Below are 70663 nucleotides of genomic sequence, written 5' to 3' on the forward strand. Positions count from 1 at the left end.
GCTCTTGGATGAGCATTTTGGAGTAGATGTTTGCTCAAGGGGGACATTGGGTTCAATGAGGGGAATCAGACCTTCATTGGTAAAATGAAAAAAATACTCTTGGATGAGCATTGAGAAGAAGATTACTGCTCAAAGGGGAGCATTGGATACAATGAATGGGATTTTCATTGGTCAAATAGTGCATGCTCTAGGATGAGCATTGTGAAGTTAAGTAGAACTCAAGCGGAAGCTTTGGAGACAATGAAAAATATGAGATCTTCATTGTGGGGTTGTTAACAACATATGAAGTTGTAAACAATGAAGAGTTAACTCTTAAGGAGAAGAGTTTATTTTCTGATTTGATGTGTGACAAAGGAGGAGAATGGAAGGTTAAGTTAGGCCTTCATCTCAAGCAGAGGGAGTTTGCCCTCTAGGAAAGGGAGAGAATGAAGGAAACCTTTATTCCTACTTTGTCATGAGAGATTAAGGCTATGAGATTTAGCCTTGTGAAAAAAAAGAGGTTAAGACTATGAGATTTAGCCTGACTTAGAGGAATTGTCAAACATTAAAAAGGGGAAAATTGTTGGGGCAATTTCCCTAGATCATGTTTGACCAGTTTGACTAAGCTTGAGTTGAGTCAAGCTTGAGTCAGGAATTGAGTTTTGATATTTGACAATGTATGGAGATTGCTGGAGCAATCGTTTGATTGTGGAGATGGTTAAGGGATTGACCAGGTTGATGAAAAGACAAGTCAAGTGGGTCAGTGTTGATCGGAGACTTGATCGGGTAAGTCTTAACTGGAGCTTAGGCAAGAGAGAAGTCAAGTAGGTCAAGGTTGACAGGAGACTTAACTGGGAAAGTCCTAATTGGAGATTAGGCAAAGGTAAGTCCAACAAGAAGGTTGGTAAGAGTGAAAATCCAAGTAGGTCAGTGTTGACCAGACTTGGTGGTGAAAGTCCTGATAAGTGAAATCAGGAAATTGGAAAGTCCTAATATAGCTAGGCAAAAGGAAAGTCCTGGTGAGGAGCCAGGCAACTGGAAAGTCCAAGTGTGATCTTGGCAAAAGGAAAGTCCTGGTAAGGAGCCAGGCAATTGGAAAGTCCAAGTGTGATCTTGGCAAAGGGAGAAAGTCCTGGTGAGGAGCCAGATAATTGGGAAAGTCTAAGTGTGATCTTGGCAAAGGTTGAAAGTCCAAGCATGTGGTCTTGACAAGGTAAGTCCTAGTGTGACTTGACAAGGAGAACTCGATAACTAGGATGAGGCCGAAGGAAGCTCCTGAAGGCAAGGCATGAAGGATGGGAGATATCCGAGGGACGCAAGGCTGATGGAGGAGGCTAGAAGGCTAGTTCGAGGTTAATCGAGTGTGGTGTATAATCCGACAACTAGGATGAGGCCGAAGGAAGCTCCTGAAGGCAAGGCGTGAAGGATGGGAGATATCCGAGGGATGTAGGACTGATAGAGGAGGCTAGAAGGCTAGTTCGAGGTCGGTCGGGTGTTGACCAAATGCTAGGCATGGATACCCAACAGGTCATGGTTAACCGGGAGTTGGGTTTGGGACCTTGAACTTGAGTTTGAGGCAAGTTTAGGGTGTCCAATTGATCGGTCGATCAATTGAACCAGTGTCCAATTGATCGGTCGATCGATTGAACCAGTGTTCAATCGATCGATCGATCGATCGATTGAACCAGTGTCCAATCGATCGGTCGATCGATTAGAGTGTGCTGCGAGTGTGGGATGACTCCTATCGATCGGCCGATCAATTGGGAGCATTACTCGCAAGCACAGAAGCTTTCCCAATCGATCCGGCGATCGATTGGGATCTACCGATCGATCGGTCGATCGATTGGGGAGGAGAAGCTCTCGCGCAGACGCGAGAGCACAGAATGGGTTTGAATCGATCGGCCGATCGATTCAGATGACCCCAATCGATCGGTCGATCGATTGAGAAGTGACCGTTGAGCAGGAAGCGAGCAATGGACGGCTAGGATTGTGCAGATATGGCGTGACAATCAATTGGGACTAATTTGGATCGATTGGGAGCACTGTATAAAGTCTGGGCGAAGTGTTTTCTTCGCCAGAATTTTGCGTTCTTTCCTTCGACTCTTCTGCGACATTCACAACGATCTTCTCCAAGCTTGCAACGCCAGTTCTTAAAGATTCTTGGAGGCACGTCCAAATCAAGAGGCGAGTTACAACAAGAAGAAGAAGCTAGGGTTAGGGTTTGGTGTACAAATCTTGTAACATTTCCCTTGTATCTGCTTCTCTTTGTATTTGTGTTGTATTGTGAGCTTGTAAGGCTTTTCCAACTTCGGTAGTTACCGTAAAGGAGTGATTTTATAGTGGAGGGTGCGTGAGTGTGTAGATTCTTAGACTAGTCACCTCTTTTTGAGGTGGATACCAAGTAGATCCCTAGAGTTAGCGGTGTTCGTGTTTGTATTATATTTTCCGCTGCATATCAAGACGAAGCAAGCACAAGCGCGCGAGGAGACACTATTCACCCCCCTCTCTAGCGGGCATATCGGTCCCAACAGGATAGACAAAGGAAGGTACGAACATCATTTGCTACTAAAACATTAAGATTTGGAACTCAAGAATTACAACAGTTCACACAACATGAGGATCAGTTCCACTCTATATTCAGAGACAAATTAGATCACATATAACACTATCTGATTGATAACATTTGGCACATTCTGACTATTCTTGGCAACTATGGATATAAGATAGCAGTTATAAATGCTTTAATAAGCTATTTTCTAACAACCATACAAAAGCAAGCAGACAAGAAATTTCCTTGTTATGTTGTCTTCTCTGGACCACAAGCTGGGGTATATGCTACTTGGGAAGAAATAAATATGGTCATACAAGGCCTAGAACATCCTTTCTTTAAAGGGTACTATTCACTTGAAGAGGCTTTTAATGTTGCCAGAGCCCAACTTGGTGCTAATTTTTTTATTAGCAATTTATTAAAAACAACAACCATAATGACAAACCCAACCAGCTCACAAACTGAAGAGACACCTACATATGCACAAATTACTGAAGGGATTCATGGGTCTCCTTCCTCTTCTACAGCATTAATAGACAAAAAGCCGCAACGACCTAACTCTTTAACACTGGCCCAATTAAAAGAATAGGCTGCTACAACCTTCGCTCAAAGAACATCAGCAACTCATATATTGAGCCTGCCCAATACCATACTTGAAGACATCAACTCTTACGTTAGAAACTTAGTAGAACAGTCTACATTACAAACCTTTATTGAATTATGTGAAGTCTTAAAGGCCTTCCATAAAAATCCTCCTCCTGGGATAACTATTGTCTATGAAGTAGAATTTGACCCAAAACTCAAATGTCAAAAAATTGGCCCAACTTGTGAAGACTCTGCTAAATACGGATGCCATGCCAGCTGTTATATTCCTTCCGTAAAGTTAACTTGAACTATGAGAAGTATAAAGCAACCTCTTACAAAGGAAGACTTATTACTCATTTTCTTCTAATGGACTATGGACTGCTTTATAAAGTTTGGGTACATGATCCATATTCTGTCAGAGATTTTCCTAAAAAACTTGGTACTATTATTTCTCTAGCCCTAGAAGAAGAGGAAACGTTTGTCGTATGCACTTTTGAAAGCTCTCCACCTGAATGGCTTGACCTTAACATTGAACCAGCTAAACATCTGGTTAAGATTGACATCAATAAAGTTGGAGGTATTCAGACATAACTTGAAGATTATCCTTCCAACCCAGATCTTAATTGGGAAGCTCCTCCTACTATTGGAGATCAACTAAAGCACTGAGAGCATCAGTACAAAGAACTAATTGGGCTTGGGATCATTTGAAAGATCCAGACAATTACTTCCTAGTCGGAGAAATTTATACTGAAAAAATCTACTGGCGAAAGATATGGGTACTAGATTCTTCCCTTTCTCCTTTAAAACACAACACACAGCTTTACTGCAACATTATCAAAGAAAAACTGAAAGATACTGCCAGAAGCGACTGTTGAACCGTGGTGGCTGGCTAGAAGGGGGTTGAATAGCCTGAAAATAAAACGCAAACCCTTCTCGAACTCTTAAACTAACACTTGCATAAAATCGAAAAGCAATAACTTAAAACAGAAAATACGAGGCACCGGAGTTGACTTGGTTACAACCGGGGAGGTTGTTAATCTAAGGAGAATGATCATACTAAAAACTCCTTCAAGCGGAGAAGCCTCTTACAACGATGAAGCGCAGAAAACAGAAGCTTAACTACAGAGAAAGCGTACAAGTGTAGAAAGAATGAATTGCTTGAGTTGTTATTGTTGAAAAAGCTTCTAGACCAAGGCTATATTTATAGCCTTGGTCGGGGTGTCCTGAGGGTTCCGGATGCCCTGGGGGGATAAACTTTATCCTCCAATGTTCAGATCGAGTCAAAACTCGATCCTGTGAAAAAGTCAACTCCGGGTGCCCAGAAGGGTTCCGAGCGCCCCGGACAGCTCCGGGCGCCCCGGACAGCTCCTGGCGCCTCGAACTGTTCTGGGTGCCCCGGACAGCTCATGGCGCCTCGGAGGGAAAGTCAACCCCGTTGACTTTTTCCAACCCGGGTCTTCTGCTCCGGCTCCGTTCGCCTCAAACCGAGTCTTCCGCTCGCTTGGGTGATCTCTGTCATTCGGAATAGGGCTCACCCGAACTCAACTTCCAGTCTTCTCGAGCAGGCTTCCGCTCCGGCTTCTCGTCCCTTGGAATCGCCGCATGCTTCCTTCTCGTCCGCCAGCGTACTCATCCGCAGTCTTCGTCCCTCGGTCGCACCCGTGCCGACCTTCTCGCTAGCTGCGTCTCTTACTCCTCGAGCAGTCTTCTGCTCCGGCTTCTCGTCCCTTGGAACCACCGCACGCTTCTTTCTCGTCCGCCGGTGTACTCTTCCGCAGCGCCTCGTCCCTCGAACGCACCGCATGTCGTCCTTCTCGCTAGCTGTGTCTTCCGCTCGACTATCTGTGCTCCTAAGTTCCTGCACACTTAGACACAAAGTTAAAAACACACAGGACCTAACTTAACTTATTGATCACACCAAAACAACCTTGGAGTTCCAACAATCTCCCCCTTTTTGATGTGAGCAACCCAAGTTAAGCTAGGGTAAAATAGACATGAAAATAAACTAACTAAATTTACAATTAAGTGCAAAAAGATAAAAAATTGTCTACCTCCCCCTAGACTTATACTTTTCCTTCTCCCCTTTGATCACAAAAAAATGGGGTTCCGAAAAAAATCTAAGGGTTAAAAAAAAATTCTAACTTTCTTAAAAAATTATAAGTTGAAAAAAACTCTAAGTTAGAGAATTTTTGAAAAAAAAATTCTAACTTAAAAAAATTTACGAAACAATTTATAACTTTCAGACGAATTTTGTAACTTAAGCAAAAAAATGTTCTAAGTTAAAAAAAAAACTTTTAAGTAAAAAAAATTCTGACTTAAAAAATTTTGTAATTTTTTTTAAACATTTTTCTAAGTAAAGATTTTAAGCAGAAATTTTAGAAAAAACTTTTAACTTTTGTATAAAAGTTTTATGCAAAAAAATTTCTAAGCATAAATTTCTAATTTCAGAGGACCTTTTAACTTACGCAATTTTAGTTTTAAAAAAATTCTAAATAAAAATATTTTTGAAAAAAAATGTTTAAAAGACTTTTTAAAGTATTATTAAATTTCCACCTTAATGCATTTATCAGAAAGTTAACTAAATATTTTATTTCAATATTTTGACTTCCAGGTCGTGGCGAGACACTAGGCCTTCTTGGTTATTGAAGCAACAACCACTTCCTTAGACAAAGCCTCATAAAGAAATTTTAATGTCTAATTTTCTCGTTGAAAGCTCTAAATCTGATTAAAAATTCAAGTCAAACAAGACTTAGGAACCCAATATAGGTTCCAGCCTACTGTACTAACTAAAAACTTCTTAGGGATATATTTCTTTGAAATATTTCTAATTTGTTCCTTATGATATCGAAAATACCAATTTAAATTATTAAATCTTCTAAAATTTGTATTAGAACATGCACGGTTTTTCAAGTTATCTACTTGAATTTTCAAATTTTCATTTTTTGATTTCAATTTCCCTTTTTCTAATTTAACTTTATCTAATTCTTCTAAAGGACAAGATTTAGCTAATATTATTTTTAAATTCTTAATTTCTTTTTCTAACTTGCAGCAATCTTTAATTAGAAACTTAACAAACTTAAAAAGTTTATCGGGAGGAAGAGATCATACCTCACTTACCTTGTCGATCTCGTTGTTCGTGTCTCCCCCTGAACTACTGCTTTCTTCTGACGTAGCTCCCCCTTATCGATGCTCTCGATGCTCATCTCGGAAGAGCTTGAATCGCAGTCGTCGTCTTGATGACTCACCATTAATGCGAGTCCAGAGAACGCCTCGACTTCTGATTAAGACGACGTATCGTCCCATGTCGCCTTTAGGATCTTGCGCTTTTGAACAGGTTTCTTACCTTTATCCTTGTCCTTGTTCCTCAGCTTGGGGCAGTTGTCCTTGACGTACCCTTCTTCGTCGCAGTGGTAGCAGCGGATGGTTCTTTTCTTTCTGCCCTGCGAATAGTTAGTAGTTCTAGATTTACAAAGCTTTTTAAACTGTTTTACCATCATTATCATTTCCTCGTCGTCGAGAGAAGATTCCGACTCAGGTTCGTCTCTCGATGCTTCGAGGGCGACGTTGTTCTTGGGCTCCTTCGTATCTGCACATCTTGATTCGCGCACTTCAAATATCGAGAAAAATTCTTTTAGTGTAATTTTTTCTAAATCTTTCGAAATGTAAAAGACATCTACTAGTGGTGTCCATTTTGAATTTTTCGGAAAAGAATTTAAAGCGTACCTTAGCGAATCTCGGTTACTTACCTTTTCTCCGAGATTCGACAGTCTGGTGATGATCTCTTTGATTCTCGAGTGCAGATGCGCAACTGTCTCGTCTTCCCCAAGTCGCAAGCTGGTGAGCTGATTGCGAAGTAGATCCCGTATAGCAAGCTTGGCTTCGGACGTTCCATCGTGCAACTCAAGGAACTTCTCCCAAAGTTCCTTTGCCGAGTCGTAGTTCCCGATCCGGTTGACTTCTTGTGGCGAAAGAACGCTTAGCAGATGGTATTCTGTTTTGTCGTTCGCCACGTAGTCGGCCTGTTCCTTTTTCGTCTATTGATATTTTTCTTTGCCCTCTGGAGCTACAAAGTCAAATTCCATTATTAAAATTAATCCAAATCAGTTGTAAAAAATACATGCATTCGCTTTTTCCAGGTAGCGAAATCTCCTTCGAATTTCGACGGGTAGATGCTTGGTCCGGCCATTATCTTAGCTTCAATTGACGGTTAGTCCTCCTGAAGCGCCTCGGCTCTGATACCACTTATTGGACAGTGACGGCCGGCTAGAAGGGGGGTTGAATAGCCTGAAAATAAAATGCAAACCCTTCTCGAACTCTTAAACTAACACTTGCATAAAATCGAAAAGCAATAACTTAAAACAGAAAATACGAGGCACCGGAGTTGACTTAGTTACAACCGGGGAGGTTGTTAATCCAAGGAGAATGATCATACTAAAAACTTCTTCAGGTGGAGAAGCCTCTTACAATGATGAAGCGCAGAAAACAGAAGCTTAACTACAGAGAAAGCGTACAAGTGTAGAAAGAATGAATTACTTGAGTTGTTAATGTTGAAAAAGCTTCTGGACCAAGACTATATTTATAGCCTTGGTCGGGGTGCCCTGAGGGTTCCGGACGCCTTGGGGGGGGGGGGATAAACTTTATCCTCCAATGTTTAGATCGAGTCAAAACTCGATCTTGTGAAAAAGTCAACTCCGGGCACCCGAAAGGGTTTCGGGCACCCCGGATAGCTCCGGGCGCCTCGGACTGCTCCGGGCGCCCTTGAGGGAAAAGTCAACCCCATTGACTTTTTCCAGCCCGGGTTTTCTGCTCCGGCTCCGTTCGCTCAGACCGAGTCTTCCGCTCGCTTGGGTGATCTCTGTCATCCAGAATAGGGCTCACCTGAACCCAACTTCCGGTCTTCTCGAGCAGGCTTCCGCTCCAGCTTCTCGTCCCTTGGAATCGCTGTGTGCTTCCTTCTCGTCCACCAACGTACTCATCCACAGTCTTCGTCCCTCGATCGCACCCCGTGCCGACCTTCTCACTAGCTGCGTCTCTTGCTCCTCGAGCAGTTTTCCGCTTCAGCTTCTCGTCCCTCGGAACCACCGCACGCTTCCTTCTCGTCTGCCGGTGTATTCTTCCACAGCGCCTCGTCCCTCGGACCCACCGCGTGTCGTCCTTCTCTCTAGCTGCGTCTTCCGCTCGACTACATGTGCTCCTAAGTTCCTGCACACTTAGACACAAGGTTAAAAACACACAGGACCTAACTTAACTTATTGATCACACCAAAACAACCTTGGGGTTCCAACAGCGACTAGCTAGCTCAGTCCTCTATGCTAGAGCACACAGAGCAACACTCTATAGAAATATGTAGCTAGACTTACCCGGAAGCTCACAAACTCCTTCTCTGGACCTAACAAGTGATAATAACCTAGACAACCTAATGGAGACTTAAATGACAACATTGTCCCTAAAAACGTCATCTATGATATCCTTTTCCATTCACACAATACCAACAGTAACATCTACTAAAAATGTCATCCATGATATTTTTTTTCATTCCTCCAACAGTATGTCCACCCAACTAAAACACAGTCATCTGTCCCTCACTAAGCCTCCTTTTGTTAGACCCTCCTTCTTCCCATCTCTTATTGTTTTCCACCCGTCCTTCACCAAACCTCCTCTTTCCCGACCCTCTCTTCTCTTCTCTCCCTGCTTTCCTTCTTCCCCAAGTAAGCACTCTCTCCTTTGTCTATAAAAGGCCCCCAAACCTCTCCTTTTGGGGCGTCCACTTCTCCCACTGCCATCACAACTGTCTAAAATCTCCAAGTGTTCTTCAAGTGTGCTTAAGTGTGTTTTCTTTGTAAGTTTTCTTTTGTAAGCTGTCTTTATGTACAAATATGTAACTCTCTGAGTTTTCTGGTTGTAATTCCCTGTAAAATTCTCCGCTAAATAAGATATATGTTTATTTTTATGATGATAAACTGAGTTTTGTAACAAAGATATTCTATCTATTTTTCTTGGTTCTTTTCCTTAGCCCTTATCCTAATAACCAATAAGGTAAATGGTAACTGTATTAGGAAGAACCAAAATCATATAAGACCTGTGTGGGCTAAGTAAGAAGGGTATATCCTTAACCCAAAATCTTACGCATAAGCCGGGACACTGATTAAACTGTGAGATCCTGAACAAGTGAGACTCCCTGGAAAACAAACAAGAACAGAAAACAGAGTAAGCATAAAAAAAAGTAAAAATTTACATCATCATTATATTTACTGCATTATTACATTACTGTTGTTATTTACTATAATTCCGTAATTCACTACTACTATACTTTTCTTTCTACTATTTACTTTACTATTCACTATTACTATTTATTGTTTATGGTTCATTGTATCATTATATTATTGTTACCATTTATTATAATTCCGTAATTCACTACTACTATACTTTCTTTTTTACTATTTATTTACTATTCATTTTTACTATTTATTATTTACTGTTCATTATTATTATGGTCTGTTTACTAATTTTTTTAAGAAAATAGGGCTCTCTGTTTCTATTTACTTCTAATGTAATTTTTAAAAAGAAACATAAAAATAATGGTAAAAAAATAGTGCTCTCTGTTTATTATTTATTTCCAACGTAATTTCTAAAAAAAAAGTAATTTTAAAGTATGATTTAATTTTAATAAAATTATTTTAAATGGTTGCTACAATAGCAATAGCAACTACATGCAACTATTATATTTTTATTTAACTGTTGTAATACATTATTTATTGTATTTTAGTTGCTGTAATACTTTTAATTATTTTAAAGTAATTTAATTAATGATTTTTTGTCCTTTTAATTTTTCCCCGTAAAATTATCCGTTTCCCAAACTAGAGCGCGCGATGGGCACGACGAACGTGCGGCCCTTCGAGTTCGTGCTCGCTCCAGATCGTGTCCGCCCGCCGTGGAGCACTCGCACGACTTCATGGAGACGTCATCTTCCCCTTCGTCTTCTTCCTCATCCTCCTCCTCCTTTGCCATCACGAGCACCCACACCACATATACCTCCACCTCCAGCGGCGGCGGCGGCGGCGTGCACATCCCAGTGGAGATCGTGAGCGAGGAAGAGATGGCGTTCATTGAAGCTGCCCTGGCCTCCACTCGCCCCTTCCTCGCCTCTTCCGCTTGCCCCTCTTCTTCCTCCCGATTCGCCCTCTTCTCTTCCCTTACCTCCATCCTCCCCTGCTCCTCCGTTCCGCCGACCTCCCCCGGGCCTCGTTCCTTCGCCACGTCGTCGGACATTGAGGATACCGTCCCGCCGACCTCCCCCGGGTCTCGTTCCTTCGCAACGTCTTCGGGCATTGAGGATATCGTCCCGCCTAGATCCTCCCTTCTCGATCAATTTCGATCCAAAAGGGGGCTTTCCGTTACTGACTTCACTTCCACGGTAGGTTTCGTAAGGTTGATCGTCGTCAATTATCTGCCCAAAATGTTGTTTCTTTCCATTTCAATTGTCGATGTTGTTAAGCTACTTTGGATTAAAGATTTATGAATTTGTTTCCACCTATGTTCATCTATCCATCTATTCCATTCTATAGGATGTTCATTTCTCTTTGCTCTTTTGAGATGTCATTTTACTGATCCTTATCTGGAGTGCTATTAATATCAGGAATGGTGCGAAAAGCAAATGGAGTTTTTGCTTCATTGGGGAAAGCCAAAGAGAACTGAAGCTATGAAAGCTGGTTCTGATCGTCATAGCCAACTCGAAAAGGAGGTGAGTCGTTGAAAGAGACGATCATGCAAAATTTTCATAAATCCCAACATTCCTCTTTTGTAAATTGTGTGAAACTGATTCACTAAATTTAAGATGCCTAATCTCATTTTTGAAGTATAATGAATTCTCATGAATATTTATCAATTTTCTAGTTTGTGGGAATAGGAACTGGAATTTCAAATCTAGAACACTAAATTATACTCGTATAGTTGTATGTTATGTTATAGATCATGTAAAGAAGTAAATTAGATGAAGACATATAAGTGTTAGAACCCTAATTTCTGATGAATCTAAGGAATCTATGAAACACTGGCAATGTTTTTTGTAGTTGAAATTTCAATTCTTTTAACTGTTAGCATCCTAATTTCCAAGTTCTTTATCATCTCAAAGCAGAAAATCACTAAAAGTATAGAACTGGAATTTTAATTCCATAATTTTATTAGTAGACTTGATGTTTTTGATTTTTTTTATTTGTGGATGTTGCGGTCTGGATGAGCTTTAAGTAAACACACATAGCTGCTTTACTTGCACATGAATTTTAAAACACATACTTACTTTTTTTATGCAACCTACTATACTTTATTAGCTCTAAATCTGAATCTTGTGTATTAGATGGTAACTTTAAGAGTTCTACAATTTGCCATCTGTTAGTTTGTGTCTCTTTTGTGTTGGAAGTTAATGAAAAGAAATGGTACTTATATTTTTTAGCTTAAGATTTAACAGGTGTCAGAAAAGATTGAACTTCATATTAAGACTATTGAAGATTCTTGGGCAATAAGATTGATGAACTTCATTGTCGGCACAAACCATTTATTATTTGAAGGCATAACCCGTGAGCTTCCTGTGTATGTATACATTTTATTATTGGTAATTCACTGTTGTCAGAGTGATAGAAGAGACATTTATGTAGTAGTTATTATCAGTTCTTTTTGCTTCGGTTTCTCCTACACTTGGTTAGTTGGGCTTGTGATAGGAGATAATGGATGGCTGCAACTTTAGCATGGAATCCTGCATAGGATAACATCTTATCTTTGACTGAAAAGGAATATCTTACATTAATTTCCTCAAATAGCTATTTTTGAAGGTATATTTCTAAAGGTTTGATGATACTAGAGAGGGGTTATTATCTTTTAGGTGAATGAGATAGGGGAGTTATTACTATAATGGTGATCTGATCAGGTGACCCTTTATCCTGAAAAAATAAATTGTATATATTTGACTCATGATTTGCCTTATATCAGAGTTGGAGTTATTGAAGGTGTATGGATGGTGGGAGTAATTGATGAAATTAGGATCTCAAGAGATGGAGGTGCTGGTTTACCTTTGTTGGTGGATACAAAGACACGTCTTAAAGCAACAGTACCTTCCGCAGCACAAAAGAGAAATGGAAGGTAATTTTTTCTTTTGTATATACTTCGTTTTTTTAATCTGCTGATACTAATCTCACATGTATTAGGAATTCTGTATCATTTGTAACTGTCATCAGCAGTTTTCAAAGAAGGTTGTTTCACTATTCCCATGAAGAAGTTGTGTATGCATGTTTTCAGTCATTGTCTAGTTAATAATGTTGTGAAATTTCTATGTTCGCACAAAGATAGGTGAGTTAGATATCCAGCAGCAAACTTTGGACCATGAATCTAACTGGTCCAGTAAATTATTATATCAAATTCGTATGAACAAGTTGCAATTTGTAAAATTGACTTATCTTGAAGACGTTCCTAGCTCTGTAAATGTCCAATTTCAAAAAGATTTTGCAAACTCATGACACATTCACATGGGAAATGTTGGCAATAGAGGATAATGAAGCTCTAATCTAGTCACCTGCTTTAGGACAAAAAGGGATTTTGTTGTTAGAACTATCTGTCCTACTCCAATTTTTTTTCCTTTTTTTTTTTTCTGGAAAGAGGTTGAGAATACAAGAGCAAAATTACTGATCTTGTCCGAGCGCTGAGTCGACGGACGCTGGGGACGTGGTACTCTCCGCTGTCTCCGACTGGTGGTGTAGATCTCCGGCGAATCTGCAAAGAAGCCGAGCCGGGAGGGGTTTCTCGGCGACGACCTTCCAACGCTCAAGTCAGGCAGCGAAGAAGCAGAGTAACGTTACTCCTACAGTGATCAAGATTGCATACATTCGTCGAAGTCTAGGGGTCCTTATATAGGACCCCGGGAGGCGTGGGCACGCTTCTCGATGTGTGCATGCTTCCCCAAACATATCTCAGTAGGGTTGTGTCAGAAAAGCATGCCTGACGCCATTCCGCAATCGTCCGAGCATATCCCGGATGTGACGGTGGAAGATTCCACCGTACGATACTCTGTCCGCTCCGGCCGTCGACCATGCTGTTTGTCGGCGGCAGGTGTCTCGAGGATGAAGCTACCAGCTGTCCTTTTTGTCTTCTAGCGTTTCCACCTGCTTCCTGGCCGAGCGGACACTTCGCTCGGCGCTCTTGGTTTCCGGGAATGCGCCTACCTTGGCCCGGGCGGTGAAGCCCTACTTCTGTGCTCGGATGGAATTGCGCCTTATTGTCATGCGGCTCCGCTCGACCCATAGACTCTACTTGAGCGTCGGAAACCCGACCCCTAGTCGGGCTGTCTGTCTTTCGTTCGGTCCGGGAGACCCTTGGTCGGATGTCCGCTCGGCATGACCTCTGTCCGTTCGGCACGACCTTGGGGTTGACTTCCTTGACCGTTGACCTCCACGTGTCGTTGACCTCCCGCCAATGAGGGTCCCCCGTCCTTACCACCGGATCACATGCCTCCCCCTCAAGTCTAGTCGAAGGAGGCGCTAAGTCCGACTGACTGGACTATGAGTTTAATCGAGCGACATCTACTCTGCCGCTCCTGATAGTGTACCTCCGTTCGGCTATAGGGAGGTCCAATCGGCCGACCGGCAAGTTGATGGCTATGCCTCGGTAGTTTTGATTTGTATTCACCGTTTGTCGCGCTACCGTTTTTAAGGACAGTTGGGTCTCCTCGGAATTCGCGTCAATCCTCATTAAGTTGCCCACGCGCGAGTAATGATGTTCATTAAATGCTGCCCCATCACTGATTGCCACCTGGCAAGTCCGCCGTCATCGTACGGCGAGGGCGTCATCTTCGATGGGACAGATGTCGGTTCAAATCCGACGGTCCGATGCCGACGTTCTTTTCGATAACCTGGATCGAACGGTTGCTGTGGACTAAGCCCCGGGTTTATGAAGCGCCGATGCTGATCTTCCTCCTATCGTTCTTGCCTTCGTGCTTTTGGTGATTCCTCTCGTATCCAGTTTCCCGACGTTCGTTTGCCTCGGCGCCCCGACGAACTTTCGACCTCCCTCTTCTTCACGCTTCGCCTCCCAGTAAGCCTTCTCCTATCTTTACCTTTTTCTGTGTTCTTCATTCCGGTGGCCTTTGCGCCTATTCAATACAATTCCGACCTCCTCCGTCAACCCTTTCATTCTTTCTTCCTTTCTTCCTCGGTATTGTCCCGGCGATGGCTAGCACTTCGCAACCTTCTGATCCTTCTCCTGGCCTATGGTATATGACCATGGTAAGCCGGTTTGACTAGGATGACGCGGGACGCTTCCTTCACGAATTCGAACTTCCTCCTGACCATAGATTAGTTTTGGCCACCTCTTCCGATCGGACCCACAATCCGTCGGCCGACACTGTTTGTTTCTTTCGCGACCAATTTGTGGCCGGCCTACGCTTCCCCATACATCCTTTTATCCGTGAAGTTTGTAATTATTTTCGCCTCCCGCTTGGTCAACTTGTCCCCAACTCTTTTAGGTTGCTCTGCGGCGTAGTGATCCTTTTCAAGCTGCACGGCATTCCCTTAGTCCCCAGAGTGTTCCATTATTTTTACTATCCCAAACAGTCCGAGTGGGGTACTTTTCTCTTCTAATCGCGGATCGGTCTTGTCTTTTTCGACAAGATACCGACCTCGAACAAGCACTGGAAGGAAAATTATTTTTACCTTCGCTTTCCCGAACGGCCATCCTTTCGCACCAAATGGCAGACCAATGTGCCGAGCCCGCCGGACGTTGGTAAATACAAGAGCCAGCCGGATTATCTTCATGCAGCCAATCTATTAGCCGACCAGAGGTTCAGTATCAATAAGCTACTTCACGAGGGGGTGTTGTACATATTCGGATTGAGTCCGATCCGAACGAAGCTTCCGAGCACCATGGGTAAGCGCTTTCCCTGTCCCCGCTCCTTTTGGTCTAACTGATTTATTCTTCTTTTATGCAGCTGACATCATGTGGCGCCAAGGCCACCGAGCGGATGAAATTGAAGGCCGCCGAAATAGAAGCAGCAGCGGCTAAGGAGATGGCCGATCTGGGTATCGCGCTAGTTGGCTCGCATGAGGGCGAGAGCGAAGAGGCTCCAACAGAGGCCCGAGAGTCTACCGGTTGGATCCCTGTAACCAGAGCGATCGGTGATGCTATCTCGTCAGCCGGTCAGCCTACCTCCGAAGACGTGGGTCAGTCGGCCGACGACTCCCCCTTGATAACACACAAACGTTGTCGAACGGATCTCACATTTGTGGAACCAGTGACCGAGCCAGTTGACGCCCCCTCTGAAGCGGTCAACCCAGTCCCTGCTTTAACCGAGGCCATCTCTTCGGACCGAACTCCTTCCCAGCTCGACCAACCAGCGGCCTCCCTCGAAGCACGACCCGTTAGTTCCCTGCCCCGGGTTCGTCTCCGGCTCAGGCGCTTAGGAATAGTTTCTGCTCCGCTCGGCGAGTCATCCGGTCGATCCATCTCTTCTCAATCCGATCCGAGCGGGCGTCGAACGATCAAGGCCGTCCTCCATCTTCCCACTGAAGAGTTCCTTTTGGCCGCTGATCGGCCAACTGCTCCGGAGCATCAGGTCACCATCCGAGGACCGCTTGCCAAAGTATGGGAAGATGCGAGGGCTCGCGTTGCCTTGATGACCCCCGGGCAACTCGGCGATAGCCATCTACAACAAGCAACCGGGGTATGCTCTTTAACCTACTGTATGCTTAATCTTGGTTCTTAACATTATTCCGTCCGAACGGTACTGGGTGGAGAACATTGTGGTCAGCAATCGCCTGGCTGCCCTGGAGGAAGAATTAAAAAAGCTTCAAATTTTCGGAGGGGCGCCAGCGCAGGGGACATCATACGCCATGCTCCGAGCCGAACTGAGCAAATCGGAGAAATTACTGGAGGCCGAACGACACAAGTCCTCTGGCTTGGAAACCAGGATAGCTGGCCTTGAAGCCCAGGTCAAATCTCACGACCGGGAGATGAAACTGGTGACCAATAGAAAAAATACAGCCATTTCCGATTTAGAGGCCAAGAATCAGCAAGCTCGAGCGCTGGAGCAGCGTGTCCAGGAGTTAGCCGATCTGCTTTCCCGCTCGGGGGTTTTATAGTCGCCGACCCGACTCTAGAGTTTAACGTCGCCGCTCGACGGTCTTCAAACCGGGGGGTTTATAGTCGCCGGTCCGACTCTAGAGTTTAACGTCGCCGCTCGACGGTCTTCAAGCCGGGGGGGTTTATAGTCGCCGGTCCGACTCTAGAGTTTAACATCGCCGCTCGACGGTCTTCAAGCCGAGGGGTTTATAGTCGCCGGTCCGACTCTAGAGTTTAACGTCGCCGCTCGACGGTCTTCATGTAGGTTGCCGTTCGGCGAATAATGCTCAGACTCTTCGCAATTTTTCTTATCTTCAATCCTGCAGCCAATGGATATATATGAACGGAACGTACATGAAATGAATTACAATGGTGCACCTTTTATCCAGCGCGGTACGACTGGAGGTGGTTTACGCTCCATGGTCGATCTAGCCGCCGCCCACCTTCATCTTCCAAGTAGTAGGTACCCAATCGGAGCTTCTCGACGACTTTAAAGGGCCCCGCCCAGGGAGCTGCCATTTTGCTCACATCGCCGACCGGCTTCACCTTCTTCCGTATAAGATCACCGACCTGGAATGCTTTGGGAATTACATGCCTGTTGTAATTCTGCTTCATTCTCTGCCTGTACGCCATCAGCCGGACGGTCACTTTAGCTCTTGCTTCGTCCACCAGGTCCAACTCCAGCTGCCTCCGCTCGGCATTGTCCTCATCGTAGCTTTGGATCCGATCGGACTCCACTCCGACCTCGACTGGGACGACCGCCTCGCCGTCGTACACCAAGTGGAACGGTGCTACTCCCGTTCCCTCCTTTGGGGTTGTGCGGATGACCCATAGTACGCCGGGTAGCTCATCTACCCAACTTCCTCCTATGTGATCGAGCCGAACCCGAAGTATTCGCAGGATCTCCCGATTGACCACTTCGGCTTGACCGTTGCTCTGATGATACGCCACGGAAGTGAAGTGTTGTTCGATGTCGTATCTTTTGCACCATTCTTTGAGCTCCTGACCAACAAATTGTCGGCCGTTATCCGAGATGAGTCGACGACGGATGCCGAACCGACAGATTATATGCCGCCAGATGAACTTTTTGATCATCTGCTCGGTTATCTTGGCTAGTGGTTCGGCTTCGACCCATTTGGAGAAGTAGTCGACTGCCACTAGTAGGAACCTCCGCTGACCGGTCGCCATGGGGAAAGGCCCTACGATATCCATGCCCCATTGGTCGAACGGGCAGGATACTGTGGACGCCTTCATTTCTGTCGTAGGCCTATGGGAGAAATTGTGGTACCTTTGACAAGAGAGGCAGGTAGCGACGGTCCGAGCGACGTCTTCTTGTAGAGTTAGCCAGAAGTATCCGACCAGCAGGATCTTCCTAGCCAGAGACCGGCTGCCCGGATGACCTCCGCAAGATCCTTGGTGTACCTCTTGGAGAATGTACTCTGCGTCCTCCGAGCTGACGCACTTTAACAGCGGTCGGGAGAATGTCTTCTTGTAAAGTTGGTCCCCGATGAGCGTGAATCGGCCGGCTCTCCTCCTCAATAGTTGGGCTTCCTCCCGATCGGACGGCGTGGCCTCCGATCGTAAAAATTCAATTATAGATGTCCTCCAATCGCTTGGGAATGTGAGACATTCCATCCGGTCGATGTGCGCCACCAGGGACACTTGCTCGATTGGTTGCTGGATGACGACCGGCGATATCGAACTGGCAAGCTTGGCTTGCTCATCCGCAGACTGGTTCTCGGCTCGGGGGATCTTCTGTATGACAACTTCTATGAAGTTGGTCCTGAGCTTTTCAAAGGCCTCCGCATAGAGCCTGAGCCTCGCGTTGTTTATCTCGAAGGATCCTGAGAGTTGCTGAGCGGCCAACTAGGAGTCTGAGAACAGAGTCACCCGGCTGGCTCCTACGTGCCGCGCGGCCTGCAGGCCAGCTATTAGGACTTCGTACTCCGCTTCATTATTGGTTGCTCGATAGTCCAGCCGGACGGACAGGTGCATCCGCTCTTCTTGAGGGGAAAACAACAGGATGTCAATTCCGCTCCCGAGCCGAGTGGACGATCCGTCTACAAATACTTTCCACATAGCTTCGGGCTCGTGGTTTTGCACTTCAGTCACAAAATCTGCCAAGGACTGGGTCTTAATCGCTGAGCGGGGCTGATATTGAATGACGAACTCACTCAGCTTCGTTGTCCACTTGATGAGCCGCTCGGACGCTTCTGGATTCAGGAGCACTCTTCCCAGCGGGCTGTTCGTCATCACGATGATTGTATGCGCTAAGAAATAAGGGTGTAATCTCTGCGCGGCGAGGATCAAGGCAAAAGTCAATTTCTCGAGACCAGTGTAGCGAACTTCAGCATCCTTTAGAATGTGGCTTAAAAAGTACACGGGCTGCTCTTCGTCGTTCGGCCTTACTAATGCCGAGCCTACAGCATGCTCGGTCAAAGACAAGTAAATACGGAGCGGCTATCCTACAGCCAGTTTGGCCAGCACGGGTAACGAATTGAGATAAGTCTTCAGCTCCTCGAACGCCCGATCGCATTCCTCGTCCCATTGAAACTTGGTAGCCTTGCGCAGAATCTTGAAAAAAGGGGGAGATGAATCGTGATAGCGCCGTTATCCGACCAGTGAGGCGTTGTACTTCTCGAAGATTTCTGGGAGGAGGCATATCTTGCAATGCTTTTACCTTGCTGGGGTTCGCTTCTATGCCCCGCTCGGTCATAATATAGCCCAAGAAACGCCCGCCCTTTGCTCCGAACAAGCACTTCTGTGGGTTCAGCTTGACCCCGTATCTCCTCAGTGTCTGGAAAGTTTCTTCCAAATCCGCATAAATGTCCGCCGCTCGGAAGGATTTGATAAGTATATCATCCACATACACTTCCAAGTTGCGCCCGATCTGCTCCCGGAATACCTTATTCATTAGCCGCTGGTAGGTAGCTCCCGCGTTCTTCAGTCCGAACGGCATTACGTTGTAACAGTAAGTGTCGTCTGACTTTCTCTTGGTTTTCTCGGGCGAGCGGCACATGATGGTAGCCCTGATATGCATCCAACATGCATATTAGCTCGCATCCGGTCGTGGAGTCTACCAGTTGATCGATTCGGGGCAAGTGGTAGAAATCCTTTGGGCAGGCCTTGTTCAGATCCTGGAAGTCGATGCAGACTCTTCACTTGTTGCCTGGTTTGGAGACCAGCACCACGTTTGCGAGCCAGCTCGGGAACTGCACCTCCCGTATGTGGCCAGCCTCCAAGAGCTTCTCCACCTCCGCCCGAATGATGATATTCTGTTCGGCACTGAAGTCCCTCTTCCTTTGCTTTACCGGCCGAGCATCCGGTCGAACGTGGACCTCGTGCTACGCTATGCTCGGCGAGACTCCTGGCAGCTCATGGGTCGACCAAGCGAAAACGTCGCAATTTTTCTGGAGGCAGCCGATCAGCTTCTCTTTCTGACTTCCCTCCAAGTCGGCTGTTATGAAAGTCGTGGCCTCCGGTCGGGAAGGGTTGATCTGTACCTCCTCTTTTTCTTCATAAACTAGAGAAGGTGGCTTTTCGGTTATAACGTTTACCTCGACTCGTGGCACTTTCCGAACGGATCTAGCCTCGGCTCGGACCATCTCTACGTAGCATCGCCGGGTTGCAAGCTGATCTCCTCGGACCTCCCCAACTTGATCTTCCACCGGGAACTTGATCTTCTGGCAGAAGGTGGAGACGACCGCTCGGAACTCGTTGAGAGTCGGTCGTCCCAGGATAACATTGTACGCGGAGGGAGCGTCGACCACGATGAAGTTAGCGGTCCGCGTTCTTCTGAGTGGCTCCTCCCCCAGCGAGATAGCCAGCCGGACTTGTCCGACCGGCAAAACTTCGTTACCGGTGAATCCGTAGAGGGGGGTTGTCATCGGCAGTAACTCGGCTCGGTCAATTTGCAATTGGTCAAATGCCTTCCGGAAGATGACGTTGACCGAGTTGCCTGTATCAATGAAAATGCGGTGAATAGTGTAGTTAGTTATTACCGCTCGAATGATGAGGGGCGTCATCATGCGGGACTTCGACTCCTTCGAGGTCCCTCGGCCCAAAGCTGATCTCGGGCCCGTTCGTCCGCTCCTGACTGCAGCCAACTGCATGGATAGTGAGTTGCCTTGCATTCGCCTTTCGTGCCCTGTTGGAATCTCCTCCGGTTGGGCCTCCTGCGATGATGTTGATTTCGCCCCTCGGGGTATTTCCTCTGTTCTCTTCCTCCCGAGCGGACGACTTAGGTCGTTCATGCGACGCCCGAGGATTAGCTCTGTGCGGCTGGTGAAGGTGTCGCTCGGGTGATTGTCTAGCTGCTCGCCGTCCGACCTCTTGGTGCCGATGTCGCCTATCAGGCGATGGGGATCGGCGACGATAACTCCTGGAAGCGGGATGAGCGATTGGAGGGAGACTCCGACAATCCCGGGTGTTGGGTGTGGCGGATTGGTGGAGCGAGCAGAACATGGGAGTCCACACCTTCCCTTTTGGCCTAGGTCGATCGACCGCTACTTGTTGAACGACTTGCGGCCTTGCTTGCTGATGGGGACGACCCATCTCTGCGCGGGTCCTCTTGGCGGTTGATAATTGGAAGGCGGCTTCCGCTCGGCTGGGACTGGTGGCTCGGCTGGTGTTTCTTTTTTCCTCGCCATCTGAGCTTCCTCCACGTTGATGTACTATTGGCCTTGTTCAACATGTCGTTGTAGCTGCGGGGGGCCTTTCTAACGAGCGCACGGAAGAAATCCCCGTCCACGAGCTCCTGTGTAAATGCATTCATCATAGTTTCTGAGGTGGCCGTCGAGATGTCCATAGCCACCTGGTTGAAGCGTTGGATGTAGGCCCGGAGCGACTCCCTCGATCCTTGTTTGATGGCGAATAGGCTGACGCTGGTTTTCTGATAGCGTCTGCTACTCGCGAAGTGGTGGAGAAAAGCCGTGCGGAACTCTTTGAAGCTTGTTATTGATCTGTCCGGCAGCCTCCGGAACCACCGTTGTGCCGACCCAGAAAGGGTGGTGAGGAACACTCGGCACTTCACCCCATCTGTATATTGATGTAAAGTGGCGGTGTTGTCGAACTTACCCAGATGGTCATCCGGGCCGGTGGTCCCGTTGTATTCTCCGATCGCCGGAGGCGCATAATGCTTTGGTAGTGGGTCTCTCAGGATGGCGTCGGAGAACTGCCGATTGATCCGCTCAGGGGATGAATCCGTCCGAGGCGCCTTGCCCTTCCTAGCGTCACGGATAGGCGCCTCGTCGGATGATCCCTGGTTGGTTAGAGCCAATTCTGATGGCGTCTGGAATAGTGCTCGATGGAATGGAATAGGGGTGGCCGACGCGTCTCCTGGTGTGCCGGTCTGCCCCTTGTTCTGAGCCCATGTAGAATATTGTTCCGGTCGGTCCTCCATTGCCGCTCGACCTCCAGAGACGGATGTGGCATGCTGCGTTATCCTTTCTGCTTGAGCCTTCTGCTGTTGCTCAACCATCTTTGCGGCTCGCGCTTGAATGAGTGCTTCGAGCTCCTCAGGAGAGAGCGTTATCAGGAGTTGACGTCCAGCTTCTTCCATCTTCTAGGCTCGGATTCAGGTGCGTTCCCACAGACGGCGCCAATTTGATCCTGTCCGAGCGCTGAGTCGACGGACGCTGGGGACGTGGCACTCTCCACTGTCTCCGACTGGTGGTATAGATCTTCGGCGAACCTGCAAAGAAGCCGAGCCGGGAGGGGTTTCCCGGCGACGACCCTCCGACGCTCAAGTCAGGCAGCGAAGAAGCAGAGTAACGTTACTGTGGCTACAGTGATCAAGATTGCATACCTTCGTCGAAGTCTGGGGGTCCTTATATAGGACCCCGGGGAGGCGTGAGCACGCTTCTCGATGCGTACACGCTTCCCCAAACATACCTCAGTAGGGTTGTGTCAGAAAAGCATGTCTGACGTCATTCCGCAATCGTCCGAGTATATCCCGGATGTGACGGTGGAAGCTTCCACCGTACAATACTTTGTCCGCTCCGACCGCCGACCATGCTGTTTGTCGGCGGCAGGTGTCTTGAGGATGAAGCTACCAGCTGTCCTTTTTGTCTTCTAGCGTTTCCACCTGCTTCCTGGCCGAGCGGACACCCCGCTCGGCGCTCTTGGTTTCCGGGAATGCGCCTACCTTGGCCCGGGCGGTGAAGCCCTGCTTCTGTGCTCGGATGGAATTGCGCCTTATTGTCATGCGGCTCGGCCAGGCGGCTCCGCTCGGCCCATAGACTCTACTTGAGCGTCGGAAACCCGACCCTGGGTCGGACTGTCTTTCCTCCGGTCTGGGAGACCCTTGGTCGGATGTCCGCTCGGCATGACCTCTGTCCGTTCGGCACGACCTTGGGGTTGACTTCCTTGACCGTTGACCTCCACGTGTCGTTGACCTCCCGCCAATGAGGATCCCCCGTCCTTACCACCGGATCGATTACCATGTTACTGACATTAGTCCTAAGGGCTGATCTACCACTTACTTAGCAATTTGAGTCTTGTAACGTTTTGTTTTTCTGTTTCTTTGAAGAATGTCCACTTGGTTTCTAGTTGTTCTAGATAAATCAGTATCAGAGCTCTTTTAGACATAATGTGCCAGCTTAAGCTTATGCAATTCCTTTAGTTAGGGAAGGAAGAAAAGAAGGATGAGAATTAATGATACTGCCTAAATTTATATCTCAAGAAGATAATTGCATCTACCCAGGTCCATTGAAATATTCATCCAATAGTGGATATTCAAGAATATCATTTCTGGTTCAACATTTCTTCTATGTATTCTCATTAGGAACTCTTTGGTTAATATGTGTGAACATCTTCTTAAACTATTAAATACGATATTTTGTTAAATCAATATGCTCATAGGTACATAATAATGCTTTTGTCGATGAGATTCTTATAATCACATAACATGACTAGTCCTATTTTTTATTTGTAATATTCAGGCTTCAGTTGATGTGCTACAAATTCCTCTGGGACAATTTGGTGACCAATACCTTCCCCACAGAACATTTCTTTCGTCGCTTTGAATTGAATCGCCAATACACACTGACTGGAGACATCAAGAAATACATCGATTCATTTGGACTTGACTTAAAGGTAGATGCATTACAGTTTTGTATTCTAGATCAGATTCCTATGTTAATTGCTTATTACAAGATGCATGGCATTGTTTAAATAGACACCGGCGTTTCAGCTATAACTTTCTTTAAATGATTTTATTTTTCCTTGTTAAAGTATAGGAAGCTGAGGCTTTGGCTTTTCGTAGTACTCTTGTTTGTGATCCCATTTATTTATTGCCTACAGACTCTTGATGATGTATTATCTCATTTCCGATATACATCCAGTTTGCTATCCCAATCCGACGAACAACTCCTCCTGAGGTAACAACCACAAGATGGACTTACAATGAAGTATTTTCTTTCAACTAAATGACAAACTTAGGAGTACATTGTTTTATTCATGCAGATACGAGTTACAATCCGATCAGTCATTACTAGAAGAATACTATTTTCCCTATGATTCTAATTGGCTTAAGACACAGATCAACAGGGGCCTTGAGTTTTGGTTGGGACACAGGGAAGCAAGCTTTGTGTCAGAAGATGAGAAATGGAAATGTCAGTTCTGTGATTTTGTCTCCGATTGTCCAATATCAGTTAATTCGTCCAGGGACCGCACAAGAAGTAAATAACCAGCTTTTAGTTACACATTTTGTCTCGGTCATTCAATGCTTGCACAAGATGAGACAATTGCATTACAACTTATAGAAAGTTTACAAACTGATAAAAATTCGCTGACACTTTGAAACTGTCCAAGAAAGTCCACTCCTGCAATCGATTTGGATTGAAATTGCCCTCATCCATTTCGTTTCATTTCCACTGATCATGGAACCAATTTTACCTACTACATTTTTTTTTGTCTATTTATTTCCTATGGATAATTCATTATTATGTACTTTTGCTTTGAACTACAAGTTGCATTCTTTTTGCCTTCCTTGCATATTGTTGTTTTGCAAGAGTATTTGATGAGATTAGATGGCTAAAGTTCGAGCTACCATATTTCATTTTTTTTTTCTTTCCGAGTCATGCATCCTTTGATCACACAGTGGTTTAAAATACGGTTTCGAGCTAGGGTATCTCGCCTAGAACAATATGATTTTGATGTTGTATCAACATCCTGAGCCCAATGGTACTAATGTGGAATTATACAAGCATACTAAGAAGGGCAAACATAAAAGGATGTCCTCTTTAATTTTTTTTAATCAAAAGAATGTATCATCCCACTACACCACTTATAAAATTAAGGAAAGTGCATTGTTCTATTGATTTTGACTTTTTGGCAAGCTATTTTTAAGTTTAAAGCATGATTAAGTTTGTATTATAGTAGTTATAGTTTCGTAGTTATTAGAGTATTCATATCAATTTTCCTATTCAAAATATATAATTTAGAATAAAAAATTAACTTTATTAAATTTAGATGTCTATTTTTCAATATATCATATATCATTTTTCCTATTTATGTATTGTTCATAAATGTAAAATTTAAGAAATTGATAGGATAGTCGAAGTAAATATTTTTAACTATCCTATTTAAAATTTAAAGTAAAATTTTTAAATAGAGTATTTGATATGAATGTTCTTATAACATGAATTATAGTAATTGCTATAACATAAATTTTATTGAACAAGTCGATTAATTCAGAATTTAAATTTAAAATCGGCTGACCTAATACCATATTTAAGGATAATTATGTAATTTTACAAAGGGACGGAGGTGGACGTCCATTTGATACAAATAAAATTAAAAAAACGTCATTACGATGATTTGAACCATTATAATTCCTACCATTCAAACCCAACATAAAAGAGCATTTGAGTCATCCTTGTTCTTCCCCCATTTTAACTCCTTAATGTACACTTAATCGCCGTCAATTTCTTCACACGCTCAGCAACTTCCTCGTCTTGCGCAGGAACACCTCCCTGGTTTTGATCAGCCCGGGGAGGAAGCCGGACATGGTGGTGAACGGTAGCTGCGCCACCGCGTCCTTCTTCCCCAGCGACACCATCGCGATAGCAACCGACGGCTTGTACTTGCCCAGCTTCACCTCCTTCCCCTCCTTCCCGGCCAATTCCCCCTTCAGCATCGCCTTCAAGTTCTTCGCCACGATCGCCGCGTGCCTCTGCGCCAGTATCCCCTGTTTCCGCTCCTAAAAATTGCACCGGTCAATTAGTAATTTATTTGCTTCCGTTCGTGAAGAGCGATTGACTATTTTAAGCGATCGGAGAGTTACGTGAATGTCGACGATGTCTCCGACGGCGAAGATGTTGCTCCGGCCTTTGACTCGCAGGTGCTCGTCGACCATGAGCTGGCCGCGCTTGTCGAGACGATCGCTGAGCACGGATTCCTGGAGCCACGACGAGCCCAGCGGGTTGTTGACGCAGACGAAGTGGACGTCGGCGGCGATGGCCTCGCCGGCGGAGGTGATGTAGATTCCGTTGGAGTCGGGAAGGGAGTTCAGATCGATGGTCTGCTCTAGGAGGACGTCTACGTTCTTGGACCGCAGCCACTCCAGGGCCTTGTTGCCGGCCTTGCAGCCGATGAACCCCAGAAGCCTCGAGCCGCTGTGGACCAGAGTGACCTTCTTCTCCGGGTAGTTCGACGCGATGTCGGAAGCGAGCTCAACGCCGCTCGGCCCGCCGCCGATGATCAGAACGGAGCTAGAAGACCTCATCTTCAAGTTAGCTGAAAAAAAAAGGGATAAATTCCAATCAACTACGACTCAAATATTAGCAAAATTTCACTTTGGTCCTTTCTCACATCGAGTTTATAAAAAACTTTCACTTCATGGGGTAAATAAAAAAATGATAAAATTCAACGAAAAAAGATTGAAGGAGATAGTGAAGCAAGACAAGGCCAAAAAAAGGCAAGAAAAAAAAGTTATGTATCTCATTTCTCTTAGGAATCTTAACTATGCATTCTATTGTAGTATTAGCGAAAATAAGTTCAAATAGAGTTGTTTAAGGAGGAAAAGGTAATTTTATAAACTTGTGGGGGATGATAATTTTTCCTGTGGGGTAAAATTAACATCTTCGGTAACTAAAATGGTGGAAATGGAAAATGCCTTCTCTGAATTCTTCGATTCTTTCTCGCCGGCAACCGGGAGACGAGTAGGAGTGGCCGGTGGCCACAACGAGGTAGTCGTATCCCACGCGCCCTCCGTCCGACGTCACGACCTCCGTCTCCGTGACGCCGACCGCCGACGCGACGACGAGATTGCCGTTGACGAGGTAATCGGCGTGGTTGATGACGGCCTTGTCGGCGATCGCCGGCTCCACCGTCGTCCTCATCGTCGCCCACGGAATCTCAAAGTACTCCTTCCTGCTCATCAAGCAATTCAGAGATCAACCGAGCGAACACGCATAATTCTGATCTCGAAGCAGAGTAATCATGACGTACTGGTCGATGAGGACGACGTCGGCGTGGTACTGGAGGTACTTGGCGACGATGGATCCCGAAATTCCGCCGCCGACGACCACAACGCGCTTCCATCGGCCGCTTCCGGAGCCGGAGGAGTCGACGCGGGTGCAGAGAATCGGCTCGCTGGCGGAGCGGATGGGGGCGGTGGGCACGAGTTGGTTTCCGGCCTCCATCTCGAGATGGAGGAGGAGGAGAAGCCGGTGGTGAAGTTGGCGGCGGCGGCGGCGGCGGCGGAGGTGGTGGTGGAGGAGGAGGAGGCCAAGCGGGGCGGCGGAGAGGGCGGGGCGGCGGCTTAATAAGGTGGTGGGTTTAATTTGGTTGCAAACATGAACCAACCAACCTCAACCGCCTTAACGTTGTTGCTTAATTTTAGGGGGTCTCAAGCTGGCTTATGTATCGATTCATCGTCTCGATCCCCCAATTGTATTAACAAACTTGATTCGATCGGTTCGAATTTGAATTCATTATCCGCAAAACCGACAATATTAGATATACCTAAAAATACAATCCAAATAATACTTCGTCTACTTCTATTTTTACTTCTTCATCGTAAGGCATTGAAAATTCGATATATATTAGAATTTAGTTTACTTTGATTTCATGACAATCAATGACCTTACTCGAGAAGAGTTATAATAATCCATAATCCATCCGGAAGAGCTAACTATTAGACCTTACTCGAGAATATCAGTTCGGATTCTCTGCCCTTAAATTTTTCTGTCCCCGTGTCCTTTGCTGATTGGACGGACCAAATTACATTTCAAGGTATCATGACATTTTTAAGATGTGTGCAGTATCCTCGTGATGTGCAAGGTATCCTTGAGATGCAATTTGATCCGTCCGATCGATAAAGGAACACGAGGATAGAGAAATTTAGGGACAGAGGATCCAAACTCCGAGAATACTAAATATCAACTTGAAATAAAATTACTGTATATCTAAGCTTGGGGAACTTGATGTAGGGGCATCCTATACTAAAACCTAAGGATTGTATAGGAAGTCCAAAATGACCTAATTTGGGGAAAGAGGTCCAAAATAACCTAATTTCTTTGTTTTCCGTACTACACTCCAATGCCTTCTTTGGTTAGGTTTACAAATTGTATCCAAGCACATGACCACCCCAATGCAAGTGCTAAACTTTCTAAAAAATTTCTTCTATTTTTGATGTGACACCCATGAAATGAAATGACATGTCCTTGTTGTCCTTTTAAGGTTCATTTATCCCTAGATTTTCAAGAGATATTGCCCACCAAGTTGATTAGGTTGACGTCAAACTTTTAGGTTTTGATACTACAATTTGGGGAATGTGGCAACAAAATATGAGGGAGCTTAATTTAATCATCACATGTCCATTATTTAATTTGTTCTAGGTTTAGGTTCGAGTCGTCGTTAGGCCTAATGGATGCGTTTGGAGACATCTTATTGTGATAAGAAAGATACGAATGATATTATTAGCGAAGCAAATGACCATAACACTAGCCTAATTTTAGATTATTTCGTTTCGTATATTCTATTTAGTTATCTCTCGGCCACAAATAATAAAGCAGATTCATGAAGCCTAGTAATAGAAAGATAAATGGTGTAAAATTCATAAGTCTAGGACTAAACTATTAATTTTACATCTTTGAAAATTCAGTTTTTTACCCAAAGGAGAGGTAATGTTTCTTTATTTACGTAAAAAAGCATCCTAATTTTAACATTAGCAAAAAAACATAGCACAACAAAATAATGTTATTTTCTTCGTATCCCTCCCGTCAACCTCCTAAATCCCCTCTTTTTCTGGTCGTCTTCAATCCTCTCTCTATGATTAAAAAGGGAGTCTCATATTAAGCTCATGGTGAATTTGATATTTTCCCATATTAGATCTACTCTCAGACCCAACGTGAGTCTGATATTTTCTATATCAGGCATAGCGTGAGCCTGATAGGCTCAGCTTGGACTTGATATTTTTCATATCAGGCTCACACTGGGCTTAATATTTTCTCATATCATGCATGTTGGGGTTGATATGAAAAATATCAAGTCACACTAGACTTGATATGTGGGAAAAGGCGAAATCGCTGGCCCCCAGCGTCCCCATCGCACCCGACCCCAGGCCATCACGAGGGAGGTAAATCACGACAGGCGAGAGGGCAAGTGGTTGTGGGATGAGTTGCACAAGATCCAGAGATTTACGCCCTAATAGTCTTGCGGTTCAACCCCGTGACCTCATGTGACAAGCATGTCATCATTTATCATCTCAGATAACCTGTGGGGTTCACACTAGGCCTGATATGGTCCAATATTAGATCGCCTGATATTTTTTCATATCAAGTTCATGTATTGAAAAGTAGCGTGAGATTTTGATAATTTTAAAATTAAGGTGTTTCTTTTGATTAAATGAGAAAACGTGGCCGCTATAAAACGCAGCCCCACCCAAAATTGAGATAAATGTCGATTTGTCTCCTCATCATCATTCACCAAGTAACGCCTACTCCTTCTCATGGCCTCAAGTCACAAGACCTTCTCCGCCTCGTCGTCCCTTCCTTCGCCTTCGTCCGCGATCGTGCTTAGCCCTTGCGCGGCCTGTAAGCTCCTACGTCGACGATGCACGGACAAGTGTATGCTCGCCCCTTACTTTTCGCCCTCGGACCTTCAAAAGTTCACTAATGTCCATCGTATCTTTGGTGCAAGCAATATCATCAAAGTTTTACAGGTTTTCAATCGATCAACTCTTTATAACTTTTTCCGCTCCAAGTGTTTTTATTCTCTTAGTCGAACGATTGATTTATATTTTAACAATTTTTGCTCCGCGAGATTTGTTGTTTGATTTTAAACTTGGGTTTTCGTCGAATGTTTTCTATACTGATCATATGACAGGAAATTCCCCTGAGTCAACGGGCGGACGCCGTGAGCAGTATGGCGTACGAGGCCGACGCCCGAGTCCGGGACCCGGTGTAAGGCAGCGCCGGCTCTGTTTTCCGGCTGCAGAAGAAGGTGGACGAGCTCCGAGCTCAGCTCGCGCGCGCGCAGGCGGAGGCCGTCAACGCCCACGCCCACAACGCCAACCTCGTCGCCCTCCTTCGCCGCCGGCGCACGACGTGCCGCTACTCGGCCACCACCACCATCGTCGCGGCCTCGCCGCCGGCGACAACTCCACTCTGCTTCCTAGACGAGGAGCCCTCATTCTTCCTCGACGACGACGACGCCTGCCGTGGTGCCGCTCAGGGAGCGGCGCCGCTTTGGACGTGATCACTGCGACGACTAATAGAGTTAGCTATGGATTAATCGTTTTAATTAGTTAGATAATCATGATTAAGTGAGGCAAGGATAATTTGTTTATGTCATAATAATCAAATGATTAATAAATACATTTTTTTTTTAAAAAAACTATTTTTTGGAGCCTTTCCCATTTATATTCAATCAATACTCAATGTAACTTCGAAGAAGACTATATATGACTAGTTGTCGCATCTCCGGCTATCGGGTAAACCCTAAGTAGATAAGGTAGGGCTAGAGTTAGATCCAAAATGGACACTAGTGTATGCTTGACCTATAAGTAGACGAAGCACCAAGTGGCGATTGGAATTTTACATGTAAACAAGTCTTTGCAATTTGATTTGTATGGCACGAGACAATTTAGAAGTCCTCCATTTAGTGATTTGTCTCTTTATTTTTCCACTTAGAAGTACTACTAGTTGTTAATGTTTTTTCCACCATCATTTCATTTGGAATTCCTCTTCTTCGCATGGTTATTATAGGTATCGGTGTTTTAAGAGCTTAACGAAAAATATAAGTATTTATGTGGTCTGACCGAGCTAATTAGTCTAGTGCACTAGTTGAACCAACTAAGGATACGATTTATATTTGCTAGCTTTTGTCTTAAATACAATATGGTAGTGTTCCATCGGGATCTTATCCTACAAGTTATATAATAGAGAAGAAGAAAGCTCTTAGGGGTTGTTTACTAGGGATGATAGGAAGTAGGAAAGGAGACCCTAATATCTATCGTCACGTTGCTATGCTATGAGCAATTCAATCATTTATAACTTTAGCACGAACAAATTCAATGCTGTGGGAGAACCAAGCGGGAGTTAGTTCTGATTATAGGGTTTCTCACTGTACACAACTCTAAGGGTGAACACACTCTGGACAACAACCTAATTCACTTCAAGGTGTATGCAAAAGTAAACGATGAAATCTTAGTCACTAATGAGTACAAATTTGGGTAAACCCTAAGTAGATAAGGTATGGTTAGAGTTAGATCGAAAATGGACATTAGTGTATACTTGACTAACGAGTAGATGAGGCCCCAAGTGGTGATTGGAATTTTACATGTAAATAAGTCTTTGCAATTTGATTTGTATTGCACCTCCATTTAGTGATTTGTCTCTTTTTTTTCACTTAAAAGTGCTAAGTACTTTTTTCTTCATATGGTTATTATCGGTATCGATATTTTTTAGAGCTTAACGAAAAATATGAATATTTATGTGGTTCGACCAGACAAGTTTAGGGTACTAGTAGAACCAACTAAGGACACCGTATAACTTCTCTATCTTAAATACAGTATGATGTTCCATCGGGATTATCCTGCAAGTTATATAATAGTGAAGATAAAAAAAGTTCTTAGGGGTTGTTTACTAGGGATGATAGGAAGTAGGGAAGGGTGCCCTAATATCTATCGTCAATACTCTACTATAAGCAATTCAATCATGTAATTTTAGCACGAATAAATTCAATCATGTGGGAGAACGGGATTTAAAAGGAGAATCTATAGGTTTGTAAAATTAAAAGAGGCCTAAAATGAAAAATGAGTAAAATTCGCTTTCTTTTAGATTTTGAAGAAAGGAAATTGATGAATGTGCTGTAATATTTCTAACCTTCAACACCCCCATAGTTTCTCTCTGAGTAATTAGCAAAACTTATAAAACCTATCTTCCCCTCTTCCCTTCCTTCGTCTTTTTTTAGGGGCATTTGGTTCTTTCTTAGGAATAGGATCGGAATGAGAATCATATTATTGTGGAATGAGAATGAGTATGAGCATGAATATCACTCTTAAAAGTAATATTTGATTAGTTGAATATTTTCTATCGGAATAAATCAAAATTCCCTTTTTTACCTTTAAAGGGAAATAAGAGAAAAAAATAGATGTGAGATAAGAATATGATGAGAGAGAATGATGAGAGAGAAAGTGTGATGGGAAAGAATGAAGAGAGGGAAAGTGTGATGAGAGGAAATGAAGAAAAAAAGTGTAATGGGAGAGCATGATGAGAGAAGATGAGAGAGAAAATATGATGAAAGAGAAAGTAGAATGGGGGAGGATGAAGAGAGAGAAAGAGCAATGAGAAAAAATGAGGAGAGAGAGTGTGATGGGAAATATTGAGGAGAGAGAAAGTATGATAAGAGAGAAAGTGTGATGAGAAAAAAAGAGAAAGCGAGTGTAATAGGAGAGATTGATGAGAGAAAAGTATGATGAGAGAGAAAATATGATGAGAAAGAAAGTGTGTTAAGATAAAAAGGGAGAGAGTGTGATAGGAGAGATTGATGTGAGAGAAAGTGCGATGGGAGAGAAAGTGTGATGAGAGAGAAAGTGCGATGAGAAAAAAAGAGAAAAGAGAGTATGATGGGAGAGAAAATATGATGAGAACAAAAAGAGAGAAGAAAGTGTGATGAAAGAGATTTAAGAGAGAGAAAGTGTGTGATAGATAGAAAATATGATGAAAGAGAACAGAGAAAGTGATATGAAAGAAAAATTAAATAAATATATTTTAATATTTGATATTAAGGGGGGAATTTTAGTGTTAGGTCAAGAATATTTTTGGAATAAGGAAATATTTTGATTGTTGAAAATAGAGTAATGATTCATTGAAGGGGACATGGGAATGAGTCATTAATTAATTATAAGGATTCATTCTCTTAATTATATTTCCATTTGTATAATCTAAATATTAACAATGACAATTAATAATTACTATTTTCATTCCCCACTCTTATTCTTCTTTGTAAATCTTTTTCTCCTCACTACTCACACACACACACACACACACACTCTCTCTCTCTCTCTCTCTCTCTCTCTCTCTCTCTCCAAGTAAACAGGAGGCCCAAACCGTTGGCAGTGGGCGGTCTCGGCCTACAGTATCCCAGGGGATTTGAACGCCGCTTACCGCCACCGGGCAGTGAACAATACCCCCGGCTGTCGCCCGCTCTCGAACACGAGACTACTTGGCGCTCAGTGTTCAAAAACCGCCCCGGTGTACTTACCGATCCGTGAGCTGACCTCGTCCCCCAAATCCAACCCCATTCGTCCCCTTTATTCTCGTCCAGTTCCATTCCCCATTTTTTTCTCGATCTGGAAACAGCAAGAAATTACGATCGAGGTAAGCTGCAATAAGTTGACTTTCTGTGCAATTTCTCTTCAATTATTCGGTTTTTTTTCTTGAAGGCATGGTGTTTGATCGCGTTTTTCGATCTCCGAGAATGGCTTTGTAAGATTTCTAGGGTTTGCGATTCGATGAAAAAAATTCATACTTTCTTAGGGTTTTACCTGTCCAGGCCACATGGATTCTGAGATTAAGCCCGGAGATGGCTTCCTCGACCTCAACTTCGCTGCTGGAGAACAGCCGGAAACCCTAACCGGAGTGGAGGAAGCTGAACAAGCTGAGGCGGCGATTGGCAAACACGATGACGGGACGGACTCCGGAGGCGGCGGTTTAGCTGAAACCGAGAAGGTTACCGTGGAAGCCGAAGATACGGAGGCAGACGATGATGTGGTCGATGAGAAATCGAAGGACCGAAGTGTGAGATCCAGTGCAAAGCGAAAGAAGGGAAGGCGGCGGAAATCTGCTGCGGTTCTCGATGAGCATGATTCTTGTTGCTGCCCCTTTCAGGATGAGAACAAGACTGTGTTTGCAGTTTCTGATTTGGTTTGGGGTAAGGTGAGGAGCCACCCATGGTGGCCGGCTCAAATATTCGATCCTTTTGATGCCTCCGAGATGGCATCGAACAATCGGAAAAAGGATCACTATCTAGTTGCTTATTTCGGAGACAAAACCTTCGCTTGGTGCGATGATTCACAGTTGAAGCCTTTCCAGAAACACTTTTCGCAGTTGGCAAACCAAAACAGCATGGACGTGTTTCTAACCGCTAAGAATGCCGCGCTTCAGGAGGTTTCACGGCGTGTTGATTTGGGAATGGCATGCCCCTGTTTTAGGGATGAAGGTTATGCTAGACTTCGGGACTCGAAGTTTGAGAATGCTGGTGTACGAGAAGGAACTACCAACTATGCTGTTGACCGGTCCTGGATCGCAAGCTCCTTTGATCCTCTTAGGTTAATTGGTTCTATCCGAGCATTGGCACGGTCACTGAATGAAGGGGTAGACAAGTTGGAGCTCGTAATATTCAAATCTCAGTTGAAAGCCTTCTATCGCTCAAAAGGGTATTCTGAACTTCCGGTGTTCGTTGTTGGGGCAGGACTAGAGGATAACATTGAGGCTTCTCTATCAAAATTTTTAGATAGTGCTTCTAGGAAGAAGAGTAAGTCAGGCGACAAAGGGAGCTCGGTTGGCAAAGAGAAGCTTGGTTCGGTATCTAAGGAAAAGATATCAGGTAAAGAAGTTGCAGGCCTCTTAAGTTCGACTTCTTCTGATGAAGTTTCTATGAAGAGAAAGTCAAGAGATAATGGTGGTTCAGTTAACAAAGGGAAACAGGGTTCACAATCTAAGAACAAAAGATCAGGCAAAGAAGTTGCTGATCGCCCAAATCAAACTTCTAAGCTGATCGGCAAACAGGAGCAGAGTCCACCATCCAAACTGAAAAAATCAGGTAAAAGATTCTTTGATCCCTCTCCAGATACTGATTCGAGAAAGACAAAGTCAGTACGCCGGTGGAGCTCTGTTGGCACAGAGAGACATGTAGTTGAGTGTGGTAGGAAAAGGAAGAGTGTGTCAAAACTGATCGAAGAGAGTGATCATCAGGGTTCAGATGATGACAAAGGTACTTCACGTTCATCTCACAGAAAACTGGAAGTGGAAGATTTTGATGTCGATGATATAGGGAAGGGAAAGGAGAAAAAACTCGACGCATTAGGAGATTTCGTGTCCAAATCACAGACTTCAAGTTCTAGACAACAGTCCAAGTTCGGGGAACTGATGCGCCGAGTGGCAGGGCAGATGACGGGATCACCTCCTATGCTGAAGCCTAATGGTGAAACAGTTCGTAGAAGCTCATCTAAAGTGACCCGTAGAAAACGGGGCAGCAGTGCTATCCTTAAACAGAAGAAGTCTATGCGAGAAACTAATAGCGTCTCAAATGGAAATTCCTCAGATGAGATGCGTCCAGCAGGCACTGCAGTTAGTGAGGATGAAAAATCAGTATCCAATGGGCAGGACACCGAAGAACAACAAATGAAGAAGCAAAAGAAGCAGCAGCAACCTGATGAACAACAAATTTCGGATATGAATTCGGAGGGTAATTCATTAAATCCAAGTAACAGGTCCTCAGAGTTTTCAACGAAAGACTACTTGCCTTCTGAAGCTGAACCTGACACAACCTTTTCAGGTATGGTCGTTGTGTGATCATTCGTTGTTGTTCTTATTATGTTCTTATTATCATCCATGATTGTTCAGTTCACAAGAACGAAGTTATTTCAGACGTGATGTGTGTCGATGCCCATGGATGAGATGATGGGTACGCTGTTCTGGATGACCATATTTAGCTCTTCTAGATTTTTTCATTTTCTCGTTGGCCGATTTTAGTTCTTTGAACTGGTATATCGTTCTCATTGTGCAATATTTATTTGCTCCTCGCAAATGCTTCGATAATATAAGCTACTACATAATCAGTTAGGGTATGTTGTAGTTATATTAATAGTACAGTGAGCTCCTTCTGTTGGCTTAACTATTTATGGTTGCTGGTCATTGGTATGTTTTAGAGAATTGTGACTTTTTATTTCGTCTGCAACGTATGCAAGCAGCAAATCATAACTTTTAGTTGTTTCATCAGTCAGATGGATGTCAGATATCAGACGTGAGTAGGGTAGCAGATGAAGACACGGATTATCATTGTCTAGTTATCGAACAAGAGTAGGCGAGTAGATTGAAGACTCAGTGTATCGTTACTTTTCCCTTTTCGGTCAGTGAATCTTGAATCGCGCGCCATTTCTACACTGTTGTTTAGTAAACGTGAGAGAAGTAAGATTAATCCTCTTGCTATAGCGAAAACCCATGCTCTTATTCAAACCAGAAACATTCATATGATAAAGCAACATGGACGGCATTCATACGAAATCAAATCAACAACTGTTCTTGGTAGAGAAGTAAAGCCAAAACCTGAACATTTACCATCTGCTAAACGTTTATTAAAAAGAACCTTGAATCCTTGCGCATACGTCAACTCTTTCAGAAATAACTGACCGAGTTCCTCAAGCCGAAATTCCGAATCTATGATCAGAAACAAGGATAAACGATAAGCATGTTTGCAAAATTTGTAGTTTTGTTTATGGATAAGTGAAAGAACACGCACCCTAATTCCGAAAGCTTCAAGTGTGATTCGGCATAGTCAGCAAAGAAAGCATCCTCATCCTGAAGGGAAGTTGTTTTAATGTTTTAGTGCAAATTGTTGGATCAACTGTAAGAGAAGAGGATTCGGAAATATGAGAAGGCATACAGCAGCATATTTCTCAACCAGGGGACGGAAGACAGGATCGTCTAAAAGAGCCTTGTCGGAAGGCAGCTGGAGAAGGCCCTCTTTCTCGCCAGTTAGCAACTCCCTACGATTGAAAATATAAAAACACCACAGTGAAAAGGCATATGTATTTATCTCAGGGAGAAAGGTCTTTACTTGAAGAAGGAGTTGTCGAAGATGAGGGGATTGGTGGTCCAGGGTCCATCGAATCCAGAACGCTCCTTGTGGCATCTTCCCTGAAGGGAGTTGAAAGTGCCTTAGCAAACAAAGTTCATAGATTAATAGGATGTAATCACCGACATATTGAGGCGACAGGTACCAGAGTGTGGCCACCAGAGAGTACAACTATGTCCTGATCATTAAGACCCATTCGCCCACCAAACACCTGCCTGAGGTGGTCGCAACCTGAATGAGCAAATGTCATTAGAACAATTTTGAAAGAGAATCTACTCCCGAAGATTGTCTGAATAGAAAATGCTCAAGAAAATATAGACAGGAACTTTGTTCAGACCATTCAGACAAATGCCAAAGAAAAATTGACACAGATTTATTTTTCTAAAAGTCACGGACATCGACAAGTGAATAAAACCTACGATGTATCTGACTTGAGAATATCTACAAGCCTTGGACTACATACCTTTTGTGGCATCAGGGAGGCGCCCTTCCTCAGGAGGATGGGGCTTGTCCTGAAATAGGAAAAACAAGCACGCAATTAGTGCACATTGTTATTGAAATTTCTTAATGGTGGTCTTCACCAACTAATTTCTAAGAAAACTTTGGTCTCACTTCCTTAACTATGCAAACAAGTCCCAACGATAACGCAAGATGAAATAAAACTGCCTCATATATGCATAGTAGTTTTATTACTCGAAGTGAGCACATTGTGACAAAAATACATGGGCGCGGCATAGAGACAGAGGCATGGCAGAAAGTCCGTACTTCCATTCTATTGGTACTATATTTTGGTTAATCTTCATAAGCAATATTTATTGAGAAAATCTTATATTGCCATAATTGGGTTTTGTAGGCAATTGCTAGACCTAAAATTAGCATTCATGGAAATGTTGTTATTCATGGAATTTATTCATTCATTGGCCAAATGCCCCTAATCCACAGAGACAAATCAAACCATTGCCAAACCGCTAAATCGAATAACTATGCGTCTCACCTGATCAATAACTAAGATATTTTCTTTATACTTGAGAACGAAATTAGGGAGATAGATTCACACCTCCCGTCCGGGATGGAAAGGAATTTCTGGCCCTCCAGTGATCTCGACGGAAACAACACCGGCGAGCTGCCAAGTAATTAAACATTTTCAAAACTAACGATTTATTTGAGATCGGCACAAGGATCAAGGCAGATCTAGAGAACCTGGTAGAAATCGGCATATGAGAGGATGGGGAACTGTTCCTTGATCGGTTCGAGAAGCCTGACGGCGATGTCGAGGCCAGTGTTGGCGCCGTGAGCTTGCTCCTCCGGGAACTTCATCGTCCCGTACGGCCCTCCTGTCTTCGTGCTCACGTCGTACGTCCCCGCCGAGTGCCATCTGAGATCCAACAGATCGGCATCGAACAAGAGAAGAAGAGGACGAAGAAGACGAAGAAAGAGATCAAAATGAAGCTTACGCGATGCGGAGCATGAGCGGGGCGCAGTTCTTGTCCGCAATGAAGCCACGGAGTTTCCGCTTGGCCTTCGCCACCGCCGTCTTGTACTCTTCGCTCACTTCCGGATACGATTTCACCGCCATCTCGCCGCTTCGCCTCTTCGATTCATCGCCTTCTGCCACCACTCTTCCCTTTTATAGCCACAGCGAAGAGTGGAGCACGATACCCGGGGCCATTGTCGCTTCTCCACCGTCGACTGCGATCTCCGCCATATCGACGGCTGAGACGGAGCCAATGGGACCAGGTGTGAACGCAGAAGATTCCTCCTGTTCTTCCCAGACACAAAGTCTTCGAGCTATTCTGATGGCCTACCGTGGCGGGCCCTACAGGGTACTAGTCTGGGCGGCGGTTTCCAAAAGCTGTCGTGTAAAGTAAAGAATTCCTTAAATATTCGAATATTTATTATTATCTAAATAAATCGACAGCGACTCCATGTTTATCAGAATTATAATTATAATTAACTTTTAATTATAATGTTTTTTTAAAAAAAACATGTTGATTTAATTTTTATTTTAATCCTTCCGTTGTTATTGACAGTTACTTATTATCATTCTATTGCTGTATTGCATAGTTAAATATTTTCCGTATCTTTTAATAATTTTCAAAACCTTTTCTTTCCCCTTTTCTATTAGTTGACCATAAATTATAATTAATTAATTTCAAATTTTCATTCATTTCCATTTTAAATGCAACAATTAATTAAAAATCCTTAAATTTTATTTAATGCCTTTATGTGATTATATATATAATGACCTTCTATTATGTTATTGCTATTTTTGTCTATTTCCCTAATATGAAATTTGGAATGTAATGAAGTTTTTAAATAATAATTTTTAATAATATTTAGAACATTTTAATATTCCATGCCCATTTTACCATTTTTATATTTACTCATATGAATTATCAAATTATGAACTACATTTTCCATAATTAGTTTATTTATCCTAAAAAGTTCAAAGGCAATAGTAAAAAAAACACATCATTTAAAAAAATAAAATTAAAAGAGCATCTTCCTATATTTTTGTATTAAAAATATGCTTAACAGCTATGATATAGCTGCTAGGATATAACTGCTATAATGAGTTAAAATAAATTATTTTTAAATTCAATTTAATCAAAATATACTGTATATAAAATAATTTTATATAAAAACTATTTATAACTTGATTAATATTTTTGAATTTAATCACATCACTTTAAAAAAAATCAAATTCTTAAAATTACCGTAATGGCATTTAGTAGTTATTTGAGATCGGCTTCAACAATTATTTGAATTAAATTTAAATAATATTCAAATAAATTAATTAAAAAAGCAAAAAAATAGTTCGGTACACACGAAGCATCCATTTGGAGTCCCAGAGAAGGACAATATTATCCTATTGTTTTATAGAAAGTTATTTTTTTGGATTCGAATATATATATATATATATATATATATATATATATATATATATATATATATATATATATAATTTTAAAATTGATTATGATTTTCCCTGAGTTCATTTTTTTATTTAGGTTATAGTTTTGAGTAGAGTATCGGAGGCATTCGACGGTGGATGGATTGTATAATCCCTAGTTGGGCTCAATATGAATAATATCAGACTTACATTGGATCTAATATTATCACATATCATACCCTACGTGAGCCTTATATGATTCCTCCTTGGCTGTTTTGTTCATTGATCACAATAAAAATTTTAATCCCGATATCTAAAACTTCACATTATATTTATGTTGTGTAAATTAAAAGCTTGGTAGCAGTTACGATTTTTTTTTTTCAAAAATTCAAATAGGCTAGGTTCAATAGTTAAATTTACATCTATAGGGTACACTTGGAAATATAAAAAAGTCTTGTAAATTTGATTTAAACTAAAATTAAGTTATGATTTTAATGAAATCGTTTTTGTTGTTTTTGTAAAATAAAATTTGATAGGATTTGTTATTCATAAAAATCCATAGGGTGCACTGTTCCGTGCGAACTGGCATACCACAAAAACTTCATTTTTAATGGTTAGAACTAAATTTTGAATCATATCTAGTTTCTTCTAGTTCAGCCCTTTCTAGTAATTGTGAATTTAAAGATATCTAAATATCCTAGGTTCATCAGTGGATTTCAGTCAAATCCACAGATGGACCTATATATGTCTAATTGTACACATTTCAATTATTATGAATTGTTGGTGTTACGAGGACTCTAATAGTGTTATCCATTACTTATTTAAAACTCTCCATAGGTGCTCCAACGTGACGATAAATTTAGCATGAACGCGGGCCTAACATGAATGATATCAAGCTCACGTTAGATCTTATATGAATGATATCAGGCCCGCGTTAAACCTGATATTATCCCATATCATGTCCAACATGACCCTTATATGATTCCTCCTTAGCTGCTTTGTTCATTGATCACAATCAAAAATTTAATCTCGATATCTAAAACTTCACATCATATCTCTATTGTGTAAACTAAAAATTGGTAGTTGATCCTGTCCGAATCGCCGAACCAAAGGACGCTGGGCACGTGACACACTCCTAGTCGAGGGTGTAGGCCTCCGTCTGGTCGCACGAATCTCCGGCGAACCAGCACAGAAGTCGGGCCGGGAAGGGGTTCCCGACGGCGACCCTCCGACGCTCAAGTCAGGTAAGCGAGTGGTGGAAAAAGTGGCTCCGAAGCTTGTAGAATGCGTACCTCCGGCGAAGTAAGAGGCTCTTTATATAGAGCGGTGAAAGAACTAATGCACGTCCACCGAGGCGCATACGTGTCCGCAGCCCATACCTCGGTATGTACCTGTCAGAGAGTTTACCTGACACCATACTGCTACAGTCCAATCACGTCTTCGATGGGACAACAGAACACCCTGTTGTCAGACTAGGAGTATGGCTTAGCCATACGACTTGACGGCTGTCAGCAGATGTTCCTGTCCATATTTACCCACCGCCCGGCCGGGACGTCCGTCCGGCCGGCGCGAAGAGCGTCGTCCGTACGACCTTAATTCCCTGCGCCAGCCGGCCGACACGCCCATTATGTCCTGCCTTCTCTTAGGCTTTCCGTTTGGTCATTATTTACTATTTCATTGAGCGTCGGAACCCCGACCCCTGTCAGGGCGTCTTTCACTATCAGACGTTTACGGGTAGGCCGATCGGCCTGCCCTTTTTTCATGCGTCCGGTCGGCTCACCCTTCTTCGACAGACCACCTGGCCCTTTGACCTCCACGTGGCGTTGACCCCTCGTTAGGGGGTCCCGGGCTCTTACCACCGGATCAGTAGTGGTTGCAATTTTTGTTAGAAATTCAAATAGGCTAAATCTAACAGTTGGATTTAAGTCTACAAGGTGAACTTAGAAATATAAAAAAGCCTTATAAATTTAGTTTGAACTAAAATTAAGTTATGATTTTAACAAAATGGTTCTTATTATTTTTGTAAAATAAAATTTGATAGAGTTTGTTGTTCATAGAAATCCATCAGGTGCACTGTTCAGTGCCAATTTGCACGCCACAAGAACTTTATTTTTAGTGGTTAGAATTAAGTTTTGACACAATATCTAGCTTCTCTTCGCTCAACACTTACTAGTAATTATGAATTTGAAGAAATCCAAATACCCTAAGTTCATCCGTGGGTTTCAGTCAAGACTCACTAATAGACCTAGACAAGTCTGATTGCACCCATTTCAAGCATTGTGAGTTGCTGGTATTGCGAGGACTCCAACGATGTTATCCATTACTTATTTAAAGCACTCTAGAAGTACTCCAACGTGACGATAAATTTAAGCATAATCGTGGGTCTGATATCAATCATATTATGCCCATGTTGAGAATGATATTATCCCATATCAGGCCCAACGTGGGCCTTATATGATTCCTCCTTGGTCACTTTATTCATTGATCACAGGTAAGATTTTGATCTCGATATCTAAAACTTCACACCATATCTCTGTTGTTGTAAGATACAACAATTAAATAATAAGTATTATTGGAGAAATAAACTTATAGAATTTTCTGAGAATTTTTATAATTTTTTTGAGATTTAAGTAGAGGTCGTATGACACATTTAAAGGGGATGAGTCGATTAGACTTAGAGAAAGCTTGTTTTGAGTACACGATTTAAGTGGGAGTTGATTATATTGATTAGCATTAATTTGAATTTAATTAATCTAGGCATATAAATTAAACTTAAGTTCTATCTCCTTATTTCCCCTATCTTCCCCGATTTCTCCTCTCCTGGCCTCCTCAAGTTGCTGCTTAACGTCGTGTGACCCATCATCGTCAGCCCGTCTCCAGCCACAAGCAAGACATCTCCTCCTTAGACAATGGTCTCGACAAGAGGCCGATCGATGCGCCAGCTGCTCATGCCCTAATCGCACTCTCCCGAGTCCCCTTTCTTCCTATTGCGAGCACCACTGTTGCTATCTTGCCACCGGCTGCCATGAGCTGACGACCGACACATGTGCACTCCTCCTCCCTTTGTTGGTGCCTTGCCTACCAGCCATAGTTTGTTGGATCGAGATGCGCTAGAGGGGGGGGGGTGAATAGCGCTCGTGGCTATTTCGTTCGATTCGTAAAACACTCGAGTAAAAACACAGCGGAATAAAGAAAATAAGCACACAGAGACAGGAGGATTTACTTCGTTCGGAGCCTTGATCGACTCCTACTCGAAGGCCCACGATCCTTGATCGCTTTCCGTGGGCAACAACTATAAGCTCGTATAATTATTACAAACTAATTACAAATGTAACTGTAATTAAAGTTATACCGACAACAGTGGTAGAAAAGTCTGAGCTCCGGGTCGTCGGAATGTTGCAGCAGCACTTCCGAAGCAATACTTGAGCAGAACACAGCACGAGGAAGCTTTTTCTTTTGTTGTCCATTGCTGCTGCTCGAACCCCTCTTATAAAGGGTGTTCAAGGCGCCTTAAACCCCTCCAAGGCGCCTCCAGGCTAGCCGCGTCACCCGCGTGGATCAGAACTGACCTGGTCGAACTTTATCTTGTTCAAGGCGCCTTCAACCTCTCCAAGGTGCCTTCATCAACTTGTTCAAGGCGCCTTCAGCCTCTCCAAGGCGCCTTGAAGCTTGCTTCGTAGCCAGCTCAGGTTTTGCACCCGAGGCGCCTCCAAGCTCCATGGAGGCGCCTCGGACACTGTTCATCCGAGGTTAATCTTTGCACTTTGGTCCCTGCAAGATACATTAATCCCAAATATACCCTGCAACACAAAGTTAGCACATAAAGCATAATAGAAATGATAATGACAGTCTCCGGACTGTCCGAGTCTGACTTCGGGTTTCCAACCGGAAACCCTAGGTCGACCCGACGCCTACTGTTCCCTCTGCGGGGAACGGATCCTCACCTACTCCACTTAGGAGATTTACCTGATGCCAATCCGGTCCTCCAGACCGACTGGACTTTTCGCCTAGGGTTACCACCCCCTAGGACCTAGGGTTACCGCCCCCTAGGATTTTTCTCCACCTAGGGTTACCACCCCCTAGGACCTAAGGTTGCTGCCCCTTAGGGTTTTCCTCCACCTAGGGTTCCCGCCCCCTAGGACCTAAGGTTGCCGCCCCTTAGGGTTTTCCTCCACCTAGGGTTCCCGCCCCCTAGGACCTAAGGTTGCCGCCCCTTAGGGTTTTCCTCCACCTAGGGTTACCACCCCCTAGGACCTAAGGTTGCCCCCCCTTAGGATTTTCCTTCACCTAAGGTTACCACCCCCTAGGACCTAAGGTTACCCCCCTTAGGATTTTCCCCTGCCTAACCGCTGTTAGGACTTTCCTGAAACCTTATTTAACCACGTTAGATAACAAGGAATCTTAACTTTGAATCCCTTTGCCATTATCAAAACTGAGGTTCGTTCATCGGATGCTTACTGCACCAACAATCTCCCCCTTTTTGATTATGGCAACTGAAATTCAAAGTTAAGTAAAAATACAATAAAGATACACATAAATAAGCACAGGCATAAATAAAGCATAGGCACATTCAAAACAAAATTTTCGTTTTAATTTTCTTTGAATTTCAATTTATAATTTTCTTTGAATTTCTTCCTACTCTCTTCCTTTGCCATATATCAAAATACCCAAGAGAGTGAAGAAAATCTAGGCCTTAGCTTAACTTTCAAAGAGAATTTTCAATCTTAACTTTCAAAGAGAAAAATAGAGGGTTAAGCATACTTTTGATAAACACTTAGTTTTTCTTGTAAGACTTTTAGCTAGGTGAAATCATAATTTTGAAAGTAAAATTCTTCCTTTAGTTTGAGAGATACTTTTAGCTGAGATAAAGTTATTTTGTCTTTAAACAGTAACTTAGCAAATTTTTGTGATTTCAAAAAAATTTTGTTTTTCAAAAAAATTGTTTTGATGAAATTTTGAGAATGCTTTTACTTAGCATTTTTAGCAGAACTTAGCATTTGAAAACAATTGCTTTGAGAGACACTTAGCTAAATTTCTCTTCTTTTTTTTGTTTTAAACACTTTAAAAAGTACTTAGCTAAATGTTTTTGAAAAAAATATTTTTAGCTAAATTTGAACATACTTAGCTATGTTTTCATCTTAAAAATGATTGCGTCGAGAAAATATCTTGCCAAGTAGCTAAGTTTAGAAAATAATTTAACTAAGTTTAGTTAGAGAAAACTTAATTAAGTACTTAGCTTTGAAAATATTTAGCTTATAGAGGAGTTATAATTTAAAAGTCAGGTCATAAATAATTTTAATTTTAAAGTTAAGTTAAAAATAGCTTGAATTTTCGAAGATATGCCAAAAATAGTTTTTAATTTTAAGGTCAAGTCAAAATTTTTAAAGAAAAACTAATTTTAAAACCGACTCAAAATCACTCCCCCTTAATTAATGTCTTAATAAATTTTTGAGTTCAGGAGTTCAAGCATGAGAGGTTAAAAAATTATTTTCCTAATTTTTCATCTCACTCATTCTATATTAACAAGCATGTTTAGCATATGAGTGAGTGTGAGATGGAGTTTACTTTAATTTACAACATTGAAAATATCAGTTAGAATTCCAAATAAGTGATCATTATTTTGAAGATTTAAAAATTAATTGAGTTTAGAATTTCAAAGAATTTAATAACTTCTGAAAAGGGTTTTGAAATTAATTTTTAACAGGATATTTCAAATGATTTTTTTAAAGTAGTTTTGAAATAATTTTGAAATTAATTTTTCAAGGGATTTTTCAAATGATTTTGAAATGATCATTTTTCAAATGATTTTACAAATAACTTTTAAGTTTTAAAGATTTTTAAAATGATTTTTAAAAGATTCTTCAAATAATTAAGTTTTAAAAGATTTTTCAAATAAATTTAAAAGAATTTTGAAATTAAGTTTTAAAGATTTGAAATGATTTTGAAAATATTTTTCAAATAATTTTGAAATAAAGTTTTAAAATTTTGAAATGATTTTGAAAAGATTTTTCAAATAATTTAAAAGAATTTTGAAATTAAGTTTTAAAGATTTTGAAAAGATTTTTCAAATAAATTTAAAAGAATTTTGAAATTAAGTTTTAAAGATTTGAAATGATTTTGAAAATATTTTTCAAATAATTTTGAAATGAAGTTTTAAAATTTTGAAATGATTTTGAAAAGATTTTTCAAATAATTTAAAAGAATTTTGAAATTAAGTTTTAAAGATTTTGAAATGATTTTGAAAAGATTTTTCAAATAAATTTAAAAGAATTTTGAAATTAAGTTTTAAATATTTTGAAATGATTTTAAAAAGATTTTTCAAATAAATTTTAAAAGAATTTTGAAATTAAGTTTTAAAGATTTTGAAAAGATTTTTCAAATAATTTTAAAATGAAGTTTTAAAAGATTTTGAAATGATTTTGAAAAGATTTTTCAAATAAATTTTAAAAGAATTTTGAAATTAACTTTTAAAGATTTTGAAATGATTTTAAAAAGATTTTTCAAATAAATTTTAAAAGAAGTTTGAAATGAAGTTTTGAAAAGATTTATAATTTTGAAATTAAGTTTTGAAAATATTTTGAAATTAAGTTTTGAAAATATTTTGAAATTAAGTTTTAGATTTTTTTTTAAAATAACTATCAGTTTGAATTTTTTAAATTCCTTAGTCATCTCACCCATATAAATTTTCAATCAGGGAATCCTATAATTTTTGTGAGATGAATTGAGGTTCAATTTAAGGGTTTGATTTAACTTTGTGTTAGATTCAGGTTTAGCTTTGGGTTCAACAAGTAAGCATTCTTTGGATAAACTTCTGGGCTATGGTGAGTCATAAGGAACTCATTAAAGTAACAATGCCTTCGAGGTTTTCCAAATAGTCCTACCCATTGAACTTAATACTAAACTTTGGTCTAACTAGTTATGATCCATTTAAGGGTAGCTTCGGTCAGTTCCACTTGGCCAAATGCACCAGGTCGAAGCCATATCTTCCTAGACATGCGATGCCCAAGCTTCCCTAACGTACTATCATCCAAAAACTTCACCAGTACCGAGGGTCAAGTTAAACCTAGCCCATTTTATCTAACCTTAATTACCCTACCGGGTAGTCTACTCTTGTTTTACCAATTTTGGGTAGATTAGGTTCAGTTACCCTGTCGGGTAGTTCAGTTGGGGGTGCCAGCGAGTCTAGATCCTCCATCTATATTTTATTTGATTTGAATTCAAATTATTTGAATTTTGATTTAAGTTCGAATTTTGAGTTTTGTATTTTAAAATTTTAATTTAATTTCAAAATTTTAATTTAATTTTAAATTTAATTTGAATTATGTTCTTAATATTGTTTTTCTATTAGCTCCCCCTGGATCATAGCCTCGATATGGTCTATCAAGGTAATAGACTTGATCTTTGGGGACCCAATAGTGACCAGTTCCAACTTGATTAACCAAGTTAGATTTTGGCACCCATGCTTGGACAATTTTTATATTATTTCTATTAACTAGCGATAAATATGATTTGTATTTTATTTTAGTTTTAAATCCAAGTCCAGTTTTGTTGTAAACGGCTCGCTGTTTTCCAAGAATCAGGTCCAGATTCTTGGAGCCCAAGGTGAACCGTTCCAGCGTGTCCTTGAGTTCTTTAATTTGAGCTTTCAAATTAGAATTTTCTTCCTCAAGTTGTTGGACTTGAGTTGAACTTCCAATTTGAACTGACTCAGTTAAAGAGCTCGAGTCAGTCGCTTCCTTAAGGGCTGTTACCTCCTTTTGGAGCAACTTAACCTGGACGTTGGATTTAGCCAACTTTTTTACTAAGTAAGGTAATAATTCATGCAAGTTATCTAATTGAAATTCTGCGAGTAGTGAACTTACAGTGGGTTTTGGTCCTTCGGAAACGAATACGGATTCGTGGCTTCGATCAGACTCAGTCTCGGATTCGCTCTCGGTTTCTGACTCATACTCGGACTCAGTTTCCCCCACGGTTGCTAGTACTGGTAGAGCGAGGAAGCTCGTCGGTTCTTCTTCGTCGGACCCGGATTCATCTGAAGACTCGGACCATTTCTTTTCCTCTGTCTTACTTGTACCTGCAACCATCGTAATACCTTCCTCGGCCGAAGTAGTATTATTCTGCTCATCTAATTCAAATAAATCATTTATTAAATTATGCTTACTTACTTGAGCGTCAGAAGTGCCCTCGTGTAGTTCCATCAACTTTTGCCACAACTCTTTTGCACTTGCGAAGGGGCCGATGCGGTTCAGTTCTTCATTGATTAGGCCACATTGTAGCATGCAGGTTGCTTTGGCATCGGCTTCAACTTTTTTCATTGTGCTAGAATCCCAGTTGATGCATGAGATAAGTTCTCCGGTGTCGTCACGTGGAAGTTCGAGTCCGGTCTGGATGATGATCCACATCTCGACTTGCGTCATGAGGTGGTATTCCATCCGGTTCTTCCAGTATCCAAAGTCCTCGCCAGAAAAGAGCGGCGGTCGGACAGTGTAGAATCCTTCTTGGAATGCCATTTTTAAAAGAACATTGCACACAAAAAATAGCAAAAAATGTACCAGGACTTGATCCTGGATTAGCAGTACGGTATGGAAGGATAGAAATAGAAGTTCACGAATTAAAAAAAAATAATAAAATATTTTTTAAAAAATATTATTTCAAATTTCTGAAATTATGATATTTCGCTAATGCTGACTTATGGTGAAAAGATGAGAATGAGTTTTTCGAAAATAATTTTGGAGGGAAAAACGAAAGGCGTAAGGTTTTATTTCTAACCTATACAAACGACAAAGCCACAAAAAAAATGTTTGAATGGTGGTTGCACCAGTTCAAAGCGACCCTACTCTGATACCAATTGTTGGATCGAGATGCGCTAGAGGGGGGATGAATAGCGCTCGTGGCTATTTCGTTCAATTCGAAAAACACTCAAGTAAAAACGCAGCGGAATAAAGAAAATAAGCACACAGAGACAGGAGGATTTACTTCGTTCGGAGCCTTGATCGACTCCTACTCGAAGGCCCGCGATCCTTGATCACTTTCCGTGGGCAACAACTATAAGCTCGTATAATTATTACAAACTAATTACAAATGTAACTGTAATTAAAGTTATACCGACAACAGTGGTAGAAAAGTCTGAGCTCCGAGTCGTCGGAATGTTGCAGCAGCACTTCCGAAGCAATACTTGAGCAGAACACAGCACGAGGAAGCTTTTTCTTTTGTTGTCCATTGCTGCTGCTCGAACCCCTCTTATAAAGGGTGTTCAAGGCGCCTTAAACCCCTCCAAGGCGCCTCCAGGCTAGCCGCGTCACCCGCGTGGATCAGAACTGACCTGGTCGAACTTTATCTTGTTCAATGCGCCTTCAACCTCTCCAAGGCGCCTTCAGCCTCTCCAAGGCGCCTTGAAGCTTGCTTCGTAGCCAGCTCAGGTTTTGCATCCGAGGCGCCTCTAAGCTCCATAGAGGCGCCTCGGACACTGTTCATCCGAGGTTAATCTTTGTACTTTGGTCCCTGCAAGATACATTAATCCCAAATATACCCTGCAGCACAAAGTTAGCACATAAAGCATAATAGAAATGATAATGACAGTCTCCAGACTGTCCGAGTCTGACTTCGGGTTTCCAACTGGAAACCCTAGGTCGACCCGACGCCTACTGTTCCCTCTGCGGGGAACGCGTCCTCACCTACTCCACTCAGGAGATTTACCTGATGTCAGTCCGGTCCTCCAGACCGAATGGACTTTCCGCCTAGGGTTACCACCCCCTAGGACCTAGGGTTACCGCCCCCTAGGGTTTTTCTCCACCTAGGGTTACCACCCCCTAGGACCTAAGGTTGCCGCCCCTTAGGGGTTTCCTCCACCTAGGGTTACCGCCCCCTAGGACCTAAGGTTGCCGCCCCTTAGGGTTTTCCTCCACCTAGGGTTCCCGCCTCCTAGGACCTAAGGTTGCCGCCCCTTAGGGTTTTCCTCCACCTAGGGTTACCGCCCCCTATGACCTAAGGTTGCCCCCCCCCTTAGGATTTTCCTTCACCTAGGGTTACCACCCCCTAGGACCTACGGTTACCCCCCCATTAGGATTTTCCCCTGCCTAACCGCAGTTAGGACTTTCCTGAAACCTTATTTAACCACGTTAGATAACAAGGAATCTTAACTTTGAATCCCTTTGCCATTATCAAAACTGAGGTTCGATCGTCGGATGCTTACTGCACCAACATAGTTGTTTGGCATTGTCGCGCACGTCACCTGGTTCTACGATCCACTGCCGGCGAAGTTTCCTTGCTCCCCTCCAAACGACATTTCCTCCTCTTCATAGTCCTGACTCCCTTGTTCATCTTAGCGCCTCCACCTTCACTCAATCGCTACCATCACTGGTCGATCGCTTGGTGCCGCCGTCGTCAGAAGGGGGGAAACAACGCGAGGGGGTCTAGAGCTACCCTCCCTCTTACTTGAGGATAAGAGTAGTAGTTGCTGCAATCTTAGGAGTCATCAGTAGCAAATCCATAGCTTCCCTTCCTTGCACCACTACAGGACACCCGCCTCTAGGGTGTAAGCACCCCATGGTGATTTTGATGTGATCAATCCAGTCAAGTTAGGTCCTGTGTACTTGATCTTGTGTTTAAGTGTGCAGGAGCTTAAGAATACAAGAAATCAAGCGGAAGACACAACTAGCGAGAAGGATGACATGGGAAGTGAGTCAATGAGCTTGGTGCATCCGAGGGATGAGGTGTTGTGGAAGAGTACGCTAGCGGACGAGAAGGAAGTGCGCGATGCTTCTAAGGGACTAGAAGCCAGAGCGGAAGACTGCGATCGAGGAGTGAAGGTCAGAGTTGGTTTTATGTGAGCTTAATTCTGGAAGATTAGAGGATCACTCAAGTGATTGGAGAAGAAGGTAGCGACCGGAGAAGGCACCAGATGGTCAGCACATGGTTGATCGATCTGGATGCTCATACCACTTTGGTGTCAAAAGGGCACCTCGACACAGTGGATCAACTTTCAGTCCATGCCAGTAGCAGATCGGACGCCAGGACTGAGCTTGGGCACCCGAGAGTGGATAAAAAATTATCTTGGCACCGTTATGAAGGTCATTATGTGGAGATAGAATTTGCAATGCTAGGGGCGTCTGGGTAGGGTACGGGCCCTTGGATTAAGCCATGTCAGCAAATGGTCAGATTCAACCAGCAGGTTATAAATAGAGTCCTGGTCTCAGTAGTTCAACATAATACTTGTAACTGAGTTCTGCACTTTAGTTTCTAGTTCTTCTCTTTACTTTTCTGAGCTTTCAACATTGTAAGATGCTACTCTACCTTTGGTAGAAGGAGATTTTAGTGAGTTACATTTTCCTTTGATTAACAATCTTCTTATTGTAAATCAAGTAAATATTTTTGCCTCTTTCTTTGTTTTATGCAATTAACTTTCTGTTTCTTAACAAGTGTTTATCTAACTTAGTTCAAACATTGAGAAAGGGTATTTTGTAATTTCAGGCAATTCACCTCTATTGTCGACCACCAACAAGTGATATCAGAGCAAGGATGCTTCAAAAGGACTAACTGCTGACCAAAGCAAAGATATTGATTATCGGACCAAGCCTTAATTCGCCAAAGTTCGAGGGGGAGTTCACATATTAGAAACGCTTAATGGAGGTATTTCTAAGAGTAGATTTTGAAATTCTTTTAATAATAAAGTACATTTTTGTAGTTCCAAGGATGAACAAGGAGAAGAGAAAGAAGAAAATCAATGGACGAAGAAGGAACAAAGTAACTTCGTAGCCAACAGCAGAGCAGAATATCACTTACTAAGTGTATTACCGCTTTAAGAAGTCAATTGTATCAGAATCTACACCTCGGCCAAAGAACTCTAGAGAAATTTTTAGAGCTCTATGAAGGCATGTCTGAAGCAAAGCTTGCACGATAGGATATTATTTGGAGCAAGCTAACAAACCTCCGCTTAGAAAAAGGTGAGAAGGTGGCTCAACTACACGTAAAGATTAAGGAGCTAATCACCAGACTGATCAATCTCAACGAAACGGTAACCAAGAAGGACTCAGTCCTCTATGCACTCAATGCATTTCCCAGAACTCTAGAGTGGACCTCTAATAGATATCTATTACATCTCTAAAGACTTGGAGGTAAGTACCTTAGAAGAACTCTTCTCAACATTAGAATTACATGAAACTAGATGTAGGTACAATAAAAGAGTCAAGTCAGAATCTGACATTGGAAGCCAATAAGAAGGATGAATCCGAGTTAGACTCATATCTGGATGTAAACCAAGAAGCTTATATGGTAAGGAAGTTTAAAAAGTTTTTAAAATCTAACAAATTTAAAAATGCAGACTAGAAAAAATCCAAGAACAAAAGAAAGGTTTGATATTAAAATTGCCAAAAAGAATGACACATAAGGAGAACTACCTAGAGCTTAAGAAGGAGAAAGACAAAGGGCCAAGGCGAACCAAGCACATGAATCTCAAGGTCACTTGGGATGAAAGTTCATCATCCGAATCTAAAATAGAAGCATATGATGGACTAGCACTGATGGTTAGTTATGAAGAACCAACTCTAAAGTTAGCATCGATGAAGGGGGAGCCACTTCATATGAATGCAGTGATGTAGGGGGAGAATCTAGTTTCAGATCTGACATGGTGAGGTATGTCTCTTACCTCCTGATTAATTACACTTTGGAATAAAATCCATGTCTAAATCAATGTGTAAACTCAAAACAAAAATAAAAAATTAAAAAAGGAAAATCAAGAAATAAAAATAATCTTAGCAAAATCATATTTATTAGAGGATTTCGATAAATTAAAAATTGAAAATGCTAAGTTGAAAGAATAAATAGAAAATTTTAAAAATTCTGCATGTTTAAATTTTGATACTTCAAATTTAAGAAATTATCAAGGGCTAAATTGGTATTATAGATTCCATAAGGGAAAATCAGAAATGTAACAAGAAAATATATACCAAGAAAATTTCTAATTAATTAAGTAGGTAGAAACCTATATTGGATTCCAAAATCATGCTTAGGTTAAATTTCCATGCATGTTCTAATTTTATTTTCTTTAATATTTTCAATACATACTTAAAATTGTCTAACTTTGTTAAATAATTTTTTTTTGAATCCTTTATATTCGAAATTAATTAGATCTTAATTTTTTCGTGAAAAAATATTTTATTACTTATTTGTAGGAAAAATTTTAAATTTTTTTATCGATATATTATTTTTTATAAATTTTTTAACAAAAAATATTTTTTTTAAATTAAAATTATTTTACAAAGTTATTTTTAAAAATTTTATTTTTCTGTGATAAAAGATTGTGTTTTCTATAAAATAATTTTTTTAGAGAAATTTTTTGAATGATATTTATTTTTTCATGAATTTTTTTTTATCAAAATACTAATTTTTAATATTAAAAATTCTCTAACATTCAATTTTAAAAATTTATTTATTTTTTTCTACATAATGATTTCAATTTTATATACATAGAAAAATTTATAATATTTTTCAAGCTCAAAATTTATTTTTAAACTATTTTTAAAAAAATACATATATCTATATAAAATGATTTATTATTACTTATATCTATTACCGTTATTTATGAAAATTTTATTATATTTGGATTATCTATCTTTAATGGTGATAAACATTTTTTAGAATTTTTTAAAGAATGAAAACAATTTTATATTTTTTTTTCAAAAAATGAGTTTTTAAATAGTAGAAATTTAGATTTTCAAAAAATATATCCCATAATTTTCTAAGTATTCATCATTGTTGGTGTAATCCTTGGAAATTTTTTCCATATATTTTTTGATATTTTACCCCTATTTTTAATATGATCAAAGGAGGAGAGATAAAGGTTAACTCTAGGGATAGACATATTTTTTTTATTATTTTAATTTACATATTTAATGCTTTAATTTGAATATTCATTTAATTTTACTTTACCCTAACTTAACTTGGGTTAATAATCCATATAAAAAAGAGGGAGATTGTAAGTACCCCATGATGATTTTGATGTGATTAATCAAGTCAAGTTAGATCCTGTGTATTTGATCTTTGTGTCTAAGTGTACAGAAGCTTAGGAACACAAGAACTTGAGCGAAAGATGCTGCTAGCGACAAGAATGACACAGAAAGGGAGTTGACAGGCTCGGTGCGTCCGAAGGACGAGGTGCTATGCAAGAATACACTGGCGGACACGAAGGAAGCGCGTGGCATTTTCGAGGAGTAAAAACGTTGGTGCAAGGAGTAAAGGCCAGAGTTGGATTCGAGTGAGCTCGATTCTGGAAGGCCAGAGGATCACCCAAGTGACCGGAGAAGAAGGCAGCGACCGAAGAAGGCGTCGAATGGCTACACATGGCTGACTGATCCGAGTGCCAGGACCACTTCGGTGCCGAAAGGGTGCCTCAATACAGTGGATCAACTTTGGGTCCATGTCAGCAATGGTCTAGGCGCCTGGAGAGGGTTCGGGCGCCCGAGAGTGGATAAAAAATTATCTTCGCACCATTGCGAAGGTCGTTGCATGGAGATATAGTTTGCCACGCTGGGGGCAACCGGATAGGGTTCGTCCGTTCGGGCGCTCGGGCGCTCGGACCAAGCCACATCAGCAAATGGTCAGATTCGACCAGCAAGTTATAAATAAAACCCTTGTCTCAGTAGTTCAACACAATACTTGTAAACGAGTTCTGTACTTTAGTTTCTAGTTCTGTTTTTTTTTTTTTACTTTTCTGAGTATTCAACATTGTAAGAGGCTACTCCACCTTAGTGAACTACATTTACCTTAGATTAGCAATTTTCTTATTGCAAACCAAGTAAATATTCTTGCCTCTTTCTTTATTTTATGCATTTAACTTTTATTTTCTTAATAAGTGTTTGTCTAACTTAGTCCAAAGATCGAGAAAGAATATTTTTATAATTTCAGGCAATTCACCCCTCTTTTGTCGGTCGCCCAGGGACCAACACAGGGATCCATCATCGGAGGAGTGGTCAGAAAGGGGTAAATTCTGACCTCGACTTCTAGGGTTCTGTAAATTTGGTTGCTTCTATTAGTGAAATAGAATTTGAATTAACCTTTGGATGTAATTGATTGATTGATTGATAGGTTGGGGGTATCCACGGATTTAAGTCTTATTAAGACATAGGCACCCAATCATTGTTCCATCCATCAGGTAAGTTTCTTTCGGTGTTTTTCCCTCCTTGATTTCCATTTTGGATGATCTATCAGTTGAGAGTTTTTGTGAACCATTGATTCATGTTTTGTTTGAATTGATTAATTGATGGATTCGGTGAGTATGTGGATAATCCATAATTAATTGGATTAATGAATTGGTTAATTGAGCTTAATTGGATAAATGATCCAGTGCTACTTGGTTTAGGATTAGGGTTATCTAATGCGTCTATGTATAACTTAGTTATAATATATATCATGTGATGCAGGACACTGATATGAGACAAACATTATGATGTGAGGATAGTTTTAGCATGATCCACATTAAGGCGGGTACTTCTTGTCGTGTTTCTTTAGTACTTTAATCTTAGTACATGAACTATATTTTGAATAGTTGTTGTATTTACCTTGACTCTATTCATATTCTTCCTGAGTTTGATACTTACCTGCTTGATCTTTGAGATGATCGATTTGTTATCTATACTGTCTCTTGTTGTCATCCAAGATATGTGGTAGATACATGATATCTTGTTTATCTGCATTGATTGCATTTTATACATGTACTTTGTTAAGCATGTTGGTATTACTATTGCATAGTTGGTTGCTATATATATATGTGGTGATGATTATTTTCATCTTGCACATCATAGCATTGTATGCATGTTGATAACTATGTCTCCCTTGTGGTTGAGTGAGTTGTCGGTCATTGCTGCTCACTTGGCTGCTTGGGGTAGTGTGCCTGGAGTGAGTGCAGCTTGTCCTGTCGTGCTTCACTCACTTTACTTAAGGGTAGTGGTAGCTGCAGTGGTAAGCAATAGGGACTCTGTTGCTATGTAGCTAGTTAGCTACTATGCAAACTATCCACTTGCACCACTTAGGAGTATGCACTGTCTATGTTTATTACCCGCTGAGTCACCCACACTCACCATACATTTTACTAGTTTCCTTTCACTAGAGAGCGGGGAGAGGATTTATAGAGTCATCTGGAGATCTTGTCTGCCGTCCCATGTCGCATTAAGTGTCTTCTTCCATTATTGCTTTCACTCGCTTTATTAGTTTTGAACTTGTACATGTAATATGTATCTTCTGTGTGGATTTTTGGATTTATGGTGCCCTTTTATTTGATTTTGTACTTGATGTGGTAAGTTGTATTGGTACACAGTCTTGTCAATTTATCTTGTATGATTATATTGTTGGTGCAATATTCCCTAGGTCAAGGTTGACCTGTTTGACTGGGCTTGAAGTGAGTCAAGCTCGAGTATTGATGATTTGGTTTTGATGTTTGACAATACTTGTAGACAACACATGAACATTGCAGGTGCAATTGTTCATGTGGGGAGACTGTGAAGGAGAGTCAAGTAGGTCAAAGTTGATTGGATACTTGACTGAAAATCCTAGTGAGTGAAGCTAGGTGAAAGTTATGGTGAGTGAAGTCAGGCAGAAGGAAACCCTAGTGAGTGAAGCTAGGGGAAAGTCTGGTGAGTGAAGCCAGGCAGATGCGAAGACCTAGTGAGTGAAGCTAGGCAGAAGGGAAATCCTGGTGAGTGAAGCCAGGTGAAAGTCCTGGTGAGTGAAGCCAGGCACGGGGAAATCCAGATGGGTCAAGGTTGATCAGACATCTGGTGAAAGTCCAAGTAGGTCAAAGGGATTGACCGGATACTTGGCAAGAGGAGAAAAGTCCAAGTGGGTCAAAGGGATTGACCAGACACTTGGTGAGAGAGTCCTAGCTGGTCAAGGGTGACCGGATGCTAGGTTCTATGTACCAAAAAGTCATGGTTGACTGGATGTTGGTTTAGGGGGCTTTGTACTTGCTTTTGGGCAAAAACCAAGATCTGGATTGATCAGCAGATCGATCCAGCAGATCTGGATCGATCAGCCGATCGATTGGATCATGCCCAATCGATCAGCTGATCGATCGGGTGAGTCCCCATGAACAGAACCCCTTTGGATCGATCCAGAGGTCCCAATCGATCAGTGGATCGATTGGGAGCTGCTGTTTGTGCGCAATAAGCCTTGGATCGATCAGCCGATCGATCCAGGCTATTCCAGAGAGCACAGAGGAATTCTAGATCGATCAGTTGATCGATCCAAAGCCTCCCCGATCGATTGGGAGCAATCCAATCAATCGGGATCCGACCATTGGCGTCGTATTTAGATGCAGGCGAGCGTTTCCTTCAGTAGTGCTCACACGATTAATCTCCGATCTTCACCAGCGACTCCACAGCTCTCTCTCAAGTTCAGATCGCCATTTCTTGAAGATTCTTGGAGGTTCTTCCAAGTCAAGACGCGGATCAAAAGTAAGAAGAGAAGTTAGGGTTAGGGTTTATTGTAAGCTTTTGCTTGTATTTCATATCCTTTCCTTTCTTCTTGTATTGAGAGTTTGTAAAGGCTTCTCCGCCTTCGGTAGTTACCGTAGAGGAGTGTGCTTCATAGTGGAGGGTGCGTGAGTGTGAGGATCCTTGGATTAGTCACCTCTTGTGAGGTGGATACCAAGTAAAATCTATTTATTAGCGTTGTATTTTGTTTCTTGTACATTTCCGCTACATATCTTTGAAGAAACAAGCAACGCCAACCACGAAGCACGCGACGAGCTATTCACCCCCCCCCCCCCTCTAGCTACTTTTCGGTCCCAACAAGTGGTATCAGAGCCAGGTCGCTCTTCACCGGAATCATCGCCGGAAGGGGCAAACAAAACAAGCAAAGCTAGAGGGTGAAGAAGTTGGAGCAATTCTACAAGTCGAAGACTTCATCACAAGAAGCTCAACTTCAAATGGAATTCCGAGATGGACTCAAATTCGACACGAGGGTGCCTCCACCATATGCTTCAACAAGCTTTGATCTTTGGAAATCAAGGATCGAAAACTTCCTAATGGTAGAGATAGAGCAATGGTTTGCTCTAATGGAAGGATTTGAGGCTCCCACAAATTCCAAGGGCAAAGTACTCAAGAGGAGCAAGTGGAGCCAAGACCAAATCCAAAGATGTGAGGCCAATGACAAAGTGACCAAGCTTTTGGTCAATTTATTGCCGAGCAACATCTTGGAGAAAATAGGAGAATTTGAAGATGCCAAAGAGCTATGGAGCAAATTGGCAAAGATTCATGAGATCCCCTCCACTGTACAAGATCAAGAAGAATCCAAAGAGGGTGACTCATTAGATCAAGACCAAGAGGAGGAAGACTCCGAGGTTGAGAGATGCTCAACTTCCGAAGAAGAAGTCCAAGAAGAAGCTTCATCTTCAAGGGAATGCAATGAAGGGAACAAGGAGGGAGCATACTCCTTGTTCCATGTATAAGATGATGAAGCCTCCACCTCTAGGATTGAGGGGGAGCACTTTTTGGTGACACCGGATCAAGAAGAAGGAGAAGTCTCCACATCCGGGTCAAGAAAAGAAGAGGATGAAGAAGCTTCCACCTCCACAAGTCAAGACAAATCTAATGGAGGAGCATCACTATCGGATCAAGAGGAAGCCTCTACATCCACATCACATAGAGGACCAAATACCATCCCTATACAAGAAGGTATAAACATTTCAATTAAAAGTAAGAATCATATTATATGTTTTAAGTGTAGGGAGAATGGGCACTACAAGAGCAAGTGTCCCAACTTGGCCAAGAAGAAGAGCTAAGTGGCACCCAAGGGCAAGGAGAAGCTCAAGGAGACCATCCCCGGAACAAAAAGAAGCAAGGAGCACATTGTGTGTTTTTTTTGCAATCAAAAGGGACATTACCAGAGTCAATGTCCAAAGGGAAAGAAGGTGGTCAAGGCTCAAGGAGGAAGCTCAACTCAAGGGGGAGCCTTCAAGGTAAAAAGAAAGGTAACTTTTATTGAGCCTACCCCTTTAAATTATGGTAAAAAGCATGCTAGTTCTAACCTATATCATTTTAATGTTATTTACCATGAGAATAGGAGGCATGACAAAGTTAAGGAAAGTCATGTAGCTTATCATGCTAAGACCTCTCAACCTAGGTTTAGAAAGGTAGATAGGAACTTAGGCAAGAACCCTAAGGATTCTAGGTATGTGCCTAAGAAGAAGAAAAATCAAGGTTTTAGTGAAAAACCTAAGGTTGAAGAATTATGGAAGGAAAATCAAGTCTTGAGGTCAAGACTTGATAAATTAGAGAGGACTCTTAGAAAAATCACGAATATAACACAAGGGTCCAAGAGTCAAAACCTAAGTCTAGGAGTACAACAAGGGTCATCAAATGGTCATAGAGGTTTGGGATACAAACCTAAGGCTAAAAAGGATGAAGTGTCTTACCATAGCGTTCCATATAGTTATGGAACCAACCCTAGGTCTGAGGGGCAAGCCAAAAATACTAGGGAGGTCATCCTTAAGAGTATTTTTACAACTAAAGTGACTAAGACTTCTAAGAAATCTAATAAAGTCACTAAAAAAGTCACAAGGGAAGAAATCCCTAGGGTTGACCTAGAAAAGGTGACCAAGGCTTCTAAGAAGCCAAACAAGGTCACTAGGAAGGTATCTAGGGAAGTTATCCCTAGTGAATACCTAGAGCATCCAAGGAGCACCAATAGGTTTTGGGTTCCTAGGAGCATCTTCTCTACCCCATAGATGGGTTAGAGAGTGTTAACTCTAAGGAGAAGGGTAGTTAACCCAACTTTGAAGAAATTGACACTCAAAGAGCATTTTCAAGGTTATTATTAACCTTTGAAAATGAAGTAGATTTATGATTTACTCTTTAAAAGAGTATAATGTGTCATATTTTGAGAAATTGGATGAAATTCTAAGTGACACAATTTGAGAAAATCATAAGAAATACCAAGTTGAGATTTTGGTATTTTCTTAGTGCTAATCTTGTGGAAAAATGAAATATGCCAACATTTGAGGAATAATGCTTAATTTCAATTGGCATAAGTTAATCAAGAGAATTAGAAATATCAATTTAGTTTTTGGCATTTTCTTGAAGCACTTTGGACAAATCTAGGTTAGATTTTAAGCTAGCTAAGGGTTAAGGATACTTAGGTAGGTAATCTAGGTATTTTATCTATGCTAACTTGCCATGATTTGTTTGCTCATTATATGTCATGACATCATATTTAGTTTTGTATTTTGCACTCATGCCTTATTATGAAAATACAAAAATATCATGTCATGCATTCATACATCATGTAGCTATAGGAATCTTTCTTTTGAAAGCTATTTCATTTTGATGTATGCCATAACATATCATGCATTATTTTTCATTCCTTAAAATTAAGGACAAATGACATTTATCAACAAGTACAAACAAGTGGTAGCAAGAGGTACAAGTGTATCAACAAGTGACATCCTAGGTGGATGTTCAATATCTACAAAATGTCTAAATAGATATGCATGATCCCTAGATTAGGATAAAACCAAATTTTACATCTCACAAAGACCTATAAGATGACTTGTATGTGTTTTGTGCACAATAGATACAAGTGAGATGTTAGGATGATGAACAAAACTCAATATGCTGATTTAGTGCATTCTTTTGAGTTTTAAGTTCATCAAAACACATAGTTATGTGTTTTCCCATCATTGGGAAAGCTAATGTACAAGTCATGTGCATTAAGCCCAAGGAACATGGTGGGATATTGGGTTTTAAAATCGTTTTAAAATGCTTTTGGAAAACCTTGGTGAAGGCTATCTTTTGATAGTAATCATCATTGAATAGTTAGACACAAACTAGAAGAAAACACTAAAGTGTTTGTAAGTTCTCTAGTTTGTGTCAATCTTGAAAAATATGAAGTATTTTCTTATAAAATTATTTTTCCATGATAATATATGCCCTAAATAATGTCTACACAAATTTTCACAAGTTTTGGATTTTTGTAGATTTTTCTAGGGGTTTTTGAAGTTGACTGAAATGGAATTTCAGTAACTATCAGAACTCCAATCGATCACCCGATCGATTGGAGTGTCTCAATCAATCGACCGATCGATTGAGAAGGCTATTCTCGCGAGCAGAAGCTCGCTGGATCGATCAGTCGATCGATCCAGACTGGCTGAATCGATCAGTGGATCGATTCAAAGTAGTTCAATCGATTGAGACCCAACTCCAATCGATTGAGGAAGCTGATTTTGGGTGGGAAAGCCTGATTTCAGCATTCCAAACCAGGTTTAGTCGAGGTAACCATTCCAAACCCATCAAAATATATTTTTATACATAAAAAGGGTGTTTTCATGTTGAAAACAAAGATGGATTGGTTGGGGAAGACTAAATTGAAGTTTAGGTTGAGGTTTGGTTTCAATATTGAATGTTTGAACCTCAAAACTTCTAAATTTAGGTTTGCTAAAGGTTTAGGGATTCCAAGTCATTGTTGGTGCAATGACAAAAGGTACGACCATGTCTTCAGGGGGAGTTACTCTTTAAGGACATGAAAATTATTTTTCATACACCTTGGGAGGTGGTTAACCTTCTTTTAGAGAAAATGCTCAAGGTTGGGCATTGAAATTAATAGGGAGTGGATATCCTCATTGTTTAAGTGGAGTTTGCTCATGGATGAGTATTTGATAAAAAAAATGAAGGGTATGGGACCTTCATTTGGGTTATCCAAGTGGTTAATGCTCAAGGGTGAGTATTGATGATAATAAAGGGTATGGGATCTTTATTATCGTGTTGATCACAACGAGTGAAGTTGTGAACAACGATAAGCAACTCTTCAGGGGGAGAGGTTGTGGTTGATGTGTGCCCAAAGATGGGGGCATGTTTATGATGTGTGCCATTAGGGGGAGAATGCATGGTTAAGTTATGCCTTCAGTACCTAAAGGGGGAGTTTGCCCTCTAGAAAAGGAGAAGAATCGAGGGAACCATCATTCAGATATTGGCATGAAGGGAGTTGAGGCTATGGGATTAGCCTAATTTCCTAACTTAACATGTGGTATTGTCAAACATAAAAAAGGGGGAGATTGTTGGTGCAATATTCTCTAGGTCAAGGTTGACCTGTTTGACTGAGCTTAAAGTGAGTCAAGCTCGAGTCTTGATGATTTGGTTTCGATGTTTGACAATACTTGTAGACAACACATGAACATTGCAGGTGCAATTGTTCATGTGGGGAGACTATGAAGGAGAGTCAAGTAGGTCAAAGTTGACTGGATACTTAACTGAAAATCCTGGTGAGTGAAGCTAGGTGAAAGTCATGGTGAGTGAAGCCAGGCAGAAGGAAACCCTAGTAAGTGAAGCTAGGTGAAAGTCCTGGTGAGTGAAGCCAGGCAGATGAGAAGACCTAGTGAGTGAAGTTAGGAAGAAGGAAAATCCTGGTGAGTGAAGCCAGGTGAAAGTCCTGGTGAGTGAAGCCAGGCACGGGGAAATCCAGATGGGTCAAGGTTGACCAGACATCTGGTGAAAGTCCAAGTAGGTCAAAGGGATTGACCGGATACTTGGCAAGAGGAGAAAAGTCCAAGTGGGTCAAAGGGATTGACCAGACACTTGGTGAGAGAGTCCTAGCTAGTCAAGGGTGACCGGATGTTAGGTTTTATGTACCAACAAGTCATGGTTGACTGGATGTTGGTTTAGGGGGCTTTGGACTTACTTTTGGGCAAAAATCAAGATCTGGATTGATCAGTGGATTGATCCAGCAGATCTGGATCGATCAGCCGATCGATCCAGCAGATCTGGATCGATCAACCGATCGATTGGATCATGCCCAATCGATCAGCTGATCGATCGGGTGAGTCCCCACGAACAGGGATCGATCCGTGGATCGATCCAGAGGTCCCAATCGATCAGTGGATCGATTGGGAGCTGCTGTTTGTGCGCGATAAGCCCTGGATCGATCAGCCGATCGATCCAGGCTATTCCAGAGAGCACAGAGGAATTCTGGATCGATCAGTTGATCGATCCAAAGCCTCCCCGATCGATTGGGAGCAATCCAATCGATCGGGATCCGACCGTTGGCGTCGTATTTAGCTGCAGGCCGGTGTTTCCTTCAGTAGTGCTCACACGATTCATCTCCGATCTTCACCAGCGACTCCACAACTCTCTCTCAAGTTCAGATCGCCAGTTCTTGAAGATTCTTGGAGGTTCTTCCAAGTCAAGAGGCGGATCAAAAGCAAGAAGAGAAGTTAGGGTTAGGGTTTATTGTAAGCTTTTGCTTGTATTTCATATCCTTTCCTTTCTTCTTGTATTGAGAGTTTATAAAGGCTTCTCCGCCTTCGGTAGTTACCGTAGAGGAGTGTGTTTCATTGTGGAGGGTGCGTGAGTGTGTGGATCCTTGGATTAGTCACCTCTTGTGAGGTGGATACCAAGTAAAATCTATTTGTTAGCGTTGTATTTTGTTTCTTGTACATTTCCGCTGCACATCTTTGAAGAAACAAGCAACGCCAACCACGAAGCACGCGACGAGCTATTCACCCCCCCTCTTGCTACTTTTCGGTCCCAACATATATTTTTCACAGTCGTGTAGGTTGTGTATGTAGGTCCCGTGTGGCCGATAAGAGGGGGTGAATTGCCCTGCACAATAAAAATAAGTATACCTTTTTCAAACTCTTGGGCTTAAACAATTACACACTTAACAAAAAGATAATGAAATCAAAAGAGTATGAGACAAATAATTTTACTTGGTTTGTAATCAGAGAATTGCTACTCTAAGGAAACTAGGCTCACTATGAATATCTCCTTCTCGAACAAAACATCTGAAGTGGAGAAGCCTCATACACGAAAATGAAGCTTGGAAATGAAAAACAGAACGAATTTCATAGTACAGAAGTGTGTTTATAAAAATGAAGAATATCAGGGCTATATTTATAGCTCACTAGTCGAATCTAATAGTTGGCTGACGTGGCATGATCCGGGTGTTCAGACCCTCTTCAGGAGCCCCAGCATGGAAAAACTCTATCTCCATGCAACGACCAAGTGATAAAGTTTTATCCATCTCTGGGAGCCCGGACCATTGTGTTAGAATGTATACTAAAAGTCTAGCTTTTTGTATAAACATTTATTTTGAAATAAGAATCACATTGGTCAAATGTCTACATTTATATGCTAAATGTAGTTATTCATTTAATTTATATTGAAAATAACATGGTGTGTGGTGTCACACAGAAGATCATGTTATCAATTCCTTCTAAATTATAAATAGTTGCTCACAACCAAGATTGAATGGAACAAACCATTGAAATGATTGTAGTATAATTTGGTATTAGTTTATCTTGACTATAAAATTATACTAGTACACTCTGAGTGTATTGAGCAGGACCATTTGAGGTTGTTCTTTTTATACTGACTGTAAAAAAGGAACAAGACCTCTGTTATTATGGATGTGCGTACTCTTAATCATAATATAATAATAAGCATGTATACTTAATATTTATTTCTTTAATTTATCAAAGGGTGATATTTAGTTCGTTAAATCAATAGGCCCGATAAGTTGGGAAATGATATTATTTATATGGTGTGTTGTTGATTATAGAATGAAACTGTGTTTTAGTGATCTAGGTTGATGATGTCACCTTGAGGAGCTCATAAGAATTGTCATGTAAACTCTACAGGTGGACTTAGTCTGACATGACAATAAGGTTGAGTGGTACTACTCTTGGAGCTAAATATTAATTAAGTGAGTTGTCAATAACTCATTTAATTAGTGGGCATATCTTAAACATAGGGAGAGTAACACACTCATGATAAGAAGGAGCCCATATTGTAATATGAGATTGGTGCAGTAGTGCAATAATAACTCTTTAGTAGTATGAGTTATTATTGATGAACTTGAGTTGGGTGTTCGGGGCGAACATGGGAAGCTCAAGCTCATCGGGAGACCAAAACCAATTCCTCCTCCCGGTCCCTGTTGTAGTCTCTTATTTATAAAGCCTTATATCTACACAAAGCCCAGCTTCTTAACCAAGCTTAAGGGCCGGCAACATCCTTGCTTGGAACCCAAGCAAGGGGTCGGCCAAGCCAAGCTTGGAGCTCAAGCTAGGGCCGACCAAGCCTTGCTTGGTGCCCAAGCAAGGGGCCGACCATATCATAAGAGAAAAGGGAAGTTTTATTAAAAAATAAATTTTGATAAAGTCTTTCCTTTTATGATGTCATCCACATGGTTTTAAACGAGAGTTTTAAATTTTAAAATCTTTCTTTTTATAGCTTTTCTACAAAGAATTAAAAAGAGAGATTTAAAGTCTTTCCTTATTTGTAGTTATCTATAATGTGAAAGAAAATTTTAATTTTTTGATAAAACTTTCCTTTTTTTGTAACCATGTTTTAAAAGAGAAGTTTTATTTAAAATCTTTTCTTTTATAGATATCCATAAAAGGTTTTAAAAGAGAGAGATTTTAATTTATAAAACATTTCTTTTATAGCTATCCACAAAAAGGATTTTAGAAGAGAGATTTTAATTTTGTTTAAAATCTTTCCTTGCTTGGAGCACAAGCTTGTGGCCGGCCATGCCATGATAGAAAAGGAAGTTTTATTTTTTGTTATAAAACTTTCCTTTTTTTGCAATCGCCAAGGATTATAAAAGAAGAGGAGGTGGTGCCTTATGGTTTAACACACATCTCTTATTCCTCTTCTCTATTCCTTATGGTCGACTCTCCCTCTTCTCCCTTTCCTCTCCTTTGTGGCCGGCGGCATCAAGAGAGACATTGGTGGTTGATTGCTTGGAGAAGAAGAAGAAAGAAGTGAAGGAGGTATTGCATCCTAGAATCCTTTGGTGGAAGGTGGCCAAAACTTGGAAACAAAAGAAGAAGCTTGGGTGGATTTCATCTTGGTAGATCGTCGCCACACAACATCCAAGAGAAGGAGAGGAATACAACAGAAGATCAAGAGGCCTATAAGTTACAAAAGGTATAACTAGTTATTTGTTTTCGCATCATGACTAGCTCATCCTTTTGTATATATCTTGAAAAACCAAACACAAGAGGTTATCGGTTTTAGGATATCGTTTTGTTATCGATTTTATTTTTCGATTTCATGTTTTTGATATTGTGCTTCTATTGAGGTCTCTGTAGTTAAACCTAGTTTACTGTAAGAAGTTAAATATTTGATTTTTTTGAAAGGCTTTGTCTAGGAAGTGGTGGATGATCCCATACCCAAGAAGGCCTAGTGCCTCACCATGTTTAACCTGGAAGTTGATCTTTGAAATAGATATTTAATTAACTTCTGTAATATGGTTTAACTTATGAAGAACACATCGGTTAAACTTGGAGTAAAAATGTTAAGTATCGTTTCCAATCCAAGTTTAATTTCTGAAGGACAATTTGGATTAATAATGTTAGACATCGTTTGAAATCCAAATTTAACTTCAGTAGAGCACATGGGTAGCTAGGATAGTTCTATGCTTGTACAAATTTTTGTACAGGGGAACTAGAACGACATTCTGAGTAGCAACCAACACATTGCTAATGTGGACCCAGAAGTTGATCCGCAACGTCGAGGCGCCCATTCGGGTACCCTGGTGGTCTGGGCGCCTGGATCAGTTAACTTTGGTTGACTGGTCTGACGCCTTCTTCGGTTGCTTGGGTGATTTCAGCCATCCGGAATTGGGCTCACCCGAACCCATTTTCTGGCCTTCTCCTTGAGCAGTCTTCTGCTCTGCCTTCTCGTCCCTTGGAAACGTCACACGCTTCTTTCTCGTCCGCCAGCTTACTCTTCCGCAGCACTTTACCCCTCGGATGCACCGAGCTCGTCAACTCTTTCCCATGACATCTTTCTCCCTAGCTGCATGTTTCGCTTGACTTCCTGCACTCCTAAGTTCTTGCATACTTAGACACAAGGATCAAACACAACAGGACCTAACTTGACTTGGTTGATCACATCAAAACTACCATAGGGTACTTACAATTTTTTTCCTTTTTAATGTGAGCAATTCAAGTTAAGTTAGGGTAAAATAAAACAAAAATTGTAAAATAAAAGATAAATAATTTGTAATTAATAAACATGTTATTCAATGCAAAATCAAAATGTACCTCCCCCTATACTTAATCTATAATTCTCCCACTTTGATCAAATTAAAAGTAGGGGTATTATTTAAAAATAATTTTGAAATAAATTCTAAGGATACAAAATAGTGACTAATATTCATGAAATTATGAAATTTATATTTTAAAAATCTCAATTTTTGCGATTTATAAACTAGTTTTGGAAGAAATTATTTTAAAATTATATTTGATTATTGAAAAAATCTAAAAAAATTTATAATGGTTAAACAAGTATATCCAAAATAGTGATAAAAATTTCACCGATAAACAACATTAGTATATGCAATAATTAATTATTATATATAGAGATATGTATTTTACAAGGAAAATACTTAATAAATAAATTTTAAGCTCTAAAATTTTTACAACTTTTTCACAATGGGTAAAACAGAGAGTCTATCTATAAAAAAATAAAAATTTTAAGAATTTTTAATATTAAAAATTATTATTTTAATGAAAATTTCGTAGAAAATTAAATAAAAATAAAATTATGAAATAATTTATTGAAAAAGTTAGACAATTTTAAGCAAAAGGAAAAATATATTAAATCAAATAAAAAATAAAACATGCATAAAAATTTAATTTAGGCATAATTTTAGAATCCAATATAAGTTTCTATCTACTGGATTAATTAGATACTTTCTAGCAATAAATTTTCATGATAATTTTTTAATTTGACCTTATGATATCTAAAATGCTAATTTAGTCTATGATTATTTGAAGTAGCAAAATTAGAACATGCAAAATTCTTCAAATTTTCTATTTATTCTTTCAATTTTTCATTTTCAATTTTCATCTTGTCGAAATCTTCTAATTGACAAGATTTTGCTAAAAAAAAATTTAGCTCTTTGTTTTCTTTTAATAATTTTTTTTTATCATTTTCTAAGTGACAGGAATTTTTTGATAGCATTTTAATAAACTTGTATAACTGGTCATGAGGTAGAGACAGTACTTGACACTCTAGTTATCTGATGCTCCTCCTATAGTGTTGTTTCCCTTTGACGTTGTGTCCCTTTCATAGATGTTCTTGATGCTCATTTCGGATGAGCTTGTTTTGTCATCTTCTTGGTGACTTGTTATCAGCGTAAGTTCGGCATGGGCTTCAATCTCCGACTTTGACGATATTTCGTCCCAAGTCACCTTTAAATTTTTATGTTTTTTTTTGGGCCAGTCTTTTGTCCTTGTCCTTGTTCTTCAGTTTTGGACAGTTGTCTTTGACGTGCCCTTCTTCTTTGCAGTGATAGCATCTCACTTTCCTTTTTCTTTTCTTGGGCTGCACTTGATTGAATTTATTAGATTGTTTTTTTAAAAAATTCTTACTATAAATGTCGTTTCGTCATCTTCAAGAGATGTTTCAAAATCTGGTTCGTCCATTTTTACCTTTCAAGTAATGTTTTATTGCTACACCTTCTTTAGATCTGCACATCTAGATTCATGAATTTTAAAGGTAAAAAATAATTCTTCTAAATTACTTACTACCTCTAAGTCCCTAGAGATGTAATATGCATCTATTAGAGTTGACTATTCTGGTGTTCTTGGAAAAGCGTTAAGTGCATACCTTAGTGAATCTCAGTTGACTACCTTTTCTTCAAGATTTGTGAGTTCGATGATCAATTTCTTTAGCTTAGCGTACAGTTGAGGGACTGTTTCACCTTCCTTAATCAAAGATTTGTTAGTTAGTTCTGAAGTAGATCTTTCTTGCGAGCTTGGTGGTGGAGGCTCCTTCATGAAGCTCTAGGAATGTTTCCCAAAGATCTTTTGCAGACTTGTAGAGTTTGATCCTGTTGACCTTTTGTCGTGGCAGCACACTTAGCAGATAGAATTTTACTTTTCCATTGACCACAAATTTGGCTTGTTCCTTCTTTATCCAGTTTTCCTCTTTCTTTAGCTCATCGTTGCTATTGGCAGGTACCATAATTTTTAAAATAAGAAAGATATCGAAATCGATTTTGAAATATACCTATATTTTCTTTTTCCAGTGGATGAAGTCTCCCTCAAACTTAGGCGGGTGGACACTTGCTTCGGCCATCGTCTTTGGTGCTTCGGTCAATAGTTAATCCTTCTGAAGCAGTTGAGCTCTAGTACCAATTATAGGTCCTGTGCGGCTAGCAAGAGGGGGTGAATTTCCCTGCACAATAAAAACAAGTATACCTTTCTCAAACTCTTGGGCTTAAACAATTACACACTTAATAAAGAGATAATAAAATCAAAAGAGTATAAGACAAATAATTTTACTTGGTTTACAATCAGAGGATTACTACTCGAAGAAAAGTAGGCTCACTATGAAGATCTCCTTCTCGAACAAAAAGTCGGAGGTGGAGAAGCCTAATATATAAAAATGAAGCTCAGAAATGGAAAATAGAACGAATTTCGAAGTATACAAGTGTGTTATTCAAAATGAAGAAGACCATGGCTCTATGTATAACCCACTGGTCGAATTTGAATATTTGATAATGTGGCACGATCTGAGCACCCGGACACTCTCCGGGCACCCCTAGCATGGGAAAACTCAATCTCCACGTAACAACTATGCAATGGCCAAGTGATAATGTTTTATCCATCTCTGAGCACCCGAATTTGCTCTAGGCACCCAGACCATTGCTGACATAGACCCAGAAGTTGATCGACAGTGTCGAGGCGCTCGTTCAGGCACCCTGTGTTAGAATTTGAGGGATGTCCTAAGGTAATCGCCTTACGATTTTTTTCTATTTATTTGATAAGTATAGATTCACTATTTGAATGCATATTATATGTTTGATTGTTTTAAACTCATTTATTGAATGCCCGTAATATAATTCATAACATGAGAGAATTTGTGATTGGATTACAACTAGTGATTATATCTACATGTGCAATTATGAATATATTGAAATTTCCCTAGTCGTCGAATTGATGCATTCGGATATCATTAATTCTGTAAGACTAGCACGGGTTATACTCCTTGGTTCGGCTAAGTAGCTATTTTTTCACTAGCTGGAGACATTGGGATATCGAGAGTTAAACGTGGATGTTGGTTATGGTAAATAGTTCATTGGAGTGACTCACTATAAGACTTCATATGGTTCTATACATATATATAGATATGTCTGTGAAATTCTTACTGTAGCACGAGTGCAAGTTTCCTTCTACTTGAGGTATACAAGTCATCTTGGTCATAACTCACTTAGATATAGTGGAAGATCTCTATATGCTTGGTCATAATCTCCAACGACCTTCTTCATCACTTTCTCCCGGGCTATGTATGCATTTCTATATGATATGATTACTCTAAACTTAGCTTTTATATCTGATATAATCATATTTAATTTGTACTATTCATTATAAACAAATTTCTCTTCAACAAAAGACGCTACGAATGAGAAAGAGCATATTTGATAATCAACACTCTCCCTAACAATGTCACATTAGTGTTCTTGTATATATTTCATAACAATGAATTCGGCATCCCCCCGGATAACTACTCTCCATGTACATAGTTGATTGAAGCAGATTGCTTTAACTCTATTTGCCCGGATGTCAAGTGAGTCATCTCTCATACGTTTAACCATGATTTATTTCATAAGTGTATTCTTGAACTCTTGTCGAGATGAAATATTCTGTCCAATAAAAAATTCATACTCATCTGTTGCCTCTCCAATTGCCCTTTGTAGCAATCTAGAATTCAAAATATATAGATCATCAGCTATTAGGAACTCCTCCTCTAAGTCATTGTATTATTCTTAGGGAAATTTATATTGTTCAATCTGTATATCATCAACTAAGAATTCTTGTACATCTGTATTACATTGTAATTCCTCTACAATTCGGATATAATACTCTTTCTCCTCACTCCAAGTAGGCTTAAAGTATTCAACAAGTGTTGTGGAAGGATTCAAAACCTCATCTTCTAGGATAATTCTTCATTTAGATCAAATATCAAATTGCTTATATTTCTATTTGTATTCTACACACCACTATACTTAGAAGATGATGGAATATTATTCTGGATAAATATACTACATTAACTCCATGTCCCATGGCATAATTTATATTAAGCGTATTCCATATCTCAGAGAGAATTTATTCAGGAATATGATTATCCCTGAGAAATAAATTACAAACTAATTTAGAAAAGTTACAACTATATAATCAAGTGGTATTGTAATTCAAAGAGCAAGTAACGATAGATATGGTGCACATACTAGATTTTCATAATTTATTAGTGGTTTTG

General features: G+C 41.1%; 5 protein-coding genes across 8 annotated transcripts; 3 read left to right on the top strand and 2 right to left on the bottom strand.

Moving 5' to 3' along the window:
- The first annotated feature begins 9984 nt into the window (after nt 1–9984).
- LOC122008329 (exonuclease V, chloroplastic-like) lies at nt 9985–24173 on the top strand. Of its 4 annotated transcripts, none has more exons than XR_006119266.1 (7): nt 9985–10526; nt 10749–10853; nt 11577–11698; nt 12095–12244; nt 23152–23305; nt 23449–23589; nt 23675–23746. XR_006119266.1 is itself a non-coding variant. In XM_042564038.1 (7 exons), the coding sequence occupies exons 1-7, from the start codon at nt 10065–10067 to the stop codon at nt 23895–23897; spliced, it is 1362 nt and encodes a 453-aa protein (XP_042419972.1). In that variant the 5' UTR covers nt 9985–10064; the 3' UTR covers nt 23898–24173. The 4 variants fall into 4 exon arrangements, 3 of the variants coding, with proteins under 3 accessions (XP_042419972.1, XP_042419973.1, XP_042419975.1); XM_042564038.1 differs by having other exon boundaries at nt 23444–23589; nt 23675–24173; XM_042564039.1 differs by having other exon boundaries at nt 23513–23589; nt 23675–24173.
- A 969-nt stretch (nt 24174–25142) lies between these two features.
- LOC122010671 (apoptosis-inducing factor homolog B-like) lies at nt 25143–26856 on the bottom strand. The gene is made up of 4 exons (XM_042567179.1): nt 26663–26856; nt 26328–26584; nt 25497–25948; nt 25143–25412 (listed from the first exon to the last, which is right to left on the bottom strand). Exons 1-4 carry the CDS (start codon nt 26854–26856, stop codon nt 25143–25145), a joined length of 1173 nt encoding a protein of 390 aa, XP_042423113.1.
- Nucleotides 26857–29165: 2309 nt separating this feature from the next.
- LOC122010672 (LOB domain-containing protein 1-like) lies at nt 29166–29914 on the top strand. The gene is made up of 3 exons (XM_042567180.1): nt 29166–29378; nt 29543–29605; nt 29654–29914. Exons 1-3 carry the CDS (start codon nt 29166–29168, stop codon nt 29912–29914), a joined length of 537 nt encoding a protein of 178 aa, XP_042423114.1.
- A 2915-nt stretch (nt 29915–32829) lies between these two features.
- Nucleotides 32830–35620, top strand: LOC122008330. Its single transcript, XM_042564042.1, has 3 exons — nt 32830–33039; nt 33199–35218; nt 35287–35620. Exons 2-3 carry the CDS (start codon nt 33220–33222, stop codon nt 35337–35339), a joined length of 2052 nt encoding a protein of 683 aa, XP_042419976.1. The 5' UTR covers nt 32830–33039; nt 33199–33219; the 3' UTR covers nt 35340–35620.
- A 249-nt stretch (nt 35621–35869) lies between these two features.
- Nucleotides 35870–38143, bottom strand: LOC122008331 (L-ascorbate peroxidase 2, cytosolic-like). The gene is made up of 9 exons (XM_042564043.1): nt 37972–38143; nt 37718–37892; nt 37575–37640; nt 36981–37029; nt 36663–36748; nt 36500–36579; nt 36326–36428; nt 36182–36240; nt 35870–36099 (listed from the first exon to the last, which is right to left on the bottom strand). The coding sequence occupies exons 1-9, from the start codon at nt 38091–38093 to the stop codon at nt 36081–36083; spliced, it is 759 nt and encodes a 252-aa protein (XP_042419977.1). The 5' UTR covers nt 38094–38143; the 3' UTR covers nt 35870–36080.
- Nucleotides 38144–70663: the final 32520 nt, after the last annotated feature.

The sequence above is a fragment of the Zingiber officinale genome, chromosome 8A (genome assembly GCF_018446385.1).
Source record: "Zingiber officinale cultivar Zhangliang chromosome 8A, Zo_v1.1, whole genome shotgun sequence".
NCBI lineage: Eukaryota > Viridiplantae > Streptophyta > Magnoliopsida > Zingiberales > Zingiberaceae > Zingiber > Zingiber officinale.

Bases quoted from the DNA above. Each gene is read 5' to 3' on its own strand.
- LOC122008329 (XM_042564038.1), top strand. From the start codon at position 10,065: ATGGAGACGTCATCTTCCCCTTCGTCTTCTTCCTCATCCTCCTCCTCC. The intron at 11,699-12,094 runs GTATGTATACAT...GCCTTATATCAG, and splicing joins ATAACCCGTGAGCTTCCTGT to AGTTGGAGTTATTGAAGGTG. The intron at 23,590-23,674 runs GTAACAACCACA...TTATTCATGCAG, and splicing joins GACGAACAACTCCTCCTGAG to ATACGAGTTACAATCCGATC.
- LOC122010671 (XM_042567179.1), bottom strand. From the start codon at position 26,856: ATGGAGGCCGGAAACCAACTCGTGCCCACCGCCCCCATCCGCTCCGCC. The intron at 26,585-26,662 runs GTACGTCATGAT...CTTGATGAGCAG, and splicing joins GACGTCGTCCTCATCGACCA to GAAGGAGTACTTTGAGATTC. The intron at 25,413-25,496 runs GTAACTCTCCGA...TGCAATTTTTAG, and splicing joins GAGACATCGTCGACATTCAC to GAGCGGAAACAGGGGATACT.
- LOC122010672 (XM_042567180.1), top strand. From the start codon at position 29,166: ATGGCCTCAAGTCACAAGACCTTCTCCGCCTCGTCGTCCCTTCCTTCG. The intron at 29,379-29,542 runs GTTTTCAATCGA...ATCATATGACAG, and splicing joins ATATCATCAAAGTTTTACAG to GAAATTCCCCTGAGTCAACG. The intron at 29,606-29,653 runs GTCCGGGACCCG...TTCCGGCTGCAG, and splicing joins CGTACGAGGCCGACGCCCGA to AAGAAGGTGGACGAGCTCCG.
- LOC122008330 (XM_042564042.1), top strand. From the start codon at position 33,220: ATGGATTCTGAGATTAAGCCCGGAGATGGCTTCCTCGACCTCAACTTC. The intron at 35,219-35,286 runs GTATGGTCGTTG...ATGATTGTTCAG, and splicing joins ACCTGACACAACCTTTTCAG to TTCACAAGAACGAAGTTATT.
- LOC122008331 (XM_042564043.1), bottom strand. From the start codon at position 38,093: ATGGCGGTGAAATCGTATCCGGAAGTGAGCGAAGAGTACAAGACGGCG. The intron at 37,030-37,574 runs GTGTGAATCTAT...TTCCTATTTCAG, and splicing joins CTTTCCATCCCGGACGGGAG to GACAAGCCCCATCCTCCTGA. The intron at 36,749-36,980 runs GTATGTAGTCCA...TTGCTCATTCAG, and splicing joins CCTCCCTGATGCCACAAAAG to GTTGCGACCACCTCAGGCAG.